The sequence below is a fragment of the Lampris incognitus genome, chromosome 9 (assembly GCF_029633865.1).
Source record: "Lampris incognitus isolate fLamInc1 chromosome 9, fLamInc1.hap2, whole genome shotgun sequence".
Lineage (NCBI taxonomy): Eukaryota > Metazoa > Chordata > Actinopteri > Lampriformes > Lampridae > Lampris > Lampris incognitus.
In genome coordinates, this window is record NC_079219.1 from 6878491 (window position 1) to 6950579 (window position 72089).

General features: G+C 46.8%; 3 protein-coding genes across 3 annotated transcripts; all 3 read right to left on the bottom strand.

The window, feature by feature from the left end:
• Positions 1-2912: 2912 nt before the first annotated feature.
• Positions 2913-25691, bottom strand: rhbdl2 (rhomboid, veinlet-like 2 (Drosophila)). Its single transcript, XM_056286216.1, has 8 exons — positions 25565-25691; positions 20988-21220; positions 15298-15446; positions 14465-14577; positions 13552-13652; positions 10954-11014; positions 9069-9130; positions 2913-7274 (listed from the first exon to the last, which is right to left on the bottom strand). Exons 2-8 carry the CDS (start codon positions 21213-21215, stop codon positions 7092-7094), a joined length of 897 nt encoding a protein of 298 aa, XP_056142191.1. The 5' UTR covers positions 21216-21220; positions 25565-25691; the 3' UTR covers positions 2913-7091.
• Positions 25692-26800: 1109 nt separating this feature from the next.
• akirin1 (akirin 1) lies at positions 26801-45471 on the bottom strand. Its single transcript, XM_056285746.1, has 5 exons — positions 44578-45471; positions 34902-35030; positions 27991-28119; positions 27495-27566; positions 26801-27310 (listed from the first exon to the last, which is right to left on the bottom strand). Exons 1-5 carry the CDS (start codon positions 44786-44788, stop codon positions 27300-27302), a joined length of 552 nt encoding a protein of 183 aa, XP_056141721.1. The 5' UTR covers positions 44789-45471; the 3' UTR covers positions 26801-27299.
• A 10689-nt stretch (positions 45472-56160) lies between these two features.
• Positions 56161-57676, bottom strand: cnr2 (cannabinoid receptor 2). The gene is made up of 2 exons (XM_056286104.1): positions 57595-57676; positions 56161-57248 (listed from the first exon to the last, which is right to left on the bottom strand). Exons 1-2 carry the CDS (start codon positions 57674-57676, stop codon positions 56161-56163), a joined length of 1170 nt encoding a protein of 389 aa, XP_056142079.1.
• Positions 57677-72089: the final 14413 nt, after the last annotated feature.

The following is a 72089-nucleotide window of genomic DNA, read 5'->3' on the forward strand; positions in this document are numbered from 1 at the left end:
CTGGTTTGATCAATAGTTTTCTACAATTGGGAGGCGATCAATGAGTCATGTCCGATTTCATACTCTGTTGCTCCTCTCTGGATGTAATCAAGCCGTCTCGTCCACTTGACACAAAATGTCATCACATTTAGAAGAAATCAATCCATCGGGCTTGTTGCAGTTGCCAACTGCTGGGCAAGTTCTGTCACCATATACCGTAAAATGTATAATGCCTTTGTATGTTTTGCAGAACTGCAGGGCCATATGATGAAGCGATGCTTTCTTCAACTCAAGAGTCAAATAGGAGTCATGTACAAGTTGCATAGGTTGACCCACACTACAGAGGAAACTCATTTCAGCCACTTGTAGGGTGTCTGGACTCAGCCTTAGAGACAGGGTGAGGAGCTCGGACATCCGGAGGGAGCTCGGAGTAGAGCCGCTGCTCCTTCGCATCGACAGGGGCCAGCTGAGGTGGTTCAGGCATCTGATCAGGATGCCTCCTGGGCACCTTCCTTTGGAGGTTTACCGGGCACGGCCACCTGGGAGGAGACCCCGGGGTAGACCCAGAACTCGCTGGAGGGACTACATGTCCAGTCTGGCCTGGGAAAGCCTTGGGATCCCCCGGGAGGAGCTGGAGGGCGTTGCTGGGGAGAGGGACGTCTGGAGTGCCCTACTTAGCTTGCTGCCACCGTGACCCGACCCCGGAGAAGCGGCTGAAGATCAATGAATGAATGAATGACCCACACTACTAATCAACTGAGTAGCCTAGATCTGACATTTCATTAGTTATATAGAGCAAGAAAAGCCACCTCAAAATATAAGAATATGAGGAGGAGGAGGAGAAATGAACACCAAACCCCCTAACTGGGCTAATTAGTGGTTGAGGGGGGAAAAAAAGTTGAACCTAACCGATCAAAATTCCCCTGACCTTGGTGACCTGTACACAGATATGTTTCTGCTTATCCAGACCAAAACTGGTAGGGCAAATGTAAGCAAGACCGGACTGTGATGCTCAGCAGAACATGGACTTGTGATGTCTGGTAATGAGAGGCTGTAACAAATGATGTTTGTCCTCTCAAACCCTAGACTTTAAATCCAATTCTTGTTCAAATAAGGCCTGGTAGATCAGATGAGGAAAAGTAGGACTAGCTCTGAGCAAACCTGCTACGAGTACATTCGGGTGGCTGTGGTTCATATTGATCGTTATTTGGAAATCCTTAAGTTATTTCCTTGTTTGTTTCGTATTAGCGTTTAGCTGTACCTTTAACGCATATTAACATTCGATTGTTTCATAAAGTCCCAACGCCTTTATATTACTTTTTGTTGCACTATAAAAAAAAAATCACAGAATCTAATTTGGCTCAGCTTTTTGGAGTAAAGTGTGAGTACATGATCCATATAAACTGTCTATGAAATGTAATCTTTAATTGAATTAGATTTAAATTAGATTTTATGCTGTTTTCAAGCCTTTCTCTTTAATGGATTTGGTGTTACTTCTTGTTAAGTGTAATGCATGAATTGTGGTCGAACAAGGTCACGTCTCTACAACTCTATACCTCAATTTTTCCCAACGAATCACAACAAGCAAAATGACAAATAAGTAGCCTGTGAAAGGTTTTCAGCTGTCATGCTAATGAGAATAAATGGGTTCGCATATCGTTTACTGTTTGAGAGTTTCCAAAGCAAACACAAATGCACCAGGCATGTATTGATGTGATGAGTCTGGAAAGCATGAAATGTTCCAGTACACTGGGAGAGAGCTGGCTGCAATATGGGGCACAATCAATCATAATCTTTTTCACCACAACCCCACCCCGTCCCTCACCTTTAACACGGGTTGTGAAACGGCACTAGTTGGACTGGTATTTTGCCCACATAACGGCTGTCTGCTATGTTGTCTCTCCTCTTGCCATTGTCCCTCTCAATATGCTGCACTCTTGCGCCTACCAGGTGCAACTACTTCTTTTTTCAGCTGCTCCCGTTAGGGGGCGCCACAGCGGATCATCTGTCTCCATCTCTTCCTGTCCTCTGCGTCTTCCTCTGTCCCACCAGCCACCTGCATGTCCTCCCTCACCACATCCATAAACCTCCTCTTTGGCCTTCCTCTTCTCCTCTTCCCTGGCAGCTCCATATTCAGCATCCTTCTCCCAGTATACCCAGCATCTCTCCTCCACACATGTCCAAACCATCTCAATCTTGTCTCTCTTGCTTTGTCCCCAAACCGTCCAACCTGAGCTGTCCCTCTAATATACTCCTTCCTAATCCTGTCCTTCTTCATCACTCCCAATGAAAATCTTATCATCTTCACCTCTGCCACCTCCACCTCCTGTCTTTTCATCAGCGCCACTGTCTCCAGACCATACAACATAGCTGGTCTCACAGCCATCCATTATCCGAACCGCTTATCCTGCTCCCAGGGTCACAGGCGGGGAGACACCCTGGACAGGCCACCAGGCCATCACACAGGACCCCCTCCCCACACACACATTCACACCTAGGGACAATTTAGTACGGGTGCTCCACTTGACCTACATGTCTCTGGACTGTGGGAGGAAACCGGAGCCCCCGGAGGAAACCCACGCAGACACGGGGAGAACATGCAAACTCCACACAGAGGACGACCCCCAAGGTTGGACTACCCCGGGGCTCGAACCCAGGACCTTCTTGCTGTGAGGCGACTGCGCTAACCACTGTGCCACCAAGCCGCCATATATAAATATAAATATATATATATATATATATATATATATATATATATCTCCTTATAGAGAATCTATTGCCTGGTCACCTTTTCATCTGACCTTATCGGATTTTGAATAAACATTTAATTTTTGAAAGACTTTTCACACTTCAACCTTTTATTAGAAATACTGTCCCAATTTATAAGAAGTTGAAATTCCAATAAAGTGTTAAAGGGGATTTTCTTTGCACTTTGGTGATATAGTTTCACTTTAATCTCAAAAAACCCAGCACAATTCAGTCGTAGCACAATTCTTTTCCAACATCAAAATCTAAGCACAACAACCACCAGGCTACAAATGTTAGCTGTCAAATTAAAAAAAAAAAAAAAACTAATGACAGAATGCAAACATTAAAAAATTCATCACGCTGTATGATGATGATAGGAATAGCTTGTCGCTCTACAGCATGAAATAATTTAGCTTACAATAAAACATGATTGAAATGACCAATAAATACATTCTGTTGCCTTTTGTTCAGCAACAGAGTGAACCTATATGTAAGGAAATAATGGGGCTGTTTATACCTGGCATTTACATGTGTCTTGGATGACCTGATCACAAGTACGCCAGCTCACACCTCTCTCTACATGTGTCGAGTGACCACTTGTGATTGGATCCCAGATAGCAAAACTGCTGTGGCCCGGACCCGTCCCACACCCGACACTTCATCCGGCCCACATACCGCGTGGAATGATGGCACTTGGGCGGTCCGCTCCTGTTTGCCAGATCTGGGCCAGAACCAAGCCATAGCAATGCTGCATGTGCCACATATTTGCCAAAGGTGGCCCATATTTGTGTTGTGATATTTGGGCCATATTCACCATTTACCACACGGGCCACTTCAGGGTCACATCCAGATCACATGTTGCCCAGAGCGCCACGTCTTTGCTAAAAAAGGCCCACATTTGATTTGGCATATTTGCTATTAGACATGTGGGCCAGTTCAGGCTCACATCCATTTTGTCAGGGCCAGAAGAAGGCCATCAGTGCCGCATCATTGCCTGAAGTGGCCCACATCCGGATGCTGTCTGGGATCTCACGTCCCCGCTCTATATATAGACCACCTAGTAACTGACATCAGTCGACTAGATGGTCCTTCAATGCTGCCTGGGACACATGTGCATTTACATTTCAAATGTGATGTGGACAAATGCATCCCAACCCACCTCCGAATGTGGCCTGGGCGATCGGATCTCAAGATGCACTGGGTGCATTCACGCCTGTACTTAGAGCTGTCCACTTGTGTTCGGATCACCCAAGACACATGTTAGTACCAGGTGTAAACAGAGTCAAAGGTATTGTACCCAGTCTGTAATGACAACCAGGATGGATTCTATTGCCGAAGCTAAATGTCATACCATTTAAGCCTTGTGTTTCTAAGTTCAAGTAGTAATGTTTGCAACAAAAAATGAGTCTCCAGTTCTACATCTTAATGAACTCAATCCACCATTAGTCAACAGGACATGACCAAAAAATAGAAAGGCACTCAGCCAATAGTACTTACAAAAGGCACTTTAAGGACAATACTTATATCTTAGACATGTGTTCCTATTTCCTGATGTTGCCCATTTCCCCCCTTCAGCTAGAACCTGGCTTTGCGGAAACCTTCCACGTCATCCATGCTATCATTAGTTTGCAAAAGAGCAACTTGAATATATAGTGTCATCTTGGTGATTCGTGTGGCTTTCACCACATACGTTAAAGGTACATTCTCACAGACATTGGAGGCTGGCCAGTACAGGGCGCTGGGGCACCGCCCCCTTCAAATATCAAGAGTTGAAAATCTACTTAAACATGTTAAATATAATGTATTTGTATGATGCAAATAATGATGAAATAAAAGTGTTGTCAGTCTGAGAGCGCCTGTCAGCAGCATTAAATACTGGTTCAAATGATATTTGGTTGATTTCTATCTGAATACATATACTTGCTGGGAGAGGGGCGCCGGCCAAACCATACCTTATGTAAGCCCTCAAACGTGTGGCGAGCAGGTGACCTGAGGCTGCTGTCTGATTGGTTTCTTCAGATTTTCCAGGGGGCGCAGTTCTGTGCTGCCCCAGACACTCCCACTTTTATTGGCAGTGAATTGGTATTTTTTTAATGGTTTTTGATCTGAAGTGATTGGACAACTCTCGTGGCTGTCAATCATGTTCACACCCACCACCACGCCTCATCTCGACTGTCAATCATCCACCGTCTACCAACCCTGATAAAACCTATAGGCTACATTGTCCTTCTTAATAACTGTGACTGTGTGGACATTAAAGCAGCTGTCAGGTGTGCTGCACCAAGGTAAACTGCCCCCCCCCAAATTTTTAGCACCAGTCGCCACTTGTTGGAGGTCATTGTTAGTGATTAATCAGCAAAAACTGGCAAACAACATTTCTCAGTAACATGCAATGGTTCTAACAATGGTCTCCACTATTCATTCTCATCAAGGAAAAACACTTTGGAAGTGAACCACATGGAAGTCACCAGTAATTTCCTTATTTTGGTACAAGTCATCACTTGCATGAGTGAACAAAAACGTCTAAAGGCAAACAAATTAAATACCTTTACACACAGAACAAAGATAAAATGAGTGAGATTATATTCTGTACTATAAAATTAAAACTCTAAACACTGAAGTACAAAAAAAATCTGCTTTAAGTTCAAAGTTATCTAAGTAAATCTCTGAGTTATCTTTAAAAAGGCACATTTTAACAACATTACTGCCAAAATGCTGAGGTATGACTTTCTGCAGTTTCACCTATAAACAACTGGGGGCCTTCTTCCATTTTTACTAATTCAGCTGCAGAAAGAGATGAGATTTTAAAAAACAAAAACAAAACAAAGACACTGTCCATAAATTTCCAGAACCCTGAAAAATCCCTGAAAAGCAAATTACTCTGAAACGTATCATCCTGAGTGTAATTTCAAACCCAGATAGCAAAATTGCTGTGGCCCGGACCCGTCCCACACCCGACACTTTCATCCGGCCCACATACCGCGTGGAATGATGGCACTTGGGCGGTCCGCTCCTGTTGGCCAGATCTGGGCCAGAACCAAGCCATAGCAACGCCACATGTGGCCACTTCAGGGTCACATCCATTTTGTCAGGGCCAGAAGAAGACCCATGAGTGCCGCATCATTGCCTGAAGTGGCCCACATCTGGATGCTGTCTGGGAAAGGTTGTGCTTCTTGAGACTTAAACCTGCGATCCCTCATTTGCACGTTATTGAAATCTCCTGACGGCAAGAGGTAAGGGAAACATAAACGCCAACTTTAAAATGAGAATATTATTTAATGGATGGATGAAATTAGATTGCAAAACAGCACGCGATGATGTAATTATTACATGCTGCAGCTATAGCTGTTGCTGTATATTTCACTCAAGTTGTCCACAGATTATTTTCCTTGCTCGTCAGTCAAAACTGCAATCCCTAAAATTTTGCATTATTTTATCTATTTAAAACGTGATGACAATGTGGTGATTCTGTTGGACAGTCAATCAATATACCGCATACTTGGATGTAGGAGACAGAAATAGAACAGGTTTTCTCAGAGTACGATCAACGTGTTGCCATCAGCTCACCAACAAATAGCATCCATGTAAAAATGTGATTCTTGGTCCAAAGCTAACGTGGGCAGTCTGAACGTCATTAAACTACATCGACACACTGTTCTACAGTTATACTGATCGTCTGTCTGACAGAAGCATCACCACACCCAGATAGCAGACACATTTGGGCCTAATCTAGGGCACTTTTGGTACTTACTTTTCGTAGTTATGGTACTGGCAACTGTTGTGTGGGCCAGACGTGGCCCAAATGTTATAAACTGGGTCTGACTTGGGTTACGGCAAGTGTTGCGTGGGCCAGACATGGCCCAAATGTAATGAACTGGGCTTGACTTGGGTTACAGAACATACTATGTGGGCCACATGTGGCCCAAATTTAATGAGCCAGGCTTGACTTTAGTTAAGGCACATGCTGTGTGGGCCAGAAGAGGCCCAAATATCATGACCTGTGGCTGAGTTGAGGCAGCCACACTCACCCTGAGTCAACGCCGTCACTCAAGGTCAAATGTGGGCCGTAAGATAACTGCAGATGTGGGCCACATTTGGGCCAAAGATTCTTTGCTATCTGGGCATCGGCATCATGTTTCAATCTCTTTTCTTGCCAGAGTCGTTTCCAACACATACATGTTTCCTGCTAGACCAGCAGGTGTGACCCAACCAAAATATTTCAACAGCAGTTTAAAGATAACGGAGAGTATCTCCATCTATGGTTAAGATGCCAATTTGTATTGTGTAGCCTGACTGCATGGTCCAGATGGATAAAATAATGATTTGTTGATGGAGAAATGTTATGGACTGCAGCTTTAAACACACTATGCTGGTGCTGATGAAAGGAAGATATTGAAGAGCACAGCAAAGAGCAAAAAGACAATGTAACCCACGATACAGAGCCAGAAGCGCGGGTCTTTGAGCAGCTTCTTGTTGTATGAGCTGAAGAAAACATAGCCGATGGTCATTCCAGCCACTCCTCCTGCTATGTGAGCCACAAAGGACACCTGAAAAGATCAGAGGTGGAAAGAGTACTGAAGATAGCAACTTAAATGTCCCAGTGGTGGCTGTTGTCGAGTAAAACATTAACTTTTTTTTTAATTTTCCCCCTTTTTCTCCCCAATTATACGTGGCCAATTACCCCACTCTTCCGAGCCGTCCCGGTCGCTGCTCCACCCTCTGCTGATCCGGGGAGGACTGCAGACTACCACATGCCTCCTCCCATACATGTGGAGTCACCAGCTGCTTCTTTTCACCTGACAGTGAGGAGTTTCACCAGGGGGACGTAGCGCGTGGGAAGATCACACTATTCCCCCCAGTTCCCCCTCCACCCTGAACAGGAGCCCCGACTGACCAGAGGAGGCGCTAGTGCAGCGACCAGGACACATACCCACATCCAGCTTCCCCACCCGCAGACACGGCCAATTGTGTCAGTAGGGACACCCAACCAAGCCGGAAGTAACAAAGGGATTCAAATCGGCGATCCCCGTGTTGGTAGGCAACAGAATAGGCCACTACGCTACCCAGACGCCCCTATTAACTTGTAATTGTCATCAATGTTGCATCGTGCCATGACACATTCAGCTTAATTTGAGACCCTTCACTATTGCCTATTACAATTGCTGGTGTGCCGGTAAATACACGGGCAGGAAACGTTTATGTTGCATGAGAGGGGCATCCCGGTGGCGTAGCTGTCTATTCCATTGCCTACCGACACGGGACTCTCCGGTTCGAATCCCCGTGTTACCTCTGGCTTGGTCGGGCGTCCATACAGGCACAATTGGTTGTGTCTGCGGGTGGGAAGCCAGATGTGGATATATGTCCTGGTCACTGCACTAGCGCCTCCTCTGGCTGGTCGGGGCACCCGTTCGGGGGGGAGGGGGAACTGGGGGGAATAGCGTGATCCTCACACACGCTACGTCCCCCTGGTGAAACTCCTCACTAACAGGTGAAAAGAAGCGGCTGGCAACTCCAACTCCACATGTATCGGAGGAGGCATGTGGTAGTCTGCAGCCCTCCCCGGATCAGGGGTGGGGGAGCAGCATCCAGGACGGCTTGGAAGAGTGGGGTAATTGGCCAAGTACAATTGGGGAGAAAAAAAAAAGGGGGGGGGGATTAAAAAAAAGACGACTGTTACAAGGGAAAAAATTACTCATGTACTATAATGAGAAAAAGTGTAATTAATTATTTTTCACCTCTGAAATAGATGCTGATGGTGGAGGTCAGTTACACTGAATTAACTCAACCACCAAAATCATACTGACCACAGAACTGCCATTACTGCTGTCTGGTGTATGGTTACTCAACTGTGGTGGTCAGGCATGAGACAGGAAGAACCAGTTCAGTAGCCAGCACTAACATAAAGACTTGGATCGTCATCACAAACCCACACAGGACAGGAAAAAACTAAACTTAGCTGAAGGGGAAGTCAGGTGACGGACTTCCCTGTTTTTGTTTTTTGTTCATTGTTAAGAAATCAAATCCATGATGGCGACTGTTCGGTTCACATATCACGGTGGGTATAGGTGACTGCATTGTGTTTTTTGTGTGAGTTTGTGCGCCCACTTCCGTGTCTGTCTGTAGGATTTAGTCATACTGACGTTAAGGCTTGTGTCAACATAATCTTAAAACACAGCAAGCCAAAACCAATACTCTACAGCTACAGGCAAGTCAACCACAGACAGCCACAGGGACAAAGTCAGCTAGAGTCCTCATGAGACAGATCCTTCAAGTGCTTTTCAGTTCTGCAGAAACTACACTTTGCTACAGCAGAAAAAGGACATTCAAAACTGGTTTCATACCCTCAGTGCCGCCTCATCGTGGATAAATCTTCTGTAGATGGCAAAACCAACATCTGTCCCCACTAGAAGAAGAAAACATCATTAAGTTTTATGTTATTTGTGGCTGGACTGGTCAGCAGGCCTGCCCAACAAATGCGAATGTCCCTGACCGACTGACTGACTGATCATGTTTAGAGTGACTGAGTGGTCATGTCTGACATGACTGGGCCGCTGGATCAGGTGACCAACAACATCACTGAAGTTACACGATTGGTCGGCCGAGCGCCAAGAGGCATTAGGGAGAAGGCACAGCTAAAGCACCTGAAATAATCACTCTGACAAAACACTCACTGGTGAATTCACAAAAGGATTGTGCGGGGGCGTCCGGGTAGCATAGCGGTCTATTCCGTTGCCTACCAACACAGGGATCGCCGGTTCGAATCCCTGTGTTACCTCCGGCTTGGTCAGGCGTCCCTACAGACACAATATGCCGTGTCTGTGGGTGGGAAGCCGGATGTGGGTATGTGTCCTGGTCACCGCACTAGCGCCTCCTCTGGTTCGTCGGAGTGCTGGTTCGGGGGAGGAGGGACTGGGGGGAATAGCGTGATCCTCCCACGCGCTACATCCCCCTGGTGAAACTCCTCACTGTCTGGTGAAAAGAAGCGGCTGGCGACTCCACATGTATGGGAGGAGGCATGTGGTAGTCTGCAGCCCTCCTTGGATCGGCAGAGGGGGTGGAGCAGAGACCAGGATGGCTTGGAAGAGTGGGGTAATTGGCCAAGTACAATTGGGGAGGAAAAAAAAATAATTGCGCAGCTTTTGTGGTCGCTAAACCTGCACAAAGAAGACAAAAAGAAACCGAATAATTCTCAAAGCACCCACAAGGTGAAATGCACCCCTAACTGCGCTGCCAAGCAAGGCATCTCAGTACTCTGTTGCTATTTAAATTAGGTAATATGCATGTATTTGGTGCAAAACTGGCCCCTTTCTATGCAAATGAGCTTCATTGCAAAAAAAAAAGTCCAATTCACAAACACCAGCACTAACAGCCACATGCAGTTAGAATGGGAAATGATCGGTGTCTTCAGAGAGTAGGTGGTAGGTGACGCCCAGACCTCCCAGTCATCATGGCAGCAGTGATTACAGCCAGGCGAAGACGTCATCATGCCAGGCGGGCTCGTGAGTGGATATTTCGAAGAAGAACATCACTTTTTGATTTAACCGAGACCAAAATCATTCGCAGATGCAGGTCAAATAATTCTTGCTATACTTGATGACATCAAGGATGACACTGAACCTGCCTACTGTCTTCTTGTCGCAAAGCCACCGGTTATACTTTGCCACATGGATGATTGCACTCAGCTGCTAAATTTATTGGCACTTACGCTGTAAGTGCCAATATCGTTTGTGAATCGGACCTTGATACTGGGCAGTTGGAAATGATATGTAATCCCTGGTGCTATCAGCGGCCGCAGTCCATTCTTTATGAATTCACCTGTCAATACAAAGTAGTCTTATGCCCCTTTTCCACTACATGGCACCGCCTCGACTCGACTCGCCCTTTGTTCGTTTTCCATTCCTGGAAAGTATGTCATGTGATACGCTACTTCAGTACACTTTTAACAACAGATATTACAACAGATATTACTGGGACCGCTACAGAAAATTCCAGATGAACATTTAATACCCAGGAATTCACATGATGGACACTACCACTGACTATCCCTCTAACAAACTGTCCACCATTCCCAACACTGACCACCAGACATGGTCCTGCCATATACCAGGTTTTGACCTAGTCTGGTTTGACAAACACCAGGGAGGCTGATGCAGTCACACAAAGGTTAATAACATAATTACTATTAACATAATTATCATAATTAGATGGAACAACAGTAGAACCTACCAATAGACAGTATGGCCACAATGCGAAACACTCCAAGCAGAGGAATCATCTCTCGGAAGTTCTGCGGAATAAAACACAACGAATAAATAAAATAAAACCCACTGCAGTGGCATAGCAACTTCTACAAAGAAGTGTAGAGCAGCAGCAGGAGGAGCAGCAGGAGGAGGAGCAGGAGGAGGAGCAGCTCTGACTGCGTCTACATACACAGCTGAGTGGAGCCACGGTTACAGCTCGGTCAGGCCGTGTAATTGGACTGCTGTCGTTGTCCCAGGATACAAGAACCGGGGGAGAATCGATTTATGGACGGAAGTAAGTCCCACCCCGGTACGCTAGGTGGCGATATAACCCTTTCAGCTGGTTATTTCTTTATTTTTGGACCTTCTTCCGTCACACGCCAAACAAGCGACAAACACGTTAGCGGAGCTGTGGGGCGTCCGGGCAGACTAGCGGGCTATTCCGTCGCCTAGCAACACGGGATCGCCGGGTCGAATCCCCGCGTTACCTCCGGCTTGGTCGCACGTCCCTACGGACAAAACTGGCCGGGTCTGCGGGTTCGGGAAGTCGGATGTGGGTGTTTGTCCTGGTCGCTAGTCTAGCGCCCCCCCTCGGATGGGTAGAGAGGGGGTGGCGCAGCGACCGAGACGGCTCAGAAAGCGCGGGGTGATTGGCCGGACACAGTCTGGGGGAAGCGGGAAGAGGAAATAAATGTTAGCAGAGCTGCAGCGGGAGGCCTGTTTCAGGCGCCTCCACCAACACCGATTTGCTCGGGGGTTCTTCTAAATCCCGCTTCGTCCAACTGTTCCGCCACTTTCTTAAACAGTTCGCCATTCCGCGTCCCCCTTCCGTCCAGCTACTGTAGAATAGTCAACTCCTTCAGCGGACACAACGTACACTTTGTCTCCTCGTCTGTCCAGAAGTCCGTGGTTCTCGCTCCAGCTCTCGCCATGTTGATACTGCGGATACCGCGCTGTTCCACTTCCGGGTGAAAGGCCGCCGCGGTAACTATGGCGCATGCGCAGAACGCCTAGGCCAGTTAGGGGCCAATACTGGCCCAACCGCGTCACGTAGGTCGGACTAATACGTTTACATGTATTTTAAAAGTCCAGTTTTAGTCGGACTAACACAATAAAGCCCCTTTTTCTAGCATCATGTAAACCAGTGGTTCTCAACCTTTTTGGGGTCCTGGACCCCCTGCGTATTTTTGATCTACCCTGAGGACCCCTCCACCTGATCTTGGGGGAGGGGGGTTGCAATTTGATAGAAACAGTAGAAGCTGCATTTTAAATTGCATTATAGCATTTATTCACTCTTTGGGGCAAAAATAAGAGCTTTCGGTTGTAACTTAGATATAGTTAACAAAACAGAATTCTTATGCAGTAACTTTCAGATATATGTAACAACACAGAATATGTATTGAGTAACTTTCAGATATATGTAACAAAACAGAATATATATTCAGTAACTTTCAGATATATGTAACAACACAGAATATGTATTCAGTAACTTTCAGATATATGTAACAACACAGAATATGTATTCAGTAACTTTCAGATATATGTAACAAAACAGAATATGTATTCAGTAACTTTCAGATATATGTAACAAAACAGAATATGTATTCAGTAACTTTTAACAATGCTAACGGGAACGAGATCTCTTATTAAAATACAATAAATTACGCTTGTGAAACAGATGTAATTAGAGAAAAAAGTCCTGTTACCCTCTATAGTTTAGGTAGATAAAGGTCTCAGTCACATTTGAGTAAAATAATCCTATTTCTATAAATGTCATAGGATCTTTTTTTTAAAGATATTTTATTTTCACGGACCCCTTGCAATTACACCACGGACCACTAGGGGTCCGCGGACCCCCGGTTGAGAAACACTGATGTAAACAACTATCAAAAATAAAGATGGTACTTGCACTGATGGTTTCATAAAGGCACGTTACGTATTTTGGTTCCTTAATATGAATCAAGTAACTTTTTAACTACTTTTATTAATCCCGGTGGGACACTTCTGTCTCTGCATGTAAGCCACCCTAGCTGTGTAGCTCGGAGCAGGGGACAGCCGCCCTGCAGCACCCGGGGACCATCTCCACTTGGTGTCGCCCTGCCTCGGTCAGGGGCACAGACAGGAGTACTAACCCTAACATGCATGTCTTTCTGATGGTGGGTGGGAGGAAACCGGAGCCCCCGGAGGAAACCCACTGCAGACACGGGGAGAACATGCAAACTCCACACAGAGGCTGACCCGGGACGACCCCAAGGGTTGGACTACCCCGGGGTTCGAACCCAGGACCTTCTTGCTGTGAGGCGACAGCGCTAACCACTGGGCCACCAAATACTACACAATGTGTATACTGTTCAGTAGAACACCACTATCATACGTTTTCTTTTGATACTGTCTACTTTACCACCTTTCACGTGCAGCATCTGCATTTAATAAATGCACAAATATTTTTACAAGCCTCGTTTCCCTTATTTTGGTTATAATTAGCTAGTTACAGTTCCTCCATCGCTCCATTATTTGCATGTAGAAACAATTGCATGTAGCCCAGCAGGCTCTTCCAGCCAAAGCCGACTGTTTGCAAACTTACCACCACAGCGTTCATGAAATAGCCTCCTATCAGGGCGTAGACCCCCCCAGAGGCCCCCACCAACACACTGAGAGGATCAAAGATGGAGCTGGCGAGGGAGCCTGAAGAGAACGAACACACACACACACACACACACCCACACACACACACACACACACACACACACACACACACACACACACACACACACAAATAATCAGCTTTACCATCAATGCCATTTCAGATGCTAACGCCTCGGCTTAACACAAACAGGAAAATCCAACTTCAAGACGCACAAATATCAGAAGTCCAAGCTAAAAACCCCTCAGCCGCCCTCTACACGTCCATTAGAAAATTAGCTGGACTCTCTGGAGTTGTTGTTTCAATGGAAATACCATTCAGTCTGTCAGCCAGCGAGGGAGAAAAGAGTCACAGATAGACAAGAGCACGGCTATGTTCACACTGGCAGCTAAAATCTGATTTTTGGCATTTCCAGATTGGAATTGGATTGCTTTTGTCAACTTTGCAAAGCAAAAACAAAAAAACAACAAACACACACACACACACATGGTAATCCACTGTGTTCACTGGTATTTTGAAATGTGATTTAAATCAGATTTCTAGAAATGCGTCTCGGTCTGGTTGTTTAAAATCGATTTCAAACTCGTGCCATGACTGCAATGGCACCGTGAAGAGCTAGAGTACACATCTTCATTCTTCAACGACTGCAACTAACTGGCTTGGTTCCAGCTAGCGTGCACATGCACATCCATTTCTTTACCACAACAAGCAACGCAGCACGATTAATGACGCCTGAACACACAAATCCGACCTGATCACTTGCAAATAACAATTTGGACGGTCCGACTGGATCGAATCTGCAACAACAGATTTGAGCTGCTAGTCTCCACACAGAACAAGAGAGTATTCCCACCTGCTAGCACACCTGCCAGGTAAACCATTCCCACTTCAAAGCCTTTGTGCACCAGTTCCAGAGGGATTCCCAGTAGTAGCTGCATCACGAGGTTTCCCAGGATGTGCTCCACGCTAGACAGGCGAGCCAGAGAACGGAAAAAGAAAACAAAGACAACTTTGAACTAAAACTAAAAAGTGTTTTAGATCAGCGGTATTCATCCATCCCAGACAGCATCCGGATGTGGGCCACTTCAGGCAGTGATGCGGCACTGCTGGTCTTCTTCTGGCCCTGACAAAATGGATGTGAGCCTGAAGTGGCCCACATGTATAACAGCAAATATGGCCCAAACATGCCAGATCACATGTGGGCCTTTTTTAGCAAAGACACGGTGCTCTGGGCAACATGTGATCTGGATGTGACCCTGAAGTGGCCCGTGTGGTAAATGGTGAATATGGCCCAAATATCACAACACAAATATGGCCACCTTTGGCACATATGTGGCATATGCAGCATTGCTATGGCTTGGTTCTGGCCCAGATCTGGTAAACAGGAGCGGGCCGCCCAAGTGCCATCATTCCAGGCGGTATGTGGGCCGGATGAAGTGTCGGGTGTGGGACGGGTCCGGGCCACAGTAATTTTGCCAGCCGGGATGTGATGTGCCATGGAGAGCCATGTGTTGCAGGTGCTCCACATCTGGTTGGCTGAAGGCGTGTTAATCAGTGGGATCAGCTTGTGTGGAGTTGGAAAGACAACCTGCATACACGCGGGCCTGCATGGCAGACGACTGAATACCACTACTTCAGATAGTCACAGCTGTCTATGAGGTGTTACACGACACCCTTTGACCTTACCCAGCATGGACAAACATGTAGGAGACAAAGCGCCAGGCCTCCTGCCTGCGTGCCGGGTTGTAGGTGAGGGGGCTATTCCAGATGCCCTCATCCAGGGTGACCCACTGCTTCTGAGGCTTCCACACCGCATAGTAGATGAACACTGCCAACTAGTCAAGAGGAGACACAGAATAAGAAGTTCAGAGAGGTAGGGTATTTAAGATCAACTCCATCAATACCAGTTTCTTTTTTTTTTAAATTTCCCCCCTTTTTCTCCCCAGTTGTACTTGGCCAATTACCCCACTCTTCCAAGCCGTCCCGGTCTCTGCTCCACCCCCTCTGCCGATCCGGGGAGGGCTGCAGACTACCACATGCCTCCTCTGATGCATGGGGGTGGGGGGTGGGGGGGGGGTTGGCCAGCCGCTTCTTTTCACCCGACAGTGAGGAGTTTCACCAGGGGGACGCAGCACGTGGTAGGATCACGCTGTTCCCCCCAGTTCCCCCTCCCTCCCAAACCGGCGCCCCGACCGACCAGAGGAGGCGCTAGTGCAGCGACCAGGACCCATACCAACATCCGGCTTCCCACCCGCAGACACGGCCAATTGTGTCTGTAGGGACGCCCGACCAAGCCGGAGGTAACAAGGGGATTCGAACCAGAGACCCCATGTTGGTAGGCAATGGAATAGCCTGCCACGCTACCCGGACGCCTGGGAGGTAAGTTATTTAAGATAAACCTCATCCTGCTCCAACTGCAGACTGTAGGTGCAGCAGCTGTTAGGGTCAGGGTTATTAGGGTAATTACCCTCCATCCACCCATCCATCATCCGAACCGCTTATCCTGCTCTCAGGGTGGCGGGGATGCTGGAGCCTATCCCAGCAGTCATTGGGTGGCAGGCGGGGAGACACCCTGGACAGGCCGCCAGGCCATCACACACACACACACACACACACACACACACACACACACACACACACACACACACACACACACACACACACACACACACACACACACACACACACACAGACACACACCTAGGGACAATGTGGTACGGGTGCTCCACCTGACCTCCATGTCTTTGGACTGTGGGAGGAAACCGGAGCCCCCAGAGGAAACCCACCCAGACACGGGGAGAACATGCAAACTCCACACACAGGACGACCCCCAAGGTTGGACGACCCCGGGGCTCGAACCCAGGACCGTCTCGCTGTGAGGTGACCGCGCTCCCCGTGCCGCCAGGGTAATTACCAACCCAGAAAATACTGTAGGCTGTGATCAAGTGCTGCTAACCGAGAAAGCTGTAGAGCCACACATGTCACCCCGATATTGGACGTGACTGCCAAAATGCCCCCCCCCCCGTCTTGAACAGTTAGTCAAGGTGCTGCTGCGCCGGGCCCACATCCCAGAAAGGCCTCTGTGGAGTGGGTCAGTTAATGACAGTGGGTCTTTGACTTGACGAGACGGCCGCCTGGCAGCTGGATGAATATGATGGACGATAAAGGTCCGACCAAACGCATGCGTACTCACATGATCCCCCCTGAATAAATGAGGGGTTATTTTGGGGGGTGGGGGGGTGGGTTAGTGTGAAAAATGTAACCGTTATGCGGTCATGAGACGCTGCCATCAGTCCAAACAAGAGTGTATTCAGAGTGGGTCGGACAGCGACAGAGGGCGTCTGTTAGCGGTGAAGGCGGCGCTGTGTGTCCACATGCAGCCGTGTCCCCCGAGTGTGCACGGTGCACACAGCCTGTACTGACAAGCACAGGGCAGCACTCGCCAACGATACCCCGACAGCAACGTCCCTCAATGGACACTCAACAAACATTTAAGCCCTCGCGGCGCCCGGGTAGCATAGCGGTCTGTTCCGTGGCCTACCAACACGGGGATCGCTGGTTCGAATCCCCGTGTTACCTCCGGCTTGGTCCTACACACAAAATTGGCCGTGTCTGCGGGTGGGGAGCCAGATGTGGGTATGTGTCCTGGTTGCTGCACTAGCGCCTCCTCTGGTCGGTCGGGGCGCCTGTTCAGGGGTAGGGGGAACTGGGGGGAATAGCGTGATTCTCCCACGTGCTACATCCCCCTGGTGAAACTCCTCACTGTCAGGTGAAAAGAAGCGGCTGGTGACTCCACATGTATGGGAGGAGGCATGTGGTAGTCTGCAGCCCTCCCCGGCACGGCAGAGGGGGTGGAGCAGAGACCGGGACGGCTCAGAGGAGTAGGGTGATTGGCTGGGTACAACTGGGTAGAAAGAGGAGGAGGGGGACACCCTCCAATAACAGTATGGGGTCAAACAAGACTAATAATTTAACACAACTCAGTATCCGGACCAAGGATATCCCCCTTCCGCCATCTATACCCCCATCCATTCATCCACCAGCTATACCCTCATCCATTCATCCACCAGCTATACCCCCATCCATTCATCTACACCCCCATCCATTCATCCACCATCTATACCCCCATCCATTCATCCACCAGCTATACCCCCATCCATTCATCCACCATCTTTACCCCCCATCCATTCATCCACCATCTATATCCCCATCCATTCATCCACCATCTATACCCCCCATCCATTCATCCACCATCTATACCCCCATCCATTCATCCGCCATCTATACCCTCATCCATTCATCCACCATCTATATCCCCATCCATTCATCCACCATCTATACCCCCCATCCATTCATCCACCATCTATACCCCCATCCATTCATCCACCATCTATACCCTCATCCATTCATCCACCATCTATATCCCCATCCATTCATCCACCATCTATACCCCCCATCCATTCATCCACCATCTATACCCCCCATCCATTCATCCACCATCTATACCCCCATCCATTCATCCACCATCTATACCCCCATCCATTCATCCACCATCTATACCCCCATCCATTCATCCACCATCTATACCCCCCATCCATTCATCCACCATCTATACCCCCCATCCATTCATCCACCATCTATACCCCCATCCATTCATCCACCATCTATACCCTCATCCATTCATCCACCATCTATATCCCCATCCATTCATCCACCATCTATACCCCCCATCCATTCATCCACCATCTATACCCCCATCCATTCATCCACCATCTATACCCCCATCCATTCATCTACACCCCCATCCATTCATCCACCATCTTTACCCCCCATCCATTCATCCACCATCTATACCCCCATCCATTCATCTACACCCCCATCCATTCATCCACCATCTTTACCCCCCATCCATTCATCCACCATCTATACCCCCATCCATTCATCCACCATCTATACCCCCATCCATTCATCCACCATCTTTACCCCTCATCCATTCATCCACCATCTATACCCCCATCCATTCATCCACCATCTATACCCCCCATCCATTCATCCACCATCTATACCCCCCATCCATTCATCCACCATCTATACCCCCCATCCATTCATCCACCATCTATACCCCCCATCCATTCATCCACCATCTATATCCCCATCCATTCATCCACCATCTATACCCCCATCCATTCATCTACACCCCCATCCATTCATCCACCATCTATACCCCCATCCATTCATCCACCATCTATACCCCCATCCATTCATCCACCATCTATACCCCCATCCATTCATCTACACCCCCATCCATTCATCCACCATCTATACCCCCATCCATTCATCCACCATCTATACCCCCATCCATTCATCCACCATCTATACCCCCATCCATTCATCCACCATCTATACCCCCATACATTCATCCACCATCTATATCCCCATCCATTCATCCACCATCTATACCCCCATCCATTCATTCACCATCTATACCCCCATATTTCATTTCAGGGCAACAGGTTGCTGGAGTCTATCCCAGCAGGCATTGGGTGGAAGACCGGCAGTAACATAGCACCAAGACAGCACCGAGACAGCACCGAGACAGCACCGAGACAGCACCAAGACAGCACCAAGACAGCACCAAGACAGCACCAGGATAGCACCAAGACAGCACCAAGACAGCACCAAGACAGCACCAGGATAGCACCAAGACAGCACCAAGACAGCACCGAGACAGCACCAAGACAGCACCAAGACAGCACCAAGACAGCACCAGGATAGCACCAAGACAGCACCAAGACAGCACCGAGACAGCACCGAGACAGCACCAAGACAGCACCAAGACAGCACCAGGATAGCACCAGGATAGCACCAAGACAGCACCAAGACAGCACCAAGACAGCACCAAGACAGCACCAGGATAGCACCGAGACAGCACCGAGACAGCACCGAGACAGCACCGAGACAGCACCAAGACAGCACCAAGACAGCACCAAGACAGCACCAAGACAGCACCAAGACAGCACCGAGACAGCACCAAGACAGCACCGAGGCGGTCTGGCGGCGGCCTCGCCTAGCGTTGATTGTGCAGTGTTTTTGTGAGTGTCTGCGTTGTGTGTCGTCGTGTGGAGTGCGGGGAGGTGTGTCGGAGGGGTCCGGCTGGGAGAGCTGGCGCTGGATTGGCTGAGGGAGCCCGGTCTGCTGTGTCCTGTGGGCCCAAAGACCACGGCCCTGACCGGAGCTGTGCCCAAACAGATAACACCGAGGGCGGGCGGCCTGACAGGACGCAGAAGCGGGGCAGGCTAAGCTAACCGCTAGCCCATGCACACCGCCAGTCCCGACAGTCGTCCTGGCCGGCGTTCGCTCTCTTGGACAGTGACATTTTTGAATTGTGTTGCAAATTTACTATAAGGACTGTGTTGTTGACTGTGTGTGAGGGTTTTTGGGGGGGAGGGCGTTGTGTTTTGTTTGTTGGCTGTGTTCTCTCTGGTTTTGTGTGTATTTGGTGGCGGTGTTTTTGGGAGGTTTTGGATGTGTGTTTTTGTCATTTGTGTTGCATTGCCGTGGGCCGGGAGAAACGACATTTCGTCTCTTTTGTGTACGCAAGTACATGAATGAGACGACAATAAATTGTTCCCGATTCCTGATTATCATTCGACCAATCCCAACCATGAAAAGGTAACGGGCAATTAACAACACCATATATACATGGTACACACAAAACCATTAAAACACTGATTTTGTATTTTGTCCATAGAAAATGAATTGTGAGTGTACGGTTTACAAAGTGTGTGTGCGTGTGTGTGTGTGTGTGGGGGGGGGTAAGTCTGACCAAGTTCTGTCCTATTCTTTAAGTGTTGCACGGCTGTGATTCAAAAACAAAGGCTGCTGAATGAATGGTGATGAAATGCTGTGAGCGGCAGACCGGGAATTCTGTCAGGATTAACGGAAGCATCCCAGTTGTCTCTCAGGGTTGGCCACGGTTCACAGTTATGTTGGAAAATGTTTTGTGAGAAAAATTAGCAACACCAATTTAAAGTAGTACATTTGAAGGGTCAGGCTTTTGAAATACAATATTGCACAGAACAAAATCTCAATTTCCATCCATCCACGATCCAACCGCTTATCCTGCTCGGGGTCGCGGGGATGCTGGAGCCCATCCCAGCAGTCTCAAAAAGTCTAAATCTCAATTTATCATTTTTAATTCAGATAATTCTGACACACTTTGAGGGGGTTGAATACTTTTTTTGATGTACATGATATGGCATCAAATTTCCAAAGGAAAGATAAGAATCTATGTTGCATGTATGTATGTATGTATGTATGTATGTATGTATGTATGTATCTATTAGCAACGGATTAAGAGACTGGAGAGTTCTCACCTCCCCAATGCTGATGAGAAGGATGAAGACAGGAGGTGGGCAGCAGTTGGCACGTTCCAGGTAGGTGTTACGGGAATCTTCTGGAAGCATCCATTTGGAAACAGAGTGCTGGAACCTCTCACAACATCCTCTCTTCCTGTTTACGTCCGTTTGGTCTCCTCTATCCTGCCAGGGTTTCCCATCTCTGTCCACAGGAAATGGCTCCCTCTCAATGTCAACGTCCTCCATCACGTCTAGAATGCCAGAGGAGAGTCCACACATGTACAAGTGCAACAATACAATTGTTTTGAATCAGGACAACGTAATATTTTGCGGACATGTTGATCACACCATCTCTGAAACTTTGGGGGGGGGGGATGATTTATCACAATGTTATTCTTCAAACGTGCATGCTTAGTTCTTATGGCGTGGAGGACTTTTTTAAAGTGGTTTGTAGATTAAGAAGCCACTTTTGTAACATTGAAGGTGAAAAAGAAATAAAACCTACTCTTTCTTTTCCTCTATGCAATTACTCTGCTGGGTTTAAGCTTGCCCTTCCACTGGGATCTATTATTATGAGGCTACTAAGTAGAAATAAGGATGGACATGTGTTTAAATGTAGTTTGATTTTTGATCCATTTCCTAATGAAAAGGGGGATTTACATCTTAACGGAAACGTTATGTCCCACCACGCCATTGGCTGAACAAAGAAACGAAACGCATGCAGGCGGTGCCGGGTTCGCTCCCGCGTGTTCGGCGCAGCGGCTGGACGGTAACCTGAAACACGCTCAATGCACGGATATAACAAGCATTACGGTAATGGGGCCATTCTTCAGGTGAGCGAGTTTTTCTTTCCCCAAGGTAGACTGTCGAGAAGAAAACGGTTATTGTATGAGTTAGAGTCCGGTTGTGTTAGCCATGGATAACAGGGTTGGTGTCTCAGTGAGGACATTTTAATACTTGTTCAGTTTGTTGAAAATTCAAACGTGGCAAAACGTCAGTGTTGTGGGCTGGTCCCCAGCCCAGACCATTTCACTGTACTCTAGACCAGTGGTTCTCAACCTTTTTGGGGTCCTGGACCCCCTGCGTATTTTTGATCTACCCTGAGGACCCCTCCACCTGATCTTGGGGGAGGGGGGTTGCAATTTGATAGAAACAGTAGAAACTGCATTTTAAATTGCATTATAGCATTTATTCACTCTTTGGGGCAAAAATAAGAGCTTTCAGTTGTAACTTAGATATAGTTAACAAAACAGAATTCTTATGCAGTAACTTTCAGATATATGTAACAAAACAGAATATGTATTCAGTAACTTTCAGATATATGTAACAAAACAGAATATGTATTCAGTAACTTTCAGATATATGTAACAAAACAGAATATGTATTCAGTAACTTTCAGATAGATGTAACAAAACAGAATATGTATTCAGTAACTTTCAGATATATGTAACAAAACAGAATATGTATTCAGTAACTTTCAGATAGATGTAACAAAACAGAATATGTATTCAGTAACTTTCAGATATATGTAACAACACAGAATATGTATTCAGTAACTTTCAGATATATGTAACAAAACAGAATATGTATTCAGTAACTTTCAGATATATGTAACAAAACATAATATGTATTCAGTAACTTTCAGATATATGTAACAAAACATAATATGTATTCAGTAACTTTCAGATATATGTAACAAAACAGAATATGTATTCAGTAACTTTCAGATAGATGTAACAAAACAGAATATGTATTCAGTAACTTTCAGATAGATGTAACAACAGAATATTTATGCAGTAATTTTTAACAATGCAAACGGGAGCGAGATCTCTTATTAAAATACAATAAATTACGCTCGTGAAACAGATGTAATTAGAGAAAAAAGTCCTGTTACCCTTTATAGTTTAGGTAGATAAAGATCTCAGTCACATTTGAGTAAAATAATCCTATTTCTATAAATGTCATAGGATCTTTTTTTAAAGATATTTTATTTTCACTGACCCCTTGCAATTACACCACGGACCACTAGGACCCCCGCGGACCCCCGGTTGAGAAACACTGCTGTAGACCAGTGTTTCCCAACCCAGCCCTCAAGGACCCCCTATCCTGCAGATGTTCCATTGTAACCCTGCATAGGTAGTAGCCCTGCTTGTACTTACTCGACCAATCATCTCGCAGCACTTAATTATGCAAGGTGTGCAACGTCTGACAAAATTCCTTGCTGATTGGTTGAATAACTACAAACAGGCACCTACTATTCAGGGTTGCAAAGAAAATCTGCAGGATAGGGGGTCCTTGAGGACAGGGTTGAGAAACACTGGTCTAGAACAAAGTGCTGACAACGGTTAAATTCGTTACATTTGCATCTTCTCATAATGATTTAAAAAGACACATTTCACACTCATATAGTTTATATGTGAGCAATTTGCACATTTTTTATAGTTCAATACGTCCCTCATACGTCTGTCATCGCGTCACACCCAGCATTTTAGACTCAATAACGTTTTTTTGGAACAAGGTGGTTGCCATGGGAACGAGAAGTTCCAGAGGCGCGCGAGCGGTCAGGGCGGAAGCGTGACTTGTTCACGTGCGCACAAATGTAATTGAGCAGTAATGTGAAGGATGACAGGGTGGTTATGACAAGTCATTAGCACACACCTTGCTGATCGGAGTATCTCAGCTCAGAAGTAAGAAACTTCACTCGGCACACATCGCACGCTAGCTAACGAGTTAGCTTAGCAAGTGTTAGACGGAGCCAACTTTTTCTCCAAACAGTGAAAACCGTCCTTACGTCACGTGACGTCACCATCACGTTTTGCTGTTAAAACTTTGGGGGGGAAAAAGCATCATAACATCACACTTATTTTGAAGGACGATCAAATATATTGTAAACTACTAATAAGACCCGTTAGCCCCTTTAGCCCAGTGTTTCTCAACCGGGGGTCCGCGGACCCCTAGTGGTCCGTGGTGTAATTGCAAGGGGTCAGTGAAAATAAAATATCTTTAAAAAAAGATCCTATGACATTTATAGAAATAGGATTATTTTACTCAAATGTGACTGAGACCTTTATCTACCTAAACTATAAAGGGTAACAGGACTTTTTTCTCTAATTACATCTGTTTCACAAATGTAATTTATTGTATTTTAATAAGAGATCTCGCTCCCGTTTGCATTGTTAAAAGTTACTGAATAAAAATTCTGTTGTTACATACATCTGAAAGTTAGAATACATATTCTGTTTAGTTACATATATCTGAAAGTTACTGAATACATATTCTGTTTAGTTACATATATCTGAAAGTTACTGAATACATATTCTGTTTTGTTACATATATCTGAAAGTTACTGCATACATATTCTGTTTAGTTACATATATCTGAAAGTTACTGAATACATATTCTGTGTTGTTACATATATCTGAAAGTTACTGAATGCATATTCTGTGTTGTTACATATATCTGAAAGTTACTGAATACATATTCTGTTTTGTTACATATATCTGAAAGTTACTGAATACATATTCTGTTTTGTTACATATATCTGAAAGTTACTGAATACATATTCTGTTTTGTTACATATATCTGAAAGTTACTGAATACATATTCTGTTTTGTTACATATATCTGAAAGTTACTGAATACATATTCTGTTTTGTTACATATATCTGAAAGTTACTGAATACATATTCTGTGTTGTTACATATATCTGAAAGTTACTGCATAAGAATTCTGTTTTGTTAACTATATCTAAGTTACAACTGCAAGCTCTTATTTTTGCCCCAAAGAGTGAATAAATGCTATAATGCAATTTAAAATGCAGTTTCTACTGTTTCTATCAAATTGCAACCCCCCTCCCCCAAGATCAGGTGGAGGGGTCCTCAGGGTAGATCAAAAATACGCAGGGAGTCCAGGTCCCCATTGAGGGTGAGAACCACTGCTTTAGCCGAGCGGTTAGTGACGTCGCCTTGTGGTGCAGTACACCCGTATCGAATCCCGCACCGGGCAAGAAAGTAACCGGCTACAGTGTGTTAAGATATTTGTTCCGGACCGCATAATACAGCTGCTGGGAAAAAAATATTTTAAAGAAATGTATTTTTCCCAAAATTTCAAAAGTGACCCAAATGTAAGAATCCCGCGATAGTTTTGAGGTGAATGTTGAAAACTCACCTTGTGTTCCCACGAAGCCACTTCAGACGGACGCCCGCCGGTGTTTCAGGGAGCAGTTTAAAAATATATATATATATATTGTTATTATTGTATTCTCACCAAGTCGATGTATGGGATCCTATAGACACGTGTCCAGAAGGCTGTGTTGGAGTTTACAACCTCCACCCTTTCAGTAACATTTCCGAGCGCATAACGCGGCGTTTCCCGGCAGCCTCCCGGGGACCCGGAAGCAGCGGACCCCCCGCCGCAGCTCCGCGGCTAGACACAGGGATAATTAGAGACTTCCCAGCCGCTCCTCCGGCCGGGAAACTTCCTTCCTCCGCCTAAACAAACCGCCGCCGCCTCCTTCTCCCGGCACACGGGGCAAAACCAAAACCAAGCGCCTCTCAAATCCCAAACTCCATGATCTCAAACGACGGGACAACCTACCTGTTCTCCAGCGCACCGCCGCACCTGAGACCGGTGACGTCACCGGGTGACGTCGCCGACTGCGCCACAAGCCCCACCCCTTTCCCAGGTGGAGCGGGGGGAAATGCAGCGAACCTTGCGCAGCCTCGTCCTTTCTCCTGGCCAGTCCAGCGGGGCAGAGACTGGCCGCCCATCAGCTGTTTCTGAAGCACGAGCGGGTTAGTGTCACTCAAGAGGCCATCACATCAGTATAGTTTATATTAGTAGGCTACAAGGACAGCATGCTAGGACAGTACTACAAAATATACTATTTCAGTATAATTACTATGTCAACATTATTCATTATTACATCTACTTAAGACAGTGTTTCTCAACCCAGTCCCCAAGGACCCCCTATCCTGCAGATCTTCTTTGCAACCCTGAATAGGTACCGGTTTGTAGTTATTCGACCAATCAGCAAGGAATTTTGTCAGACGTTGCACACCTTGCATAATTAAGTGCTGCGAGATGATTGGTCGAGTAAGTACAAGCAGGGCTACTACCCATGCAGGGTTACAATGAAAACCTGCAGGATAGGGGGTCCTTGAGGACTGGGTTGAGAAACAGACTTAAGACGTTCCTTTACAGTGGGCACCATTGCGTGCAATGACGCAGACCAACCACAAGGTAGCGCCTGAGTTCAAATTTTAAAGCAACAAAAGCAACGTCTGAAAATTTCATTCCCATACCAGACAACCATTTAAAATCTCTCTCTCACACACACACACACACATATATATATCTAGATATACAGAAATGGATAAGGAAATACCTCCCGTGCTCTGGGGTTTTGACATCTATCAGCAGCCACACATCTTTCAGAGTAAAGCGACTTTGGAAGCCAAGTTTCTTCGACATGTTACATAGTGAGACACTGCAGGTGGATGGATCCCTTCGATATTGGAAAAATGGAATCCCAGTGCATTCAGATAGCAGAAATCTCTTCTTCTTTCGCCTTGTTCCCCGTTTCTCAGGGGTCGGCACAGCGGAGTTTACAGTTTGCATCAGTACCCGTCATTCAGATATTATTCAGGTATTCGGATATAAGAAATAAACCGGCAAAACATTTCGATAGAGGTAGTAATATTTGAGGCAAATTTGTAATTTGTGATATTGGGCTATATAAATAGAATTGACTTGACTTAATATACGATCACAGTACTGCTCACAGTTCCCACTGTAAGAAAGAAAATGTACATCAAAATAAGACAACAGATATTTAATCACGGAACTTTATTTTTTTTAAAACAGGGGAAAAAAATCCACATTCTCAGGTATAGAGCTGGAGGAAAAAACAAGAAAAGTGGGAGAATGTGAGAAGCTATTTAATACAGCTGCTGTGAAGGGGCAGTGCTGGCACGTTATACACAACCACCACATTAGCAAAGCAGGTTTTTTTTACAGCGTCGGCAAAGGATTGACACAAATCTGCTTTGCTTTAGTCAAGATTTCCAGAGAGAGAGCCTATCAATGAGAGAGAGAGGGTGAAACGGGACTTCTTGCATTTCTTTTTTCCGTCTTAAATTCTTCTTGATTTCGGGCAGCAGCAATAGTTTGAGAAAGAAATCACTTTTAGATTAAAAAAAAAATAAGTGGTGTGGCTATAAATGGCACCCAAACGGCTTGAGAAAAAAAGGAAATAAAACTGAAAATTACATGGAGGAAGGGGCAGAAGGGCGGCCATCTTGTGAGAGGCTGGGACCTCGTCGACGGGAGTTCAAGAGACATCTGAAACAGAAGGATCAAATAATGGATGTGGTAGAGAACAAAACAGATGAAAATGGCATACTACAGCTGTGCTTTTGGACTTGTTTTTAACAATAAAACCAGAATCTATGCTTCCACTGAAGGATGCTCATTTACTTTCCTAACATAAAATGATAAGATGTGTGTGGTTCCTGGTAACACTTACAACTAGCAGGCCGGGCGCCATATCTTCGCATGATCTGGTCTTGTGTAAATTTCACAAAAGATTCATATTGTTCTAAAAGAGGAAGAGCAAGTTAGGGGGTTGGTTGAAACAGCAACACTGGTAATTCAAAACAACAGCTAGTGCACAGAAATCCTGAACAGCCTTGCTTCAGCTGAAGTTACACCATCTTTAACACGCTTTGTTAATTCCACGTCTCATCATTAAACCCACTTCATGCAGATTCACCATTATGGCATCTAAATGCATCTCCAAATTCAGCCTGAAGTGACCAAAAGAGGCCAGATATAACTGAGCAGGGAGTATCAGGGAGGTTATGTTGTGCAGACAGCTTGGTTGGTGAGGGAAGGGGATATTTGGCTCTCGGTGTATGCTTCATCGACTGTGGGAGCGCAAGAAGAGTTGGCAAACCCAGCTGTGGGAAATGCCAACAGGACTGGTCATTTTTAGAGAAACGGAGAACGAGCATGTTTTGTACCTGCAAGTTTTGTGTTGAGAATCTGTTCATACTCCTCCCGGATCTTCTCCTCGTGGTCTTTGAGGAGGCGTTCGCACAGGAAGCTCACCTGCCTCAGCGTAAACGAGGGCTGGTCCTTCCTCGAGGCACCTTTTGAGAACAGAACGCACAACGGTTTTTAAAATAGATCCACGCTCTCCTGTGACCCGTAACTCAACAGGTCACCAAGACCTCAACAACACCCCAACACAAACAGGAGCTTCAACAAGTACAACGTACAGCTTTGCTTCTGCCCACTAAATAACCGACTCTTAAAAACACACAACTCTTAAGATTTGAGTTGGATTTTAGAGTTTGAACGGATGAGAAAAGCAACCGCTTTACAGCACACGACCTGTCTTCCTGGTCTGTAATGTCCGAAAACAATTGGGGAAAGTTGAAGACGGAGTTCCCATTTAAAAGGGGTCGTTTCCTGTTTTGTTCTGAGTCACATATCGAAAACCCCGACTTCCCCAGTTGAACAGAACGCAGCAATATAGGCCCCATTTCCCCCCCCCGTCATCTCCTTCACATCGCAACTGGATCCGGTCTAAGCTATGTGGTTGACTCGCCCAGGCCTTGGAGTGTACCGTGACCCATTTGGACAGGGTAATTTATAAATCACAGGCCCGGACAGCATAATGAAGGTAAGGCTTGACAGAGGCCTCAGAGACCGGCCAGGTAACAACTAGTAATGGAGCTGGTGTGATCTATGGGAGGACCCTGTGCAACGCGTGACTAAATTAGTACTAGAAGCTAAAGGCTTTGGGCTTCCAGTACACCTCATTCTCTAAATGACCCAAATCAAAACCTCAAACAATGTGCAACAGATAAGTGAATTCGGTTAAAACAAACCCAAAACCCCAGGATATTCTGATATAGACAACCTAAAGAGAAACAATCATGTTTTTCAACATCCATCCATCCATTATCCGAGCCACTTATCCCAATCAGGGTTGCGGGGATGCTGGAGCCTACGTCACTGATGAACAACCCATGAATCACCACCACCTTTACATGGAATGCATTACAACTTTTCTTTTTTGGACCCCCCCCCCCTTTTCTCCCCAGTTGTACTTGGCCAATTACCCCACTCTTCCGAGCAGTCCCGGTCTCTGCTCCACCCCCTCTGCCGATCAGGGGGGGGGCTGCAGACTACCACATGCCTCCTTCCCATACATGTGGAGTCACCAGCTGCTTCTTTTCACCTGACAGTGAGGAGTTTCACCAGGGGGACGTAGTGTGTGGGAGGATCACGCTATTCCCCCCGGTTCCCCCTCCCCGAACAGGCGCCCCGACCAACCAGAGGAGGCGCTAGTGCAACGACCAGGACACATACCCACATCCGGATTCCCACCCGCAGACACGGCCAATTGTGTCTGTAGGGACACATGAGCAAGCCGGAGGTAACGCGGGGATTTGAACCAGCGCCACACCACCCGGACAGCCCTACATCAGTTTTTATTCGCCTTTTCTTATACAATGTAGCCTATTTCGATTGGGGATGAGCAAAAGCCAGTTTTTTTCCCCCATGTCGACTAGTCGGGGGTTGTCAGTGAATGATCGACTAGTCCGTCTCAAGGAAGCCTTGTAGACTAAGGCCTACTGGGACCCACTTGTTTACGATTATTATCCAGCGCTACACACATTCACGACAAAGAAATCCGTGTATAAAATTTGCTGTATCATTAATCCATACTTTATTTGCATCATGGCAAGTACCCCACTGCTTACTAACAAGTACCCCACTGCTTACTAACAAGTACTCCACTGCTTACTAACAAGTACTCCACTGCATACTAACAAGTACCCCACTGCTTACTAACAAGTACCCCACTGCTTACTAACAAGTACCCCACTGCTTACTAACAAGTACCCTACTGCTTACTAACAAGTACCCCACTGCTTACTAACAAGTACCCCACTGCTTACTAACAAGTACTTCACTGCTTACTAACAAGTACTTCACTGCTTACTAACAAGTACCCCACTGCTTACTAACAAGTACCCCACTGCTTACTAACAAGTACTCTACTGCTTACTAACAAGTACCCCACTGCTTACTAACAAGTACTCTACTGCTTACTAACAAGTACTCTACTGCTTACTAACAAGTACCCCACTGCTTACTAACAAGTACTTCACTGCTTACTAACAAGTACTCCACTGCTTACTAACAAGTACTCTACTGCTTACTAACAAGTACTCCATTACTAAAAGGTACCCCACTGCTTACTAACAAGTACCCCACTGCTTACTAACAAGTACCCCACTGCTTACCAACAAGTACCCCACTGCTTACCAACAAGTACCCCACTGCTTACCAACAAGTACCCTACTGCTTACTAACAAGTACTCCATTACTAAAAGGTACCCCACTCCTTACTAACAAGTACTCCACTGCTTACTAACAAGTACCCCACTGCTTACTAACAAGTACTCCACTGCTTACTAACAAGTACCCCACTCCTTACTAACAAGTACCCCACTGCTTACTAACAAGTACCCCACTGCTTACTAACAAGTACCCACCCCACTGCTTACTAACAAGTACCCACCCCACTGCTTACTAACAAGTACTCCACTGCCTACTAACAAGTACCCCACTGCTTACTAACAAGTACCCCACTGCTTACTAACAAGTACTCTACTGCTTACTAACAAGTACCCCACTGCTTACTAACAAGTACTTTACTGCTTACTAACAAGTACCCCACTGCTTACTAACAAGTACCCCACTGCTTACTAACAAGTACTCCATTACTAAAAGGTACCCCACTCCTTACTAACAAGTACTCCACTGCTTACTAACAAGTACTTTACTGCTTACTAACAAGTACTCTACTGCTTACCAACAAGTACTCTACTGCTTACTAACAAGTACCCCACTGCTTACTAACAAGTACTCCACTGCTTACCAACAAGTACCCCACTGCTTACCAACAAGTACTCTACTGCTTACTAACAAGTACCCCACTGCTTACTAACAAGTACCCCACTGCTTACTAACAAGTACTCCACTGCTTACTAACAAGTACTCCACTGCTTACTAACAAGTACCCCACTCCTTACTAACAAGTACCCCACTGCTTACTAACAAGTACCCCACTGCTTACTAACAAGTACCCACCCCACTGCTTACTAACAAGTACCCACCCCACTGCTTACTAACAAGTACCCACCCCACTGCCTACTAACAAGTACCCCACTGCTTACTAACAAGTACTCTACTGCTTACTAACAAGTACCCCACTGCTTACTAACAAGTACTTTACTGCTTACTAACAAGTACTCTACTGCTTACTAACAAGTACCCCACTGCTTACTAACAAGTACCCCACTGCTTACTAACAAGTACTCCATTACTAAAAGGTACCCCACTCCTTACTAACAAGTACTCCACTGCTTACTAACAAGTACTTTACTGCTTACTAACAAGTACTCTACTGCTTACTAACAAGTACCCCACTGCTTACTAACAAGTACCCCACTGCTTACTAACAAGTACTCCATTACTAAAAGGTACCCCACTCCTTACTAACAAGTACTCCACTGCTTACTAACAAGTACTTTACTGCTTACTAACAAGTACTCTACTGCTTACTAACAAGTACCCCACTGCTTACTAACAAGTACCCCACTGCTTACTAACAAGTACTCCATTACTAAAAGGTACCCCACTCCTTACTAACAAGTACTCCACTCCTTACTAACAAGTACCCCACTTCTTACTAACAAGTACTCCACTTCTTACTAACAAGTACCCCACTTCTTACTAACAAGTACTCCACTTCTTACTAACAAGTACTCCACTCCTTACTAACAAGTACCCCACTTCTTACTAACAAGTACTCCACTTCTTACTAACAAGTACCCCACTTCTTACTAACAAGTACCCCACTTCTTACTAACAAGTACTCCACTGCTTACTAAAAAGTACTCCACTGCTTACTAAAAAGTACTCCACTGCTTACTAACAAGTACTCCACTCCTTACTAACAAGTACCCCACTTCTTACTAACAAGTACTCCACTGCTTACTAAAAAGTACTCCACTGCTTACTAACAAGTACTCCACTGCTTACTAACAACCACTTCCCCTTCCAAAAAATGGATTTCTAGTGCAGCTGCTACTGTTCTTCAGATAGATAAATCTTGCAAGAGCTCGAAAACTCTCGACTTGAACCAACTATTCAAAATATGTCCACTTCTGTAAGCATCCAACTTGTCTTGTTGGCGGCCCACAGGTTTGCGGGTGGTGGTGGCTTGCACCCTCTCTAAAGCAAACAAAACCCCCACTTTATTTGGAGGTAAAGTAGATTTAAAATCAAAGAATAGAGCGTCATCCTTACACAGGGATTAAAGCAACAAAATAAAAACTGACTGAAAATGTTTTTTCAGCCCAGCTCATTCATATTCAGTGCATACATTTTTACTTTATCTCATTATAACAGCAAACAAAACACATTTTCTATTTTACGTGAGCCTCTTACCACTTAACAGAGAGACGGAAAAAAAAAACTAAAAAATGGCAGGCGCAGTGGTGGTGGCGGGGGGGGGGTGTTGTTTGGTCGAGGCGTTTGGACATGGTGCATTGTGAAAACATGCATTTTTCACACCATTCTGGACCCTTATCATGACAATATTTATAACAACAGGTTGTTGTTTTTCACAGTACACTCAGACATGAGCAAGAAGGAAAGTGAAACTCGGTGATGAGTTAAGATCGACTTCGAGCTGAAGTCATCCTGGAATATGTCATGAGACGCTCTCTCATTATTCATACATACTGTTTATTTTGGACCCATCTACCCCCCCTTTCCCTCCCCGAGCCATCCCGATCGCTGCTCCACCCCCTCTGCTGATCCGGGGAGGGCTGCAGACTACCACATACCTCCTCCCATACATGTGGAGTCACCAGCCGCTTCTTTTCACCTGACAGTGAGGAGTTTCACCAGGGGGACGTAGCGCGTGGGAGGATCACGCTACGCTATCGCCCCCCCCCCCAGTTCCCCCTCCCCTCCAAACAGGCGCCACGACCAACCAGAGGAGGTGCTAGTGCAGCGACCAGGACACATACCCACATCCGGCTTCCCACCCGCAGACACGGCCAATAGTGTCTGTAGAGATGCCCAACGAAGCCGGAGGTAGCACGGGGATTTGAACCGGCGATCCCCGTGTTGGTAGGCAACGGAATAGACCGCTACGGTACCCAGACACCCCCTAGTTTGGACTCATGGTAAATAGATTATTTTATTATATGGTCTTTTTGTGCTGTATTTTCATCTTTATTTGCTTCCTTATAGTCTATATAATATCTTATAGTCTATACAATATCTTAGAGTCTATATAATATATTATAGTCTATATAATATCTTACAGTCTATACAATATCTTACAGTCTATACAATATCTTACAGTCTATATAATATATTATAGTCTATATAATATCTGTATACATTTGTTTAATCTTAAATTTCAGGAAAAAAAACGTCATCTTTTATTAGGGCCAATACGGTACCCTTTCTCTCCAGGGCGGTAGAGAACTCTCAGCAGTTTCTTCCGTTCATTCGACTTAGGCCAGGGTTGGGTACTGTTCACATTTGAACTGGGTCGTCGTGAGGAGTGCGGGGAGGTGTGTCGAGGGTGTCTGGCCGGGAGAGCTGGCGCTGGATCGGCTGCGAGAGCTTGGTGTGCTTCGTCCAGTGGAACCAGGGACCACGGCCCTGCCTGCAGCTGTGCCCGAGGAGGAAACGCCGAGGGCGGTCTGACAAGACGCGGAAGCGGGGCAGGCTAAGCTAACTGCTAGCCCATGCAGACCGGCGATTCCAACAGTCATCCTGGCTGGCGTTCGTTCCCTTGGACAGTGATGTTTTGTTTAGTTTGGATATATGTGTTAGTTTGGATATGTGTGTTGTACTGCTGTGGGCTGGGGGAAGCGGCATTCATGAAGTGAAATGACAAAGTGTTCCTGATTCCTGATACCAGGACCCAACGGTACCTTTTTTGGTACTTGACTCTCTTTGTAATAACAAAAATGTAATTTTGGTTGTAAAAAAAAAAAAAAGCCCTAACTACTTATCTGTCTAGAACATTCTGTTATTTAGAACATTTTGTTGTAATACACCACACAAAATGAAACCCCTCCCTATCTCTCAAACCCGTCCCTACAACCTCCAGCCTGCCACAGTCACCAGGGCAAAGCGTGAGGATGCTATCGTGTGTCTCGGAGGACGCACGTGTGATAGCCTGATCTAGTCAATGTAGCAGCGAGGTTAGTTACTGCAGTGGGGCTGGGGAAAAAGGGGGGGGGGGTAGTAGATTAAAAAAGACAAATAAACTATTTCCAGCTCGCCATTGCCCTGACTGTTGGATTTAAACACACTCACTCACCCAGATGTGCACTTGCAGCAAGTGGTAAACGAGGAGGTACTTTTCAAAAGGCTCATAAGGAATTTTATCAATATTTATTTTATATTTATACAACACAACCTGCTCTCAAGTTACCGGCATTTGGCACTGACAGATCTAACATGAGCAGGCTCTCGGTAGCACTGACATAATTCTGTCGGTACCCTTAAAAGAATCAGCTTGGAGAGTCAACTGATTGGTCAGGTACAATTGGGGAGAAAAACGGGGGGTCTCAAAAAAAAAAATGCTTAGGTGCTACACCGAAGTCCTATAAAGAAAACCTTGCATTAATCTCATACATGGCCTCTCTGGAATCCAGTTGACGAAAATCCACCATAGCAACGGAGAATTTTAATCCCTGCCTACGTCATATACTGTATGCAGAGATAATATTCAAAACTGTGATTGTCCCTTTACCATTAAACCAAGGTCAATTTGTCCACATAAGATGCTAAAGGTGTATCAGTGGACTTTCAGTCCTACCTGGTGGGGAGCTGGGGGCTGCAAGGGAGGAGCTGGGACTGGGGGCCTCACTCTGGTTGAAGGCCCCCTCCAGCTGCCGCCGCCTCTGGATCCGGCTGTACTCCTGGCGGAGGTTCTGGAAGATCTGCTCTGTAGAGACGTGGACACCCACAGGAACAACAAAGTCAAACCCATGCCAAGGAACAAGGGACACACACAGACACACAATCACAGTGAAGCCGAATGGCACTGGTCTAAACTGGGCACCAGTTGCTAGGTGGAAAAATGCCCTAAATATCAAATACAATAATCACTTTTGCTGCCTATCTCTTATTTAACAAGGATTGTACATAATTTTCTGCTATCAATAATTTTTATTACTTTATTGATCCCCATGGGGAAATTCTTCCTCTGCATTTAACCCATCCTAGCTGTGTAGCTAGAAGAAGTGGGCAGCACCTGGGGATCAACTCCAGTTGGTCTTGCCATGCCTCGGTCAGGGGCACAGACAGGAGTATTAACCCTAACATGCATGTCTTTTTGATGGTGGGGGAAACTGGAGCACCCGGAGAAAATCCACCACAGACACGGGGAGAACATGCAAACTCCACACAGAAAGGACCTGGAATGACCCCCCCCCCCCCCCCCAAGATTGGACAACTCGAGGTGACAGCGCTAACTACTGCGCCACCGTGCCGCTAATATATATATATATATATATATATATATATATATATATATATATGTGTGTGTGTGTGTGTGTGCACGCGCACGACCATCCCCATGGATTATGCACTGTGGCGACCCCTAACGGGAACAGCCGAAAGTAGTAGTAGATATGTGCCCCCATCCCCACCCAATGACTGCTGGGATAGGCTCCACCATCCCAGCGACCGAGCAGGATAAGCGGTTTGGATAATGGATGGATGGATATATATATATATAGTATAACCCAGTGAGTCAAGTAAATTCTTTATGAGACAGTACCAGCCTGTTTCATGCCATATGCTGATGATTGCTTATGGCATGAAAAAGGCTTGTACTCTTCTCATAAAGAATTTACTTGACTCACTGGATTTTATTAAAATGTATATCTATATATTTTACACACACACATATATATACATACACATATATGTGTGTGTGTGTGTGTGTGTGTGTGTGTATATATATATATTTAAGGCTTGCTGAATTAGTGTCAGATATACCTGAATTACTCCTCATTTACAGCTATATTTTACATACATCTATATTTTATATATAGCTATATTTTGGGCTGCATTTATGCTTTATTTTGACTGTTGACTTTGTTGACATTTTGTTGACAAACGAGCACGATCTACTTCGTGCTATTTTTGTGCAGCAACATCTCCTTGCATATGCAAAACTACCCTGTTTAAGGATCTACCTATGATTCCCCACATTGAACTGTCTGGTAATGCACAATATAAAACCAAAACTAGTTATATTCCCTTAATAATTTCAGACTGCGTTTTATGAGACATTTTAGGTAATAATTTTTTATCATTCATTTAGAGTAGAGAACAATGTATCGCAATACGACAATATCCTAATCTCATCCCGATACAATAGCTTTGAAAGCAGATAAACCATAATATCGAGTTATTACACAGTCCCACTTCATTATACGTACTGGGTGCTGTGTCAAAGCATCACTGAATTATTGTTGATGTATTTTACTAACAAAACTGACTGGGTGGACGCATTGTTCTTGACTACATCGGACAGAAACCATCCATCCATTCATTATCCAAACCGCTTATCCTGCTCTCAGGGTTGCGGGGATGCTGAAGCCTATCCCAGCTGTCATTGGGCGCAAGGCGGGGAGACACCCTGGACAGGCTGCCCGGCCATCTCTCACTCACTCGCTCACTCACTCACACACACACAGCTAGGGACAATTTAGTACGGCCAATTCACCTGACCTACATGTGTTTGGACTGTGGGAGGGAATCGGAGCCCCCAGAGGAAACCCACACAGACACGGGGAGAACATGCAAACTCCACACAGAGGACAACCCAGGACGTCCCCCAAGGTTGGACTACCCCGGGGCTCGAACCCAGGACCTTCTTGCTGTGAGGCAACCACGCTAACCACTGCGCCACCGTGCCGCCCCAGACAGAAACTAGGAATGCACCATTATGAAGTCTTAGCCAATACTGACGCCATTATAAAACATGTTTATTGATATTGACATCAACAGTCCTTCTCCACCCATTTCTTTAAAAGGTGACACCATTACATATCAGCTGAATGCATTTTGCTTTGTATCTATGCTTTGTAAATGCAAAGCAGAGAGCATTCATCTAGGACAGTGCTGCTGATGTCCAGCTTCATTCATTCTCAGCATCAACACATGACGTGACACAAACCAAGCAGGACTCAGCTGGAGGAGCCACAAACACACAACTTCATTTCACAGCAAAGACAGACCAAGACGTGCGGGGTCATTAAACTGAAAATACCTCTGAGCCGAGTTCGTTCCGGGTGTTATGCAAATATCTTTAACGTAGTTTCACTCTGGAGAACAAGTTCTGGCAAGTTAAAGTAAGATGGAGTCGTTTAGACGCTTTGTAATTAGTCTGATCCAGAAAGATAGAAGCCCAGCCAACTGGAGATCAAGGGGAGCAGCGTCACCGCTTCTACCAGAAAGTATCCCACACTGAACGTGGACCGTCAGGAAGCTGTAATCATGCAATATAATCTAGAGATATTACAGGTTTCTTGAACGTAACCCACAGCTATGCAAACTTCCTGTGTGCGGTGCTCGACTAGCACAGGTTCAAAACAAGCATGTGCTGACAAGATGTAGGGCTTTAAAAGGTTAGGCAAGACTGATATCAGGTGAAAAAGAAAATCAAAATGCCTCGGAGCTGACGCACATAATATGCATGAACAAGGACACGGGGTTATAAATGTGAAGCGCCGCCGTTATTAAACGAGTCCAGGTAAGTAAGGTCTTGTCTTCAGTGGATTTGGACCATGTGCCTACCTGAGACCCATAGAAAGGGGCTTCCTATAGTTTTCATATCTTTTCTCCGGAAAAGCCGCATCTTGAGGATTCTTGACCCAGTGAATGGACCCGTCCTCTTCTTTGAGTTTAGCACCAGGAACATTCCACTTCTTTCAAAAGCAGGGTATATGAAAGAATGACTCAGTGAGCTAGCTCATTTCCTCATCTTTGATTGCCTCACGTAAAAAAACAAAAAAATCCTTTCAGTTAACATGCTTTTTGATCCTGTGACTGTTTCCTCTGAAGCACCAAATAAAATATGCCACCATGTTCTGCTACAATTGATTAAAAAGGCTCAAATCCCAGGTTGAGATACAAAATGTTGGACTTTAGTAGATAGCAGTAGACCCATGTTGTGTTTCATAGTCTTAGGGGCTATTCGGCAATTATGTGGATGCCAGAGGCTTCTACAGAGGTAGACTGATTAGAGTGGATCGATCTTGGGAATATTGGACTACAGCATGGCGGAAGAGTGTGAAACCAAGCATTTCACTTCACCAGGGATCTCTCCCGAGAAAACAGGCCAGGCTGCATCCCTGCACAAACACCTTGTGATCGCTTCATAGCCGGTTCTTAAGCCCCAGCACACGTGGCTATGGTTATGAGGGATCATGGGAAACAGGCGTGTGGCTCCTGCATAGCAGTTGACCTCTGGTCATCTCAAAGCTTTCCTCCTTCTGGTCAGGATGAGCCTGAAAACTGTCCTGCTGTTCAGCGTCAAAACAACTTCAATATGGGCTACAGCTACCAAAACAGCCTGCGCCAAACACACACCCACACCCACGCACACACACAGGTTAAAGTTCAGGAATCTACTGGGGAAAACAACAGAAAACGGCATGGCCTCTTGCCAATCACCTGAACCCGTGTTGACAGATAGCCAAGTGCAAAAGAGGAACTTATCTTTTCTCCAGTCCTGTAGGGGGTGAGGGCCTTGTTTGAATGGCCCACCTCTATCTACAGAGCACTGCCTTGTTTATCTTGGGTGGAGAGAGCACAAGCAGCCCTGTCACTACTCCGGCCCCCTGCATCAACGGGCCTCTTTGAATGGCGAAGGAAGCAGAACCTTCTCCACAGAGCCCATTTTAAGAAATGAGCCACGATATGAAGCTGTGCATTATCACACTGGAGGCTTCAATGAGCACACAGAGCAAAGGGAGCGGTAGGGGGTAGGGAGGGGTAGCGGGCCGCTGAAGCCTTCCTGCATTGACAATACAGGACTCTAATCTGACAGGCTCTGTGTGTTTAGCTGCAGCAAAGCTTTTCACTCTTAATACAGCTTTGTCAGTTTGGGCTCAACGCCCCTTCCTATAGTGAAGGATGAGTTGGATTGGATTTCTTCCCCTCTACCACAAAGTTAATCCACGCATCTGAAATCAATTGGCCAAGATGCCACGCAAACTTTTACCAACCGTACAGAGAATCTATGCAATAGACATCAGCTTATTCAATGAGATCGTGGCTATAGTGACCCCTGCCGCACTCCACATGAAACTCACGTTTGGTCATTTCTGACTAGTAAATGAAATAATGTTGGACATTTCTCGTGAAACCCTGCTAGATGTGCTGAGTGATTTCAATTCAATGCTCCAAGGTAACTCTGACAGACGGGTGAAAACCCGCCCCTGCCGCCAGTCATTTCTTATTGCTGCCAACTACTAGAATTTCAATTGTGGGCATTGCCTGGCAACGATGACCCTTCCACAACCAGGCCAAGCAATCAATGTCAGAAACTTCCGGCTGTGAGGTTAAAGCCGCCAAGGGAGCCTCGGCTAAAAGGCTTTAGAGGCAGAGGCCAAAGCAAACCAGTGAATACGACAGGAGACTGGCCAAATGGATCGGACGTGGGGCTGAAGCAGGGTGGTTGAGAGAAAACAGTGGCTGACTCATTTTGTTTCACTCTACTGCTGAAGGCTAGCTGGGGGACCGAATGTGCTAAAACTAACAAGCGATAGCCTGTGATGTATTGTGGGTCAGCTCAAGCTGACATTGTGCAATAAGGAACTCTACAGTGGTTTTCACTGGTTGCAAAACAAATACAGAAATGGGAATTGGCTAGCGGCCTTCTCACCATTGAAATAAGTGTCGGAAGTATCTAAAAAGCAATTTGAGACAGGAGAAGTTGTTTCAACTGCGTTGCAACAACTTAGTTGACATCCGAGTCAACAAGAGACTAACAAATAAAAATACATTCAATATCAGCACAAGAAGTCAGGGGTAAACCATGTACGGCAATTCTTATTTACGCCAGGGCTACACTGAACACGTAACATATGCGGACCATTCGCGGAGCGGGTGTGCCGCAGAATGTCTCTTTTTACCCCTGCAGCGCACGTATGGCGTAGGATTGTGAGTCACAGGCAAAACAAGACAGTGAGTTTTCAGTTATCAAGGAGCTAAAGTTGGGTTAATAAGCTCTGATCGCTAATCTTTTATCATTTCCCTGTCATTCAGTGCGCTACTTCAATCTCTCTTATCAGCTATTATCTAAGGACGCAGGTGAGAGGTAAGAACAAACAATAACAGAAACTCTCAAAACCAAACTGCCAATGAGCTAGTCATTTCCTGTACACCGCTGATTCAATTAAAAAAAAAAATTAGACACTTGATGATAGTTCTGTGTAGAAGGGCATACCGTGCCTAAAAAATACGAATAGAAAACTGGCCTATTTTTACATTTGTAGAGTGGATCTCCGCGGTGCATACACACCACTTACGCACCGCTCTCACGCCTGGTGTAGCCAGTTTCATCGGTTATAGTGGAAGCGTCGTGTGGCAGCAGCCGCTCCACGAATAGTCCACATACATTATGTTAAATGTAGCCATGGGGTAAGGCTACAATTACTAAACCTCAGGTTCTGAGGGAAGGTGCTGGCCAGTGGATGAGGAAGTCAGCCACAATGATGATATATAGATCACATCAACTGATCAATTGGATATAGACTGGACTAATTATTCCTGAATTCATTACCCATGCACTTTCCTACCAACTCTGTTTGGTTAAGAGGGCTGATGGAGGTTAAAACCAGTCCTGCTGCACCGACAACATTATGCTCCAGGCAGTGACCCAAGCTCACCTGTCATCTGGAGGGGGTGAACTAGCTGAAGTACAAGACTTGACTGGTAGCATCACAATGGGTAATAGGGGGGTGAAATGGGTGAGCCCATTGGGATTATGAAATAGTTACGGTCAAATGGCTGTAGTTGGTGACCTGCATAGCCACAGAGCAGCAACGTCTTCGCCAAAGATCAAACCTGACTGACTGGAAAGCATGTGTGGGTAGGTGGGACGGATAATGACAGCTGACCTTTTAACAAAACAAAAAACCGCTCTCACTGGGCAAACCCCAGCAGAAAGGCAGGCGTGCAGCACAGGTCCCATGAGGGGCCTCTCTCTTGGTGAAGGTGAGCATAATACCTGGCATCAAGACCTCATGTCAGCAGCACATGCACGCATGCTTGGACACCCACCCCTGCATTCCTTTATACTCTGCAGCTGCTGTGCTGTAATTCAACAAGTCGGGCAGACACTGAGGAAAATGAGAGTGCATTAGAAACCTAGCAGTTGCTTAGCACGAAATAAATCACAATGCAATGAAGACAGTTATGGCATCAACTTATATTATTACAGACAAATCTTTACACTAATCAACCATGTCCCTACACTCCGAACACTCCAATTCAGAATAAACAGACACTGAAGCGATGCCCATTGTTCAAATTGCATTAGTAATTACAGGATATCAAAAAATCTGGGTTTTAGAAAATTCCAACAAGGCACTAATTAAATACATGTCAAAAAACAAACAAAACAAAATAACATCCAAGCTTTAAAAATTTATGAATTTAGGTTTGTGATGAAAATGACAAAACTAACAGCTATTAATTTCATCAAAAGCTCAAGAAATAAATGCATTTCACAGGAAGCCAGCTGTGACGACACTGCTTTCTCAACCTGGCTGTCACACAAACCCTGCAGCTGTTGACACTTGCATATATAAAGACTGCCGCCACCTAGGGTTCCTTGCTTTTGTGTATGCACCAAGTGTCACACCCTCAGCATCATCTTGCAGCGATGTGGACTCCCTGATATCCATGCACATACAAACACTCAATGTAAAGGAAGGAGCAACGCTACGAATTGTACATCGTCTTAACAACTAATATCATACAGATCGGGGTTGTATGAGCAAGAACAAGCTTGGATGCTGTTCAATCATGGCTCATCTTTAACCCGTATTTGCATCAGATATTGTTGCTCTAATAAACTATATTAAAAGGTAATCTACCGTCCAACCGTTTCTAAATTTCCTTTTAACCAACCCAGAGGACAACAAAGGGTAATGCTAGGCACTCACAGTGATAACTGCAATCCCCTTCCCACAGGTGGACGAGTGGCATTACAAATACCTGCTGAACTGCGTTAGTGTTTCGATGTCGTGCATCACTTATGAGAGGGATGTTGGTTGATAGTCACGCTGCAATTACTTGTCAGCTGCAAAAATGTTTAGTTAGTAGGGTGATGGAAAGCAGTCAATAATGTTAAGGGACCCAGACAATGACAGAATGAAGGAGGCTTAACTAGTTGAATAGAGGAGGCAAATACCTCAAGACACAGCCCTTGGGTAATGGGAGCACCCCTGAAACAAAAGACTTCTTGTAAAAGGGTTCCTTGTCAATGCAAACTAGTGGCCAGGGAGGCAGTAGTGCACTCTTATTAGATTACTGAGTCATTGAAATTCTTCACACAGTTACTTCATGGCAAGAGGGAAGCGGATACATTTCACTGCAACAGGAAATAGTGGGATTATTTGGACTAAGTGGAGCCTTGCTCCTTTTGATTTAGGTTCAGCAAAGGACAAAGGATTTTTAGCTACTGGCGTGCAAAAACTTCAATATTTTGAGGGTTAAATCTGAAGGTTAGCCCAAGTACTAGACTGGGACTAACGTTGTAATCCTTTCTTCTGCTTCTCAATGATGAAATGATTAAATAATTCTAAAGAGGGCTGTGAGTTCTCTTTTTTTTTTATTAGGATTCAAAATGCATACGAATTAGGCCTTGCTGCCATCAACCTGCCCAGTCCCAGAGATTGGCATATATAATATGTCTCCCTCGATTGCAGCGGAGATATCCAGGTAATTATCTTACCACCCCCTACCACACACATACACATCCATCCAGCACACACAGGGGAGTTATATTTTCAAGTGAATGGGAGGGAAGCGTACAGCCCTAAAGAAAAAGAACAATGCCTTCCAGGCCAAAGGAGGAAAAAAAATGGCACAGAGCGCCCCCCTACCCCCCACCCCTCCTTTTCTACCAGTAGACAGTTGAGGCACTCAATACAAGCAAGGTTACCCAGGCAGCTCCTAATTAGCAGCCTGCCATGTTGTGCCCATGGCTGCTGTGAAGCCATTTGGCTTTTCAGGAAACAGTGAACAGGTGAACGTCTTGGAGGGATTGCTACTGAGCCATTGTTTCCAAGCTATTGTACAAGTCATAACAAAACAGTACATTGTTTGATAAAACTAGTAATAACAAGAGTCCCAGGGCAACAAACACATATCAAAGATCAACTTGACGTTCTTCTTCTTCTCTTTTTGCCACTTCAACAATAAAAACTGAAGTGGCAAAAAAGACAAAAGACCAAGTTGCATTATGCCCAATGTCGAGAAATACATTGTTCATTAGATGATAGATGGAACTTGGTATCGCATAAACTCATCTGAAGTGAGATGACCAAATTACCAAGTTCAGGTTTTTATGCGATGTAAACATATTTTTCATAATGTGACATAGCATTTGCAACTGGCAGAATTTGACAGTATAATGTTAAAATATACTAGAATCAGTGCAAGTATAGCAGCATCTACTACTACTACTACTACTAGCATCATATTAGTGTTAACCTATTTGTAGTAATGTATTGGAATATTAACGTTTAGTTACATTATAATTCATTTAGATTAATAAATACAATTCATTAATATGACACATTCGCGTAATTTGTTAGCATGTTTTGTTAATCTGCTCCAAACCGGCTACCAAGCTGCGTGTGAAGTCCCCTCTGTAAAAATAGAAAAGCCATTCCATTCTGCTCTACTTAGAATTGTAACATGTGAGAATTCCTGATACAAATTCTTTGCAGCTATAAATAATTATTTCATACCAAATCAATTTAATGTTCCATGTCAATAACTTCGCGACGACGTCCATGTCGTCAGGTCGGCTTGACTAGCATGTAGCCTCCAACCCCCACTATTTTGAATCTCTCGGCTAGGCTAGCGTTAGTTTGGCTAAGCTAGCGTTAGTTTGGCTAGGCTAGCGTTATTCTGGCTAGGCTAGCGTTAGTTTGGCTAGGCTGGCGTTAGTTTGGCAAGGCTAGCGTTAGTTTGGCAAGGCTAGCGTTATTCTGGCTAGGCTAGCGTTAGTTTGGCTAGGCTAGCGTTATTCTGGCTAGGCTAACGTTATTTTGGCTAGGCTAACACTTAGCTTCCACCCCCCCCCCCGCCGATACTGAGTCTCCCAGGCTAGGTTAGCTATCCGCTCCGCTCCGCTCCACTCCACCCAAAAACCCCAACCCCCCCAACCCCGTGTCATCCACCCAAGAAACACACGTGAAGCGGTCCGGTCCCGGCCCGGCCCGGCCCGGCGGTCGTACCTGGAGTGAGCCGGTGTTCACCGCCGCTGGCCGGAGGGGGAGACGCCGCATGCGGCGGGCTGTCGATGATCTGCGGACGGAGGTTGCATCTCTGCGGGGACGGAGCGCTCGGGCTCCCCGGCAACGGGTTGCATCTCCTCCGCTTGGGAGACTGGGGGCTGAGGAGGGCCTCGAACTCCATCGACCGTTTTAACGTCGCGCCGCAAGCCATGTTTGGTCGGACAGAAGCGTCAGATATGTGGAGGTATAAAGAGGTGGAGGACAGGCGGGGGAAGACACGTCCCTCGGAGCGGGCGGAGCGGGGGGGAGGTGCACGCCGGATGCGCCTGGCAACGAGCTGTTCTGGGACTCCGTCAGGCTTTTCTCCCCAACAACGGATCCTCAGCCCCGAGCCGAGCCCTGCCTGCCTGCCTGCCTGCCTGCCGAAGCCGCGCTACGTCACAATGGCAGACCCTACCATTCGGACGAGAGGGGGGGGGGTTTCCACATATGTACAACTAACCGCTTTGCATATTTCCAGCCGCTCTGAACCGACGTGAAACTAAAGTGAGATGTGGCGGCGCGGCGCCGCGTTTATTCGCCCCGACGTCGGATTCGCTGCTTTAATCCCCGTCTCGCCTGCCGCCTCGCCGCGTCTCGACCCCTTGGCCGGCAGCGGAACGTCCCGGCCGGACTCGAGCGGAGGGCTCGCGAGCCTCGCGTGATTAGTCAGGTGGATCAGGTGAACGACGGGGGGTCGTCAGGAGTTGCGGGTCGACAAACTCGGGCCCAGAACTGCGCCGGGTTCGGAACAACGAGTCTAGCGTCCTCTGGTCGACCCGAACGGGATGTTTGCCACTAAGAATGTCTCGTCACTGAATACGCAGACGTTGTGCTGCCGTCACGTGTGGTCCCGCTAAATCAGTGGCCTGACAAGAAACCAGCGGCGACACAGAAACGGTACAGATGTGCAGATGTGCACGACTGTTCTGCGGTGGGAGGCCGCACAATGACGTCATCAGAGAGCCCAGATAAGGCTCGCTCGTGTTGCAGGGGAGGTTATGGTGTGTCCCCACTGTGATATGAGCCGTCCAATATGTACCCCTTCTACAGGGGAGGGTATGGTGTGTCCCCACTGTGATATGAGCCGTCCAACATGTACCCCTATACAGGGGAGGGTATGGTGTGTCCTCACTGTGATATGAGCCGTCCAATATGTACCCCTATACAGGGGAGGGTATGGTGTGTCCCCACTGTGATATGAGCCGTCCAACATGTACCCCTATACAGGGGAGGGTATGGTGTGTCCCCACAGTGATATGAGCCGTCCAATATGTACCCCTTCTACAGGGGAGGGTATGGTGTGTCCCCACTGTGATATGAGCCGTCCAATATGTACCCCTTCTACAGGGGAGGGTATGGTGTGTCCTCACTGTGATATGAGCCGTCCAATATGTACCCCTATACAGGGGAGGTTATGGTGTGTCCCCACTGTGATATGAGCCGTCCAATATGTACCCCTTCTACAGGGGAGGGTATGGTGTGTCCTCACTGTGATATGAGCCGTCCAATATGTACCCCTTCTACAGGGGAGGGTATGGTGTGTCCCCACTGTGATATGAGCCGTCCAATATGTACCCCTTCTACAGGGGAGGGTATGGTGTGTCCTCACTGTGATATGAGCCGTCCAATATGTACCCCTATACAGGGGAGGGTATGGTGTGTCCCCACTGTGATATGAGCCGTCCAACATGTACCCCTATACAGGGGAGGGTATGGTGTGTCCCCACAGTGATATGAGCCGTCCAATATGTACCCCTATACAGGGGAGGTTATGGTGTGTCCCCACAGTGATATGAGCCGTCCAATATGTACCCCTATACAGGGGAGGGTATGGTGTGTCCCCACAGTGATATGAGCTGTCCAATATGTACCCCTATACAGGGGAGGGTATGGTGTGTCCCCACTGTGATATGAGCCGTCCAATATGTACCCCTATACAGGGGAGGTTATGGTGTGTCCCCACTGTGATATGAGCCGTCCAACATGTACCCCTATACAGGGGAGGGTATGGTGTGTCCTCACTGTGATATGAGCCGTCCAATATGTACCCCTATACAGGGGAGGTTATGGTGTGTCCCCACTGTGATATGAGCCGTCCAACATGTACCCCTATACAGGGGAGGTTATGGTGTGTCCCCACTGTGATATGAGCCGTCCAACATGTACCCCTATACAGGGGAGGGTATGGTGTGTCCTCACTGTGATATGAGCCGTCCAATATGTACCCCTATACAGGGGAGGTTATGGTGTGTCCCCACTGTGATATGAGCCGTCCAACATGTACCCCTATACAGGGGAGGGTGTGGTGTGTCCCCACAGTGATATGAGCCGTCCAACATGTACCCCTATACAGGGGAGGTTATGGTGTGTCCCCACAGTGATATGAGCCGTCCAACATGTACCCCTATACAGGGGAGGTTATGGTGTGTCCCCACTGTGATATGAGCCGTCCAATATGTACCCCTATACAGGGGAGGGTATGGTGTGTCCCCACTGTGATATGAGCCGTCCAACATGTACCCCTATACAGGGGAGGGTGTGGTGTGTCCCCACAGTGATATGAGCCGTCCAACATGTACCCCTATACAGGGGAGGCTATGGTGTGTCCCCACAGTGATATGAGCCGTCCAACATGTTTCCCTTATACAGGGGAGGTTATGGTGTGTCCCCACAGTGATATGAGCCGTCCAATATGTACCCCTATACAGGGGAGGTCATGGTGTGTCCCCACTGTGATATGAGCCGTCCAACATGTACCCCTTCTACAGGGCTTCGGCTGTGGCCCACAGTCTTCATTCTGTGTTGACCATGCAACTAGCGGGGCAATAATTAAACAAAGTGTCTCTTGACCAGTCCCAACAAGAAAATCCCTAATATTCCAGTAAGAAGTTCTGGTGTGTCCATCCTTAGAGATCTAAACAGAATTCAACGTGACCCTTTCAGAACCAATTAAATATTTTCATCTAATGGTGGTATTCACTATTGACTATTGAGCCCCTCACCGAAGCAATTAGACAGGATCCTGATATAAAGGGTTTCAAGTAGAGCAAACAAATCATGGAATTGATCTCCAGGCAGATGACGTAATTTTGTACACAACGGATCCCGGTAACTCCCTCACCAAATTACAGACTCTGTTAGACGCTTATGGTGTTATTTCAGGATATAAAGTGAGCTGGGAAAAAAGTGAAATGAGGCCCCGTGTGATGGCCTGGCGGCCTGTCCAGGGTGTCTCCCTGCCTGCCGCCCAGTGACTGCTGGGATAGGCTCCAGCCAGTGGCGGATCTAGAGATTTTTTCCTGGGGGGGCAAGACTGTGTCCCAGAGGTGGCAGCTGCCACCCCTTGCCACCCCGTAGATCCGCGCCTGGCTCCAGCATCCCGCCACCCTGAGAGCAGGATAAGCAGTTTGGATGATGGATGGATGGATGGATGGATGGATGGATGGATGGATGGATTCACATACAACTATATATGTACATAACACACGAAATTACAGTAGTAATTTGCTTTAATATTTGTACTGTGTCCATCTAAAAGTTATTATACGATGACAATACTTCATCTTTCACACAGGTTTTTGTCACTTATGTGTGTGGCGGCCTGTCCAGGGTGTCTCCGACCCTGGGCAGCCACCCAGTGACTGCTGGGATAGGCTCCAGCACCCCCGGGACCCTGAGAGCAGGGTAAGTGGTTTGGATGATGGAATGGAGTAATGTATATATGTTAGAGGCTTTGCCAGCTAGCACTGTTGTACTGTGGGTCTGTGTGTGCATTTTTGCACAAAACATGTCACGTGATCACAAGTGCTCTCGAGAAATATTGCGTGAACACATGGACGCGTTGAGCTAGGCTGCCCCTTTTTTGTTCTTGTCTTCATATGTGTCATGTCAACTCTTTGCTCCTACACCATTCTGTCACATGCACCAATACACGTTCACACAATGATTACTGGTTTTGGATAACATGCTAAATATATTTTCTATATTCTCTCCACCATTGCACTTCATCACCTCTTGGTCGGCCTGTATAAATCAGTCCTTGTGTACATATCTGAAGCTTGTTGTGCTGTAGTGTTGTTATTCTATGGTAAGTACGCTGAGAGAGCCGTGAAACCAAACCTACATGTCCAATAAACATGGTTCTGATTCTGAAGTTGTTGTTGCTTTCATTTTAATCGCACATCAAACCATATGCCCAGATCTCCCCTCATGTATCACAATTGGTTTAACCATTTGCATATGTGCAGGAATGTGTTTTGTACAACACAAATTGAGTAGATTAATGAAACGGTGTTGCATATATCAGAAAAATGAATCAAAACATACGTACTAGACGGTTGCTCTGACCCACCTTGAACTGAACAACACATACATCCGGATGCTGTTTATAGATGACAGCTCTGCCTTCAACACCATCATCCCCGCCACACTAACCACCAAACTCCTCTCCCTTGGCCTCAACCCCTCCCTCTGTAACTGGACCCTGGACCTCCTGACCAACAGACCTCAGTCTGTTAGGTTAGGTGACCACACCTCCTCCACCCTGACCCTCAGCACAGGTGCCCCTCAAGGCTGTGTCCTGAGCCCCCTCCTTTTCTCCCTCTTTACCCACGACTGCCTGCCAACTCACCCCTCAAATGTTATAATTAAGTTTGCAGACGACACCACAGTCATTGGTCGTATCACCAACAATGATGAGACGGCCTACAGGGACGAGATTGAGCACCTCACATCATGGTGTACTACCAACAATCTTGTCCTTAATGTGCAGAAGACGAAGGAGCTGATTGTGGACTTCAGGAGGTCTAGAAGCTGCAGCCACTCCCGCATACACATCAATGGGGTGGAAGTGGAGCATGTTTCCAGCTTTAAATTCCTTGGAGTCCACATCAGCGAGGACCTTTCCTGGACATTAAACACCCAGGCCCTTGTGAAAAAGGCCCAACAACGCCTGCATTTCCTGAGGAGGCTGAGGAGTGCCCGTCTACCCCCCAAAATTCTCACCAACTTCTACCACTGCACCATAGAGAGCATCCTGACCAGCTGCATCTCAGTGTGGTACGGCAACTGCACCTCAGTAGACCAGAAAGCTCTGCAGCGGGTCGTCAAGGAGGCCCAACATATCACCGGTACCCAGCTCCCAGCCAGAAAAGACATTTATCACAAATGCTGCCTTCGAAGGGGTCTGAGCATCAGCAGAGATCCCACCCACCCCAACCATGGACTGTTCTCCCCCCTGCCGTGCTCTGGGAGGCGCTACAGGAGCCTCAGAGCCCACAGTACCAGGCTCAAAAACAGCTTCTTTCCACAAGCTGTTGCCCACCTGAACCTGGCCACCCACTGAATGTCTGTAGATATTTTAAAATATTCTGTACTCCAGCTCTCTTTTAGCTGTTTTTAGCTTTTGGTCTTCATGTGTGTATATCTTATACTGTGTTTGTCTGTCTGTCTTGCACTGTTTGGTGAAGCCACAGCCCTCATTTCATTTTTAACATGTGCCTGCACATTGTTTTTAACGACAGTACATTGAACTGAATTGAATCGGACGGTTATAAAGTATATAGAATATGTTATGTATGGGTCTAACCTACATTGAATGTGTGCAAAAATATCATTTCATAATCACTGGAGAAGCTGAAGACGGAATGAGAGGAAGCACGCGAGGTGGAGATATCATCATTTGCAGTACCCCATATTCATACGGACTAACTGCAGAGGCACTCGGCACGGTCAATCAAGACAGCATTTTAGCAGCTCATCTGTGCTAGCAGATACCAGAGATACACCATCATGTTTTTGCTGACTAGCAAGTATGCAAATATGTAAGCGCGACCATTAACTCTGAACCCGGTGGTTGGTTTGGGTCGTTATGCAGCTGTATAGGGTGGGGTACCTGCAGTCAGTTGAGGCTGAAGAGGTCACTTAGAGATGATGATGACACGCATCCGTCAACACACGCTGTGTCCAGATGAACTGAGTCAGCCTTCTGTGACTCTCTTACCTGGGTTATTGAGCATGGGGACATGTCTCCCCACCCTTATAAACAATACAGCCGCATAACGACCGAAACCAACCATCAGTTTCATATGCAAATAGGCGTGGCCCTTAACTAGAGTTACCATGTGCACTATTCCCAGAGGATGGGGGAATGTCTGCCGTCGCAGCATTGCAAGATGGGGACAGATGTGCTCTTGGGCCCCCTCCTCGGTTCAGGGGTGGTCGTTCCCTCTCCACATAGACGGCCTCCGACTCCGTCCAGGCGAACTGATTCAACTTCCTGTGATTTTCTTACCTGGATTGTTGAGCGTGCGTGGAGACACGCCACTTCTTCAAGCCACGGTCTCATTTCCACCCGTGATGTGTCGTCTCGCATGTACCCCACCCCAGCGGTGCAGCTAGCAGCAGGGGGCAGCCGCCGTGCAGCACCCGGGGACCACCTCCAGTTGGTCTCGCCAGGCCTCGGTCAAGGGCACCGACAGCAGTATGAACCCTAACATGCATGACTTTCTGATGGTGGGGGAAACCGGAGCACCCGGAGAAACCCCAGACACGGGGAGAACATGCAAACTCCACACAGAGGACAAGGTTGGACAACCCCGGGGTTCGAACCCAGGACCTTCTCGCTGTGAGGTGACAGCGCTAGCCACTGGGCCACCATGGCGGTAGTTCAGCACTAGCAAAGAGATATGGACATGTCGTCGTCCTCCTCTCTCTCCAGATACTCCCCTTCTCCCCACCGTAGGGAACCAGAACGTACCACAGCAACGTCATGTGGAAGCTACTGTAGGATTTGCGTCTGTTTAAGAATCACTTATGGCCACTAAGGCCTCCCCCCCCCTCCCCCCCCGGCACTTTCCTGGGTCTCCACACTTCACCTGCTTTCACAATGCCCAGCATTTTGCTGTGCCAAAGCATTGCCTCATAACTTATCTGTCTTCCCTTTGGAGAGAAAGCTGGGCTCCTTGCTCTCCTGGTAGAGGAGACGCCCACCAACGCTGTCCACGCTGTGCTCTCCCATATATATAAATATATTCTCTCTCTCTCCCATATATATAAATATATTCTCTCTCTCTCCCATATATATAAATATATTCTCTCTCTCTCCCATATATATAAATATGTTCTCTCTCTCTCCCATATATATAAATATATTCTCTCTCTCTCCCATATATATAAATATATTCTCTCTCTCTCTCCCATATATATAAATATATTCTCTCTCTCTCTCCCATATATATAAATATATTCTCTCTCTCTCCCATATATATAAATATATTCTCTCTCTCTCTCTCATATATATAAATATATTCTCTCTCTCTCCCATATATATAAATATATTCTCTCTCTCCCATATATATAAATATATTCTCTCTCTCTCTCCCATATATATAAATATATTCTCTCTCTCTCCCATATATATAAATATATTCTCTCTCTCTCTCCCATATATATAAATATATTCTCTCTCTCTCCCATATATATAAATATATTCTCTCTCTCCCATATATATAAATATATTCTCTCTCTCTCTCTCATATATATAAATATATTCTCTCTCTCTCTCTCATATATATAAATATATTCTCTCTCTCTCCCATATATATAAATATATTCTCTCTCTCTCTCCCATATATATAAATATATTCTCTCTCTCTCCCATATATATAAATATATTCTCTCTCTCTCTCTCATATATATAAATATATTCTCTCTCTCTCCCATATATATAAATATATTCTCTCTCTCTCTCCCATATATATAAATATATTCTCTCGCTCTCCCATATATATAAATATGTTCTCTCTCTCTCCCATATATATAAATATATTCTCTCTCTCTCTCATATATATATAAATATATTCTCTCTCTCTCCCATATATATAAATATATTCTCTCTCTCTCTCAGAGGAACCGTCTCTTTTTTTACTCCTCAACATCCCTCCATCCGTCCATCCATTATTCAAACCACTTATCCTGCTCTCAGGGTGGCGGGGATGCTGGAGCCGATCCCAGCAGTCATTGAGCGGCAGGCGGGGAGACACCCTGGACAGGCTGCCAGGCCATCACACAGCCCCCCCCCACCACCCACACCTGACCTACATGTCTTTGGACTGTGGGAGGAAACCCACACAGACACGGGGACAACATGCAAACTCCACACAGAGGACGACCCGGGACGACCCCCAAGGCTGGACTACCCCGGGGCTCGAACCCGGGACCTTGTTGCTGTGAGGTGACCGTGCTAACCACTGGGCCACCACTCCTCAACATTTTCTCCCTCATGTCCTCCCCCAGGTCTCCTCCATCGCTCCCCTCCTGCCCTGTACGGGTCCACTTCGGTCTCGTCAGCAGTCTGGCCTCGCAGACGGCCCGACTCCAGTCCGCCGCCTCCGGTGAGTGAAGCAGGAGAGGCACTTTGGACCGGGCGAGAGGACAAGCGCACATCATACACCTGTTGGCTTTGGGACAAACGCCGAATCTCCGCTGGCCGTGAGTAAAGACCGCGTACGTTAACGGTGGGCTGAGGAGTTTCACTTGAAAGAGGGGTGAAAAAAAAGCACCAAGAGTCAAAACAGAGCATGTTGACATGTCTTTTAATGTATCTGTGCTACCGGTAAAACACACGGCGCTGCTATTCACAAGACAGAGAAAATCAGACATTTCATTAAAAGGTGGTTTTGTGTGTGTGTTGTGTAGCGTCTCCATACGCGCGAGAGCGTGTGTGTTTTACTGGCACGTGTGCGTTTGTGTTTAACTGTAGCTGCCATTTGTTACTGTTGGAAAGTGCTGCGGTGTCTGAGCTCTGGGTTAGTTCACTCTTCCTGACATCTGCCCCACTTATTTCCACACATCGCTGGCTGTCACATGCCACGAACACTGTGCACAGCCCCCCCCACCCCCCACCAGCCCCCCCCCCCCATCATTCATAGTAGGGCTTTTGTAAGGCCCTCGTACTGATGAGCAGATGCCTTTCTCCTGCTCGCTCAGGGGGCACCCTCGTATATAAACAAGCACACCCACACGTCCACCTTTCAGCTGCGAGCCGGCTGAACCCAGAAGTCAGCAGTTCAGTTCAGAGGTGACAACGTGTCATAGCTGTGGCGCTGCCGCGGCAGGCAAAGAGGGTGAGGGGTTATTATAGGGGCAGGTGTTGTCAGGTCACAGCACTTTGTCCTGCCTCGAAAAGGCCCAACCGAAACCGAAACCCTGTGTGTTAGTAGGGCTGAACAATATCCCAGGTGGCAAAGCTGCTGCGGCCCGGACCCGTCCCACACCAACACCGCATCCGGCCCACATACCACGTGGAATGATGGCCCTTGGGCGGTCCGCTCCTGTTGGCCAGATCTGGGCCAGAACCAAGCCATAGCAATGCCGCATGTGCCACATATTTACCAAAGGTGGCCATATTTGTTTTGTGATATCTGGGCCATATTCACCATTTACCACACGGGCCACTTCAGGGTCACATCCAGATCACATGTTGCCCAGAGCACCGCATCTTTGCCAGAAAAGGCCCACATGTGATTTGGCATGTTTGGGCCATATTTGCTGTTATAAATGTGGGCCACTTCAGGCTCACATCCATTTTGTCCGGGCCAGAAGGAGGCCAGCAGTGCCGCACCACTGCCTTTAGTGGCCCACATCCGGATGCGGACCCCCAGATCTGGACGTTGACAACATAACGTACATGATGTATAACGGTCTTACTGCTAAGGATGCAATGCATGGCAAACTGGGCCCATCAGTCACATCATGTTAAAACGTTTTTACTGCTGGATAGAAAACAGAAACTAGCATGGTCATTTCAAAAGAGGCTTATAGGGGCGTCCGGGTGGCGTAGCGGTCTATTCCGTTGGCTACCAACACGGGATCGCCGGTTCAAATCCCCGTGTTACCTCCAGCTTGGTCGGGCGTCCCTACAGACACCATCAGTCGTGTCTGCAGGTGGGAAGCCGGATGTGGGTATTTGTCCTGGTCGCTGCACTAGCGCCTCCTCTGGTCGGTCGGGGCGCCTGTTCAGGGGAGGTCCTTCCATGCGCTACGTCCCCCTGGTGAAACTCCTCACTGTCAGGTGAAAAGAAGCAGCTGGTGACTCCACGTGTATGGGAGGAGGCATGTGGTAGTCTGCAGCCCTCCCCGGATCAGCAGAAGGGGTGGAGCAGAGACCGGGACGGCTCGGAAGAGTGGGGTGATTAACCGGATACAATTGGGGAGAAAAAGGAGGGGGGAGGGGGGGGTTTATAGTTATTTTTGTTTCATTGAATAGAAAACCAATCAGCAAACTGGTGTATAGCTGCTGGTTATTTCTTTTCTAATTTCGGTCTTTCAAAATAAGTTTGTATTTTAAGAGGATTCTATTGGTGCAATAAGATTTTTAATATTTTATTCCGTCATGTTAATTCCCGTTACTGATATTGCCGCTTTGAGTCTAATGTCATATATTGAACTGGACCCAGGTAGCATCCGGATGTGGGCCACCTCAGGCAAGGATGCAGCACTGCTGGTCTTCTTCTGGCCCTGACAAAATGGATGTGAGCCTGAAGTGGCCCACATGTATAACAGCAAATATGGCCCAAATATGCCAAATCACATGTGGGCCTTTTGTGGCAAAGATGCGGTGCTCTGGGCAACATGTGATCTGGACGTGACCCTGAAGTGGCCCCGTGGGGTAAATGGTGAATATGGCCCAAATATCACAAAACAAATATGGACCACCTTTGGCAAATATGTGGCACATGCGGCATTGCTATGGCTTGGTTCTGGTCCAGATCTGGCAAACAGGAGCGGACCGCCCAAGTGCCACCATTCCATGCGGCATGTGGGCCGGATGAAGTGTCGGGTGTGGGACGGGTCCGGGCCACAGCAGTTTTGCCCTCTGGGGAGGTCAGTGACATGAAGCCTTGTGTAATTTCCCGAATCCTTTCTAGACACCACCCGTCTCACTTATTCACAGAAGAGCCCCCTTCTCTAAGAGCAAGCAAAGTGCATAATTAATATTGTGTTGATTGTGCACTAACCTGGATTGGTGGGTGAGTTTGAACTGAACACTGGTGTCATGTTGAATCAACCACAGCATTGAACAGTTCTTTCCAAATGGCGCCGCTGAAGTTAAAAGCTGCACGTCTGGTGACATTTTTACTCCTGTTTTTCTGATACTGCAGTGCATATTACAAAAACAACAACAACAACAACAAAACTAAATGTCATAATTTCGATTTTCTCCAATATGGTTCAGCTCTGCGGTTAGCCGAAGCAACGAATTGACTGTTTTGGTAGCATTTCACCACAGAAATTGTGCAGGAGTGCAGGGTAAGTAAGCATGCCAAGCATTTGTCCGCAAAGTATTCTAATTCATGGTGTTGTGGATTTCATTTGTGCTGCACAGTGAATTCTTTTTGTGGTTTGAGCCTATATTATCCTTAGCCTGTCACATATTGTAATACTATGTCTTGTTCTCCATCACCAGCACACTGCCACAAACACGGAAGAAGCGCTCTATCTACTGTGCAGCTATTTCCTTCATTCAGCTCTCCTTCGCTTTCATTTTAGAGAGCTCAGCTGCTGCCTGTCCACTCTTCCCGAGACAGAGTTCAATTGGCTGTTGTCCATCACTGATGTGTCTCCCTGCGAGAAAGTAGCACAGCTGTTGTCTTCTCCTGACGGCAGGGCTGAGGTTGAGTCCCCCGTGGCTTTCTGGCAACCGCCAAACTTGAACAGCGCCCTCGACAGCCGCATCAGAGCAAGTCTCAGCTCTCGGCAGCGCAGGGCGTACAGGAGAGGGTTGACGGCGGAGTTAACCAGGCAGAGGGTGCTGCAGAAGGCGAAGGCCCTCTGCTGGGCATGCGTCAGCAGCACAGAGACGTCAGCCAACATGAAGGAGAGCGCGGGAAGCCAACACCCCACCAAAATGAGAAGTATCAGACCAAACGTACGTGCAAGACGGATGTCCATCCTCATGCGGGCCTGACCTGCCCCCATCGCCTGGAGGCTGGACATGGTGGCTTCATGGTGGTGGGCATCCCACAAGATGAGCGCATAGGCCCCCAGGATTAGAGCCAGTACCACTAGGATGAAGCTGGTCCAGAAGGCCATGTAGCTCCGGTTGATGTAAGGGAATAGGCATGAGCAGGGCGGGGTCAGTCCCGTGTGGCACCTCCAGCCCATGAGGGGTAGAAATGAGATGAAGGTGGAGACGCCCCACAGCACCAGCAAGCTCAGCAGGGCGCGGCGACGGGTCAGCAGCACCTTGTATTTTGGGGCCTGGTGTATGCAGAGGTAGCGGTCGAGGGCGGTCAGCAGCAAACTGCCCACCGAGCCAGTGAAGGCCATGGTGACGCCACCCAGCTTGAAGAGGTAGGCTGTGGGGCCATCGCTGCGGCGGAACAGGTGGAATTCCAGGAAGCTGGTGGTGAAGAAGAAACTGGCGAAGACGTCAGCCAGGGCGAGGCTCCCGATGAACAAATAGGAAGGTCGCTGTCGCAGTGAGGCCGTGGTGGCGATCACGCACAGCACCAGAACGTTTTCCAGCAGGGTGATGGGACCAGCCAGAAAGCAGATGGAGCCGATGGCTGTTTTCTCGGCCTGGATCAGGACCATGTAGCAGTCCAGATTCTCACACGACCTGTTGGCTGGTTGGTTAAAGGCACAATCCTTAATTCAACGGTAAACAAAAGAGTCATCCTGCCACCAAAAATATACAACACAGGATTGAATTTGCTATCACTCCCAAATTGATTGACGGGTCACTAAACAACAATGAAGTCAGGTTATTTTTTATTTTATCTTTTCCGATGCTGTAAAAGGTTTGTTAGCATCAATAATGTATGTTATCACTTGGGTAAAACAGGCCTGTCTTTTCAATTAGACTGGGAAAGAGACACAAAGCTTATTTTCTGTCTATAACTCAAACTCCTCAATGCCTCAACTGGGCCTTTCAGATGACCGGGGCAGAGTGCCTCTTGTTAGGCTGCATACCTATGGGCGTTGATGTAGAATTGCTCTCATTCGGTTTGTCTTCAATGGTTCCTGATGAGGTGGAACCTCCCCAGCCCTCCATTTCTGCTGCTATTTTGGAGGGAATAACATCAGGATTATTAAATGGGGGGGGGGGGACAATTTGAATGATAATCTTCTCTTCAATGACAGCACAACAGACATAATGAACACAGCTGTGATGAATAACGAAACTTATCATCCAATGAGAATATGTCAGCTTTTACAACCACTTTATCCGTCCGTCCATCCGTCCGTCCATCCATCCATCCATCCATTATCCAAACCACTTATCCTGCTCTCAGGGTTGCGGCGATGCTGGAGTCTATCCCAGCAGTCATTGAGCGGCAGGCGGGGAGACACCCTGGACAGGCCGCCATGCCATCACACACACACACACACACACACACACACACACACACACACACACACACACACACACACACACACACACACACACACACACACACACACACACACACACACACACACCTAGGGACAGTTTAGTACAGCTGATCCACCTGACCTACATGTCTTTGGACTGTGGGAGGAAACCGGAGCCCCCGGAGGAAACTCACACAGACACGGGGAGAACATGCAAACTCCACACAGAGGACGACCTGGGACGACCCCCAAGGTTGGACTACCCCGGGGCTCGAACCCAGAACCTTCTTGCTGTGAGGTGACTGTACTAACCACTGCGCCACCGTGCCAAGACAACCACTTTATGACACATTAAAGAATAGATGATATATCCCCCCATCAAGTCCTCCTCAGGAGAGTTTGCCATGGGTCATTATACCAACCTTGACCTACAGCTTTTCAAGCCGAGTGAATGAACAGCTGAGTCCCTGTGAAAGGAGAAAAAAACTATTGCAAGCTTTTACGAATATCATATTGATATCAGCAAACAATAAATTAGTTATCTTTCCGTCAGTACTCAACAGGAGTCATCGTGCGTTGGAAGGCGTTGTCATGACGACACATCATTTAGTGGAAGTCTGAGCAAAGGGATAAGGACCATTACAACACTGGCTAATGTTGTTTCCTGTGGAAATAGTCCCAAGGGCCCCAACAGGCGAAGTCTGCAGCAAGTCATAAACCCACAACACTCGCTGGAGGGGAAAGGACGTAATTAAAAAGAGAAAGGAAGAAAGAGGGGAAGAAATCCTTTTTACCCTTTCATTACTCCAATATCACTCAACTCCACACCAATGCTGAAAACAGTGAAAAGACTGCATGACCTCGCAGGGGTCTCAACATGACCTCTGAACTCACGGAGCCGCCGTCTCCAGCCCTGATACACGTCACACTCACACTCATTTATGGGCCAGTCTTCAATTTGGGGCAGTTTTGTCCTTTGAAATTTAAAATAAATAAATAAATAAATTTCTTTAAAATCTGTTTTGTTCCTTTTCAAAAGCTCTATTAAGTGGTGTGGAACAAATATCTCAGCCTATCTTTGATCGTCCTACAAAATAAGTGTGATATTATGATGCTATTTTCAAAGTTATAACAGCAAAATGTGACGGTCATGACAGTTTTCACCTTTTTGGAGAAAAAGTTGGCTCAGTCTTAGACTTGCTAAGCTAACTCGTTAGCTAGCATACCATGTACCATGAATATACGTGAATAAAGTGAAGTTTCTTATTTCTGAGCTAAAATACTCAGCTAGTAACGTGTTTGGTAAAGACGCCTAATAACCATCCTGTCAGATCAGGACGTATAAACCTTCACATCACATTTGTGCACATGAACAAGTCACGCTTCTGCCATGACTGCTCACGCGCCTCTGGCACTTCTCGTTTCCATGGCAACCACGTTGTTGTTGTTTGAAAAAACGTTACTGAGTCTAAAATGCTGGGTGTGATGTACTGATGTATGAGGGACATATCTAACTATAAAAATGTGCAAATTACACATATATCTACTACTACTTTCAGCTGCTCCCGTTAGGGGGCGCCACAGCAGATCATTCGTTTCCATCTCTTCCTGTCCTCTGCATCTTCCTCTGTCACACCAGCCACCTGCATGTCCTCCCTCACCACATCCATAAACCTCCTCTTTGGCCTTCCTCTTCTCCTCTTCCCTGGCAGCTCCATATTCAGCACAATATGCTGAATATGGAACAAATTGCACATATATAAACCGTATGAATGTGAAATATGTCTTTATAGATTATCATGAGAAAATGCAAAGTGAAGCTTTAATGAATTTAACCATTTTATGACTTTATTTTACAGGGAAGTTAAAAGGTCTGGGTTGGGGACAAGCCCACAATAGTGAAATTCTGGCACATTTTAATTTTCGACATACTGAAAAAGCATTAAAATGTCATCACTGAGACACAAACCTTTTTTTCATAGCTAACACAACCTGACTCTAACAAATACAACAACTCTTTAAAAAAATCTTTAAAATCTACCCCGGGGACAGCAAAACTCCCTTAATTGAAGAATCACCCTTATACGACAAACAATAGCTGCACCATTCTAAAAATGTAGGTTTACAACTGCAACCCTGTGATTTGATAAACGCTCTCAAGTCTGTCAGATGTCAACATGTCTCCACACACTGAGGCCACCGGGACCGATTTCAGCATGATCGTCACCTGTGGGGGTCTAATTGAAATTCTGCAGCCTGGTGAACTCAGAGAGCAGCATCACAGTGGGGAAGTTACACTGATGTTATCACACTCTTGTGTGCAGTCACCCAGTCTCACGTGCAGAGATGAGACGTAGAGGATGGACGGATGGATCCCAGATAGCAAAACTGCTGTGGCCCGGACCCGTCCCACACCCGACACTTCATCCGGCCCACATATCACGTGGAATGATGACACTTGGGCGGTCCGCTCCTGTTTGCCAGATCTGGGCCAGAACCAAGCCATAGCAATGCTGCATGTGCCACATGTGCCAAAGGTGGTCCATATTTGTTTTGTGATATTTGGGCCATATTCTCCATTTACCACACGGGCCACTTCAGGGTCACATCTAGATCACGTTGCCCAGAGCACCGCATCTTTGCCAAAAAAGGCCCACATTTGGTTTGGCATATTTGGGCCATATTTGCTATTATACATGTGGGCCACTTCAGGCTCACATCCATTTTGTCAGGGCCAGAAGAAGGCCAGCAGTGCTGCATCACTGCCTGAAGTGGCCCACATCCGGATACTGTCTGGGATGGATGGATGGAAAACTAATAACTGCCGCTGATGTATTCTAGGTAGGGTGAATACTGCCCCCTTTTGGAATTAGAGTGCATCATATTTAAGCGTTTTGGTAGTGGATAGGTGATGTGAAGGCCACCAGTGAGTCAAACAATCGCCTCTGAGCTGAACCTATGCAATCAATAGATTAAACTGGACGGCAAGATGACGTCTGAGGATTAGATGAGAGTACACCGAGCTGCTGTAAATGGCAGTGCCCACCTCTAATACATAGGTGGGCTGAAAACTACGATGGAAAAATGTATGCTTCACAGTTTAAACGAGCCAAACAATTTTAACCAGCTTTGGATTTTATTAATACACAAAATGAAGTTCATTTGCAAATCTGTCTGAAATAGAATATTACCCACAACTGCTGTTGAACACTGGAATACCGAGAAGAAACCGAGTGAAAGATGACGACAAGTGATGACGCGGATGTTGAGCAATTCTATGAATTGCTGGTATAAATGACTGCTCTCCAACAACCTCCTTATTAGCTGAGCCACATATCATACCAAGAATGTCAGAGAACCATCGTCCCAGGAGGAAGAGGAAGAGGAGTCATATCTAAATGAACTGTGCCTTTTCTTCCTGTCCTCCTAATTCGCCTCCTTATTCCCGTCATTCATCACAGATATGACACTACCTCATGAAAGCATGACGAATCTATGGGCAGAGGAGGTGGAAGTAAATTGTTTTCCATTAAGTCCCTTATTGCCCTGAGGAAATTCCATCCATCCAGCCATTATCCGAACCGTTAATCCTGCTCTCAGGGTCCCGGGGATGCTGGAGCCTATCCCAGCAGTCACTGGACGGCCGGCGGGGAGACACCCTGGACAGGCCACCAGGCCATCACAGGGCCCAATTTTTGTCTCATCATCATCATCATCATCATCATCATCATCATTATCATTATCAGTTCTGTTACCTATGGAGGGCACAGGAGCACAGCTGATGCCTCAACAGGTTGAGTCATCATTGTGTGTCAGTAGGGGGAGTACCTGGTGGTCCCTATCTCCTCTCCAGATATGGATGGCCGTTGGTTCACAGAGGAACTCATCCGCCCTTTGACAGGTGTTGTTTCTCATCCTGCTGGGTGTCCACACACTCTCCTCACAACAACCCAAGGGCTGAAGTGGGGGTGCCCGACGGTTGCAGTTTTACGTCGTACCCAGACCCATTTTTGTCTCGCTCCTCATTTGATGTCAGAGTGGAATTAAATAATTGCCATGATAAATTGGGAAATAATATCCGTCCATTATCCAAACCGCTTATCCTGCTCTCAGGGTCACGGGGATGCTGGAGCCTATCCCGGCAGTCATTAGGTGGCAGGCGGGGAGACACTCTGGACAGGCCGCCAGGCCATCACAGAGCGGGAAATTATATTTGCCGAGGAAATTATATTTCTCAATTCCATTGACATGTGTATGCGCGCATGCACCCTGGATATTAATCCTCCTCAGGCTTTCTCTCTCCTTCCCTACTGGTGAACACCCCGATCGACAGGGCATTTGGCTTGGACTCTAATAAAAGGTCCTTGGTCCTGTAATATTCTTGTGCCTAATGAGCGTCGGCAAAGAAAGGGGCCGTTTATGCTGGAAATCTGATTTGTTTCACAGTGATCCGTTGCAGTCACATCAATGGTATGAAGAAATATGATGTGGCAACAACCTGTTGAGACACTGTTCCCCTCTGCCAATTCTTTCAAAACACCACCAGCGCCGTCTGACACACAGGGGGATCGATACAAAGAACATCTACAACTGTTATAAGTAAAAATGCCACGAGTCTGTTCACCAAGTATCCGCGCCGGCCACACTGTTGAGACACGCCGGTATTCAAAGCAGGCAGGCGTCCAAGCTGAACAAATCCGCATTCTCACAACTTTGAAATATATACTCGCACTATGTTTTCCCATGCATTTCTTCAGGGACGATCCCAGTTTGAAGCCAAATCATGGTGGGTGGAGGGTGGGGGTGGGGTAAGGGGGGGGGTGCACATTTCAAAGGACTTCACTGAGTGAATGAAAAGACCCCCTATAGAGGCTTACCTTCTGTTTTCTCCCGTCAGTTATGATCCGGCGGAGAAAACGTCTCTCTCAGCTGCAGCATCCGCTCTGCTTAACCGCCTCGACCTTGCTGCTGGTAGAGTGTGTGAGGGGGGGTGAGGGGGGGAGAGGGAGGTGAGAGAGAGAGAGAGAGAGAGAGAGAGAGAGAGAGAGAGAGAGAGAGAGAGAGAGAGAGAGAGAGAGACACACACACACACACAAAGGGAGCAAGTGAGAGACGGAGGGCTGTGGTACAAGAGGAGAGCAAGAAAAAAGAAGTGTGAGGTAAAGCGGTGAAACGTTTTCGCACTTCTTTTGTTGAACATTTTACCCCCTTTTTTCTCCCCAATTGTACCTGGCCAATTACCCCACTCTTCCGAGCCGTCCCGGTCTCTGCTCCACCCCCTCTGCTGATCCAGGGAGGACTGCAGACTACCACATGCCTCCTCCCATACATGTGGAGTCGCCAGCCGCTTCTTTTCACCTGACAGTGAGGAGTTTCACCAGGGGGACGTAACACGTGGGAGGATCACACTATTCCCCCCAGTTCCCCCTCCCCCCCCGAACAGGCTCCCTGACTGACCAGAGGAGGCACTAGTGCAGAAACCAGGACACGTACCCACATCCAGCTTCCCACCTGCAGACAGGGCCAATTGTGTCTGTGGGGACGCCCGACCAAGCCGGAGGTAACACGGGGATTCGAACCGGCGATCCGCGTGTTGGTAGGCAACAGAACAGACCGCTACACCACCCGGATGCCCTACTTTTTTGCACTTTTGAAGTATTCCGTGTGCATCTAGAGGGAATGACAACACTGGGGACTAAAGAAAAATAAATGCGATAAAGTCTCATTTTTTCTGCGGCGACACACAATACACCCTCGTTAAGAATCCAGGTGGAAAATGTCCAAATCTAAACGACCCATTCCAGGCAAGGCTCTATGGTGTCATCTTCTGTCTTCTTTTCATCCCATCTCTCCAGAGACCACTGATGACTATAAATGCAGTAGCACCTGTGTACAAATGTATGCATACATATGCAAATATGTATGGAGGCATACTTGTTTTAAAGTACACACTGTGGTGACAAATTTCCTCACCCACCCACCCATCCATCCACCCATCCACCCACCCAGCACTGTGACGATGACTCCCATATGAAGATCCCCAAACCAGTTTAACCCATCCGTCCGTCCGTTATCCCAACCACCTATCCTGCGCTCAGGGTCGCGGGCCTGCTGGAGCCTATCCCAGCAGTCTCTGGGCGGCGGGCGGGGAGACACCGCCAGACCATCACACAGGGCCCACGCCCACGCCCACACACACACTCACACACACACACACACACACACACTCACACACACAATTTAGTACAGCTGATTCACCTGACCTACATGTGTTTGGACTGTGGGAGGAAACCGGAGACCCCGGAGGAAACCCACGCAGACACGGGGAGAACATGCAAACTCCACACAGAGGACGACCCGGGACGACCCCCAAGGTTGGACTACCCCGGGGCTCGAACCCGGGACCTGCTTGCTGTGAGGCGACCGCGCTAACCACTGCGCTACCCAATTTTATCCATCTTAGACAAATAAACAGATACAGTGCACCACATGATGTGCTCACCCCCCCGCCCCCCGTGCCCTTCATCCTCAGTTTATCATGATTGAGCAGACAGGGTCAACAGGGAGTTGGGAGAGGAGGGAACTGTGCAATGTGTTGAGGGGAGATGTGAAAACGTGTCAATACAAACTGAAGGGAAAGAGAAAAAACAAGAGACAAAAACCCATTAAAAAAAAAAATGGTGAAAATACAAAAAATATGGTCCTTGTGTCATCTTCCTTTGTTAATAAATAAATAAACAAATAAGAGTTTAACAGAAACTCAACATAATTAAACTTGACTTCATAATTTTGACCCAGAAAGAAATTTTATCATTTAGCGCACGCGCGCGCACACACACACACACACACACACGCACACACACAGAACTGCATTTTTAACTGCAGTATTGTATGCAACCCAAACCCTGAGGATGCACAAGCCAGTGCATCCTTAGTGCCGGCCCCAAGCCCACATAAATGGGGAGGGTTGTGCCAGGAAGGCCATCCGGCATAGAATCTTTGCCAAATCAAATATGCGGATCATAAATCAGATTTCCATATCAGATCGGTCGAGGCCCAGGTTACCAACGACCGCCACCGGTACTGTTAACCAGCAGGGTGCCGGTGGAAACTATGCTACTGCTGGGCGAAAGAGGAGGGGGGGGGGGAGGCATGTCCAGAGGCAGCTAGAGAGGAGGAAGGGGAGGCATGTGGAGGTGAGAGTCGGAACTTTGAATGTTGGCACTATGACTGGTAAAGGGAGAGAGCTGGCTGATACGATGGAAAGAAGAAAGGTAGGCATGCTGTGTGTGCAAGAGACCAGGTGGAAGGTGAGTAAGGCCAGGGGTATCGGAGGTGGGTTCAAACTCTTCTACCATGGGGCGAATGGGAGGAGAAATGGGGTAGGGGTAATTCTGAAGGAAAAGTATGTCAAGAGTGTGCTGGAGGTGAAGAGAGTGTCAGACAGAGCGATGAGTATGAAGCTGGAAATTGAATGTTATCAGCGCATATGCCCCACAAGTTGGGTGTGAGATGGACGAGAAAGAAGAATTCTGGAGTGAGTTGGATGATGTGGTGGAGAGGGTACCCAAGGAGGAGAGAGTGGTGATTGGAGCAGACTTCAGTGGGCATGTTGGTGAAGGGAATGGAGGTGATGAGGAGGTGATGGGTAGGTATGGTGTCAAGGATAAGGAATGTGGAGGGGCAGCTGGTGGTAGATTTGTGAAAAGGATGGAAATGGCTGTGGTGAATACATATTTCAAGAAGAGGGAGGAACACAGGGTGACGTACAAGAGTGGAGGAAAGTGCAGGAAGGTGGTGACAGGGGAGAACGTAGCTAGGCAGCATCAGATGGTGGTCTGTAGGAGGACTTTGGAGACCAAGAAAAGGAAGCAAGTGAAGGCAGAGCTGAAGATCAAATGGTGGAAGTTGAAGAAGGAAGACTGTTGTGTGGAGTTCAGGCAGGAGTTAAGACAGGAACTGGATGGTAGTGAAGAGTTACCGGATGGCTGGGCAACCACTGCAGAAATAGTGAGGGAGACAGCTAGGAAGGTACTTGGTGTGTCATCAGGACAGAGGAAGGAAGACAAGGAGACTTGGTGGTGGTGGAAGGAGGAAGTACAGCAAAGTATACAGAGGAAGAGGTTGGCAAAGAAGAAGTGGGATAGTAAGAGAGATGAAGGAAGTAGACAGGAGTACAAGGAGATGCAGTGTAAAGCAAAGAGAGAGGTGGCAAAGGAAAAGGAAAAGGCATAAGGTGAGTTGTACTACAGGTTAGACACTAAGGAAGGAGAAAAGGACTTGTACCGATTGGCTAGACAGAGGGACCGAGCTGCAAAGGATGTGCAGCAAGTTAGGGTGATCAAGGATAGAGATGGAAATGTGCTGACAAGCGAGGAGAGTGTGCTGAGAAGGTGGAAGGAGTACTGTGAGGGGCTGATGAATGAAGAAAATGAGAGAGAGAGAAGGTTGGATAATGTAGGGATAGTGAATCAGGAAGTTCAGTGGATTAGCAAGGAGGAAGTGAGGGCAGCTATGAAGAGGATGAAGAGTGGAAAGGTAGTTGGTCCTGACGACATACCTGTGGAGGCATGGAGATGTTTAGGAGAGATGGCAGTGGAGTTTCTAACTAGATTGTTTAACACAATCCTGGAAAGTGAGAGGATGCTTGAGGAGTGGAGAAGAACCATACTGGTACCGATCTTCAAGAACAAGGGTGATGTGCAGAACTGTAGCAACTACAGAGGTATAAAGTTGATCAGCCACAACATGAAGATATGGGAAAGAGTAATAGAAGCTAGGTTAAGAGGAGAGGTGATGATCAGCGAGCAGCAGTATGGTTTCATGCCATGAAAGAGCACCACAGATGTGATGTTTGCTTTGAGAATGTTGATGGAGAAGTATAGAGAAGGTTACTAGAAGGAGTTGTGTCTTTGTGGATTTAGAGAAAGCATACGACAGGGTGCCGAGAGAGGAGGTGCGGTATTGTATGAGGAAGTCGGGAGCGGCAGAGAAGTATGTAGGAGTGGTGCAGGATATGTATGAGGGCAGTGTGTGTTTCAGAATTGGTTGATGGAGTTTCTCATTCTTTGGTTGCAGGCAGTAAGCTTTACCCTCAAATTCAGTCACACCTGGCAGCCCAGAGTCCACCCCAGATAGCATCTGGATGTGGGCCACTTCAGGCAATGATGCAGCACTGATGGTCTTCTTCTGGCCCTGACAAAATGGATGTGAGCCTGAAGTGGCCCACATGTATAATAGCAAATATGACTGAAATATGCCAAATCAAATGAGGTGCTCTGGGCAACATGTGATCTGGATGTGAGCCTGAAGTGGCCCGTGTGGTAAATGGTGAATATGGCCCAAGTATCACAAAACAAATATGGGCCACCTTTGGCAAATATGTGGCACATGCGGCATTGCTGTGGCTTGGCTCTGGCCCAGATCTGGCAAACAGGAGTGGACCGCCCAAGTGCCATCATTCCACGCGGTATGTGGGCCGAATGAAAGTGTCGGGTGTGGGATGGGTCCGGGCCACAGCAATTTTGCTGTCTGGGATGCAAGTCGGTGTTAATTTTAATATTCTGAATGTCTTTATCCATGCTCAATTATCCAGTTAAGAAAATCACAGAGAGTTGAATCAGCTCATTTGGACACAACGTTCATTGAGAGAAACATTTTATCGCTCGTTTAGACCTCTTCAGTCTCAACTGACTGCAGATGTCCCCACCCTTATAAACAATACAGTGGCATAACGACCAAAAACAACGACCTGTTTCATATGCAAATATGTGCATGACCACCAACTAGAGTTTCAGTGGCCATGTATATAATTCACAGAGGACTGAGGAATAGTTGCAATCACAGCATTGTGATCCTCTGTGAACTGACTGGGGGAGGATAAGCACGTTTGAATAATTGAAGAAGCTGTCGATTGTGTAAGAACCAGAACCAATGCAGCTGGGGCGAATAGAGGAACCGATCACAGAGCTCAACTTGGAAGCTGAGTCTGCCGGTAGTCTGACTTTGACCCATGGTTGACATCCCAGATAGATTTCCTAATTGCAGATTTCTGTGATTTTCTTACCTGGATAATTGAGCATGGATAAAGACATTCAGAATATCAAAATTAACTCTGACTTGCATCCCGGATAGCAAAACTGCTGTGGCCCGGACCCGTCCCACACACAACACTTTCATCCGGCCCACATACCGCGTGGAATGATGGCACTTGGGCGGTCCGCTCCTGTTTGCCAGATCTGGGCCAGAACCAAGCCATAGCAATGCTGCATGTGCCACATATTTCCCAAAGGTGGCCATATTTGTTTTGTGATATTTGGGCCATATTCACCATTTACCACACGGGCCACTTCAGGGTCACATCCAGATCACATGTTGCCCAGAGCACCGCATCTTTGCTTAAAGAGGTCCACATGTGATTTGGCATATTTGGGCCATATTTGCTATTATACATGTGGGCCACTTCAGGCTCACATCCATTTTGTCAGGGCCAGAAGACCATCAGTGCCGCATCACTGCCTCAAGTGGCCCACATCCAGATGCTATCTGGGATGCGACATGCAACCTGACCTCAAGTCAGACAGGAAATACTTCCAAACAGGAAGTCATCATTATCATCATCATCATCATCAGGAAGAATCTCAAACCGAACGTTGTTTTTTTGTTGCCATTTCCATTGTATTTTTTCCTTCTTGCTTTTTTTATTGAAACATTTAAATTCTACATATATAAAAAAAATATGTGATGGCCTGGTGGCCTGTCCGGGGTGTCCAGGGTGTCTCCCCGCCTGCCACCCAATGACTGCTGGGATTGGCTCCAGCATCCCCGCGACCCTGAGAGCAGGATAAGCGGTTTGGATAATGGATGGACGGATACAACAAACATAAAACAAAAGAAAGAGAAGGTGAATGAAAGTAAAGAAAATTAATAAAATTCAATGAATAAAATTAAATCATAATCACATCTAAGAAGAAGGTTGATGCCTCCAAACGTCATAACAATGTGGATCGGGATATGGACCCATAAGCGGTTTTCCTTTTTCACAAGGGATCTTAACAAATTCATTTCGATAGTACAATTTATACATTCAATGTCAATGGCCTTTAGCCCCCCTTCCTCACAAGGAAGGAGGGCCATAATTCCTTTTCTAACATAGTTTGTTTTGCTGTTCCAGATATAAGTAAAGTTGACCTGGTTGCATGTTGGGGCGTGACCTGGACTAAGCTGGGCAAATGAATCTTGAAATGCACTCACTCCATTTTTGTGAGAAAAATCCGGCCAATAATAGAGACGTCTCTTTGGGACCCCGACCTCAGATAAGCTTTACATGTATCTAGATCAGGGGTCCCCACTTTTAGGGCCACTTTTAAAACCACGGGCCACTCCACCTCCAGCAGCGTGTTGTTCGTTAGTGTGTTTTGGTGTCGATACGCAAGTGAGGGGGGCTGGACGAGCCCACAAGGGGAAATGCGGGGTGGAACTGATAGTTACAAGGTAGCATTTCTTGTTGGATTGATTGCTGGAATTATGTTTGGAATAGTGTTCCCAAACATAATGTGTAGAAATACCAGAAGTTAGAAACACCTTTTTATCCCCCCCCCCAAAAAAAGTTTTATTTATGTATTTATTTGGTAGGGAAATAAAAAAAATTCTTCCTTCTGGCATTTCTCCAAAAATTCTGGCGGACCATAAATCAGCCCGTCACGGGCCGGACGTGGCCCGCGGGCCGCCTATTGGGGACCCCCTGATCTAGATTATTCCAAACGTTGAGATTATCCACTGTGTTCTCCTTCGTAATGTGTACACCGAGCTATACGAACGGTTGTCAGAGAAGAGCTATGAATTGGAAGTAATTCACATTCTTTAAGGTTTTCTCAAACCGAACGTACCTCGAACAACGACCGAGGCGGTCATTATGACCGCCTCGGCTTTTCAGAGTTTAATAACTGCGGGGGAAAAAAGATACAGACCTGCCGCTCCGCAAATCCTGCTAAGGTTGCGCTAAACCGGGTTTTAGATCCATTGCGCGGAAAGAAAGAAAAAAAGCTATGATAAAATCTACCCAGACCGACCTCGACCGGTCAAAATGACCGCGCACAATTTCTACGCGTCCGTTCGGTTGTCCACTATTTATGACGTGTCTGGGCGCGTCATTTCCGCCGCGCCTTTCGTCGCTCTGTCGTAGAAACACGCCGGCGTCCTCCGGGGCCCAGCGACGCCAGAAGGAGGCCGTTCGTGTTCGTGTTTCCAACGTGTCTGCGTACAGCCGCCGTTGCAGACGCACCATGGCTGCCGCCGAGGCGTTGCAGTGCCGACAGCCATTAGACGCCGGCGATCCCGTACTCACGTGTTCACGTGTCACAGACTTGGTGAGCAAGAACGATAAGCGGTGAAACCGGAGACCACCCTGTGACAGCCTCCTGTGGCGCAGATGGAGATCTCGTTCTTCCCACCCACACACACACACACACTCACCCGAGGCATGCCCAGCCAGCTGTGTGGCGTCTGCGGGTGGGAAGCCGGGTGTGGGTCCTGGTCGCTGCGCTAGCGCCTCCTCTGGTCGGTCGGGGCGCCTGTTCCGGAGGGGGGGGGGATAACGTGATCCTCCAACGCACTACCTCCCCCTGGTGAAACTCCTCACTGTCAGGTGAAAAGAAGCGGCTGGCGAGACTCCACACGTGGAGGAGACGCGGTAGTCAGCAGCTCTCCCCGGATCGGCTCAGAGGAGTGGTGTAATTGGCTAAGTAAAATTGGGGCGAAAGACGGGGAGGGGAGGGGGTCTGTGTCAAAGAAGGTTGAATCAGTTCAGCTGGACACAACGTTTATTGACAGATACGTTTCATCACGCTACTGAGTGGCCTCTTCAGTCTAAAGCCCGCTTGTTGTAAAGCGACTTGGAGTGTTAGGAAAGCGCCACGTAAGTTCACTTTATTATCACAGCGAATCCAGGGGCAGCCGCGGGAACCGCCACAGCCGGGACGCGAACCCCTGTCTTCTGCACCGCGGGCGACAACGTTAACCAGTCGACTAGAGCAGTGTTTCTCAACCGGGGGTCCGCGGACCCCTCTTGGTCCGTGGTGTAATTGCAAGGGGTGGGTGAAAATAAAATATCTTTAAAAAAAAGATCCTATGACATTTATAGAAATAGGATTATTTTACTCAAATGTGACTGAGACCTTTATCTACCTAAACTATAAAGGGTAACAGGACTTTTTTCTCTAATTACATCTGTTTCACAAGTGTAATTTATTGTATTTTAATAAGAGATCTCGCTCCCGTTTGCATTGTTAAAAGTTACTGCATAAGAATTCTGTTTTGTTACATATATCTGAAAGTTACTGAATACATATTCTGTTTTGTTACATATATCTGAAAGTTACTGAATACATATTCTGTTTTGTTACATATATCTGAAAGTTACTGAATACATATTCTGTTTTGTTACATATATCTGAAAGTTACTGAATACATATTCTGTTTTGTTACATATATCTGAAAGTTACTGAATACATATTCTGTTTTGTTACATATATCTGAAAGTTACTGAATACATATTCTGTTTTGTTACATATATCTGAAAGTTACTGAATACATATTCTGTGTTGTTACATATATCTGAAAGTTACTGCATAAGAATTCTGTTTTGTTAACTATGTCTAAGTTACAACTGAAAGCTCTTATTTTTGCCCCAAAGAGTGAATAAATGCTATAATGCAATTTAAAATGCAGTTTCTACTGTTTCTATCAAATTGCAACCTCCCTCCCCCAAGATCAGGTGGAGGGGTCCTCAGGATAGATCAAAAATACGCAGGGGTCCAGGACCCCAAAAAGGTTGAGAACCACTGGACTAAAGGGTCCGGCCCGTTAGCCAAGGGCTACCTGTCTACTTATCCGTGCACGTTGCACCATTAGACTGACTGCAGGTATTCCCACCCCTTAACGACCAAACCTGCGACCAGTTTCATATGCAAATATGGGTGTGGCCTTTAACTAGAGTTTCAAATGCGTGCCACTCAATGCATACTGTTCACAGAGGAGTGGCCACACCCGTATTTGAAACTCTAGTTAAAGGCCACACCCAGATTTGCATATGA

What these genes read in the sequence shown, in the direction of transcription:
- rhbdl2 (XM_056286216.1), bottom strand. Translation starts at nt 21,215, where the DNA reads ATGGAGGACGTTGACATTGAGAGGGAGCCATTTCCTGTGGACAGAGAT. An exon ending in ATTTCATGAACGCTGTGGTG is followed by an intron (nt 11,015 to 13,551) that starts GTAAGTTTGCAA and finishes TTTATTCCGCAG; the next exon opens with AACTTCCGAGAGATGATTCC. An exon ending in ACGATGAGGCGGCACTGAGG is followed by an intron (nt 7,275 to 9,068) that starts GTATGAAACCAG and finishes TGATCTTTTCAG; the next exon opens with GTGTCCTTTGTGGCTCACAT.
- akirin1 (XM_056285746.1), bottom strand. Translation starts at nt 44,788, where the DNA reads ATGGCTTGCGGCGCGACGTTAAAACGGTCGATGGAGTTCGAGGCCCTC. An exon ending in TGAACACCGGCTCACTCCAG is followed by an intron (nt 35,031 to 44,577) that starts GTACGACCGCCG and finishes ACGTCTCTACAG; the next exon opens with AGCAGATCTTCCAGAACCTC. An exon ending in TCTCAACACAAAACTTGCAG is followed by an intron (nt 27,567 to 27,990) that starts GTACAAAACATG and finishes TTCCTCTTTTAG; the next exon opens with AACAATATGAATCTTTTGTG.
- cnr2 (XM_056286104.1), bottom strand. Translation starts at nt 57,676, where the DNA reads ATGGAGGGCTGGGGAGGTTCCACCTCATCAGGAACCATTGAAGACAAA. An exon ending in TTCTACATCAACGCCCATAG is followed by an intron (nt 57,249 to 57,594) that starts GTATGCAGCCTA and finishes TTAACCAACCAG; the next exon opens with CCAACAGGTCGTGTGAGAAT.